At 36.0% G+C, this 63047-nt stretch overlaps 6 protein-coding genes across 7 annotated transcripts; 3 read left to right on the top strand and 3 right to left on the bottom strand.

Moving 5' to 3' along the window:
• The first annotated feature begins 8083 nt into the window (after positions 1-8083).
• nr4a1 (nuclear receptor subfamily 4, group A, member 1) lies at positions 8084-14735 on the top strand. Its single transcript, XM_055046412.1, has 7 exons — positions 8084-8147; positions 9548-10310; positions 10930-11059; positions 11738-11901; positions 11989-12191; positions 12297-12475; positions 13766-14735. Exons 2-7 carry the CDS (start codon positions 9558-9560, stop codon positions 14020-14022), a joined length of 1686 nt encoding a protein of 561 aa, XP_054902387.1. The 5' UTR covers positions 8084-8147; positions 9548-9557; the 3' UTR covers positions 14023-14735.
• A 3758-nt stretch (positions 14736-18493) lies between these two features.
• Positions 18494-22072, bottom strand: zgc:56699 (uncharacterized protein LOC405758 homolog). The gene is made up of 7 exons (XM_055046340.1): positions 21796-22072; positions 21265-21378; positions 21072-21178; positions 20054-20180; positions 19879-19962; positions 18748-18805; positions 18494-18663 (listed from the first exon to the last, which is right to left on the bottom strand). Exons 2-7 carry the CDS (start codon positions 21344-21346, stop codon positions 18582-18584), a joined length of 540 nt encoding a protein of 179 aa, XP_054902315.1. The 5' UTR covers positions 21347-21378; positions 21796-22072; the 3' UTR covers positions 18494-18581.
• Positions 22073-22933: 861 nt separating this feature from the next.
• On the top strand, positions 22934-28381 carry letmd1 (LETM1 domain containing 1). Of its 2 annotated transcripts, none has more exons than XM_055046338.1 (9): positions 22934-23067; positions 23347-23501; positions 24440-24555; positions 24862-24944; positions 25073-25259; positions 25766-25867; positions 25944-26096; positions 26172-26268; positions 27003-28381. In XM_055046338.1, exons 1-9 carry the CDS (start codon positions 22952-22954, stop codon positions 27077-27079), a joined length of 1086 nt encoding a protein of 361 aa, XP_054902313.1. In that variant the 5' UTR covers positions 22934-22951; the 3' UTR covers positions 27080-28381. The 2 variants fall into 2 exon arrangements, with proteins under 2 accessions (XP_054902313.1, XP_054902312.1); XM_055046337.1 differs by having other exon boundaries at positions 22934-23082.
• Positions 28382-28503: 122 nt separating this feature from the next.
• Positions 28504-37463, bottom strand: cd63 (CD63 molecule). The gene is made up of 8 exons (XM_055046339.1): positions 37323-37463; positions 36069-36154; positions 32596-32784; positions 31334-31408; positions 31152-31250; positions 30836-30979; positions 29864-29947; positions 28504-28940 (listed from the first exon to the last, which is right to left on the bottom strand). Exons 2-8 carry the CDS (start codon positions 36132-36134, stop codon positions 28875-28877), a joined length of 723 nt encoding a protein of 240 aa, XP_054902314.1. The 5' UTR covers positions 36135-36154; positions 37323-37463; the 3' UTR covers positions 28504-28874.
• A 5013-nt stretch (positions 37464-42476) lies between these two features.
• nemp1 (nuclear envelope integral membrane protein 1) lies at positions 42477-51424 on the top strand. Its single transcript, XM_055045813.1, has 9 exons — positions 42477-42603; positions 43864-43985; positions 44171-44387; positions 46009-46081; positions 46165-46258; positions 46351-46465; positions 47095-47320; positions 48996-49172; positions 50840-51424. Exons 1-9 carry the CDS (start codon positions 42495-42497, stop codon positions 51003-51005), a joined length of 1299 nt encoding a protein of 432 aa, XP_054901788.1. The 5' UTR covers positions 42477-42494; the 3' UTR covers positions 51006-51424.
• Positions 51425-53534: 2110 nt separating this feature from the next.
• Positions 53535-62319, bottom strand: ormdl2 (ORMDL sphingolipid biosynthesis regulator 2). Its single transcript, XM_055046358.1, has 4 exons — positions 61989-62319; positions 60854-61027; positions 59109-59260; positions 53535-55825 (listed from the first exon to the last, which is right to left on the bottom strand). The coding sequence occupies exons 2-4, from the start codon at positions 61025-61027 to the stop codon at positions 55690-55692; spliced, it is 462 nt and encodes a 153-aa protein (XP_054902333.1). The 5' UTR covers positions 61989-62319; the 3' UTR covers positions 53535-55689.
• Positions 62320-63047: the final 728 nt, after the last annotated feature.

Raw genomic sequence — 63047 nt, 5'->3', positions numbered from 1 at the left:
GCAGCCCATTTACATTAAATCTGTGTCTCCACAATATCAAAAAGTAATTATTTTCTAATCAAATTGGACACTGGACATATGCTGTGTGCTTCTGTTTTCAGTAGGTTAGAGGATTTTGAAGCAATTCTTTTTTTAAATCAACTTTTATCATTTGACAAAAGAAAAACACAAAAAGATTCAGATTTGTGGTGCGTAGAAGCTGAATGCTGCTTTTCTCCATGTTTGGTTCTGACTCAATCTGCTGTGAGCCAGAACCATCGATGTAAAAAAAAAAAAAAAATCCTAAATTCTGCACCATCTTGTATATTTAAATTTGCGGCTCGTTATTTCTAGACCAGACAGACGTGCCTCAGAGATTAGACCCGGTTCTGCTGCTCTGTGGGCAGCTGATGAGGGAGGAATGTGAGAGTGGGAACGTTTAAAGAGGCGGTGGGCATTCCTGTGACCTACAAACGGACAACAGAGTCCAGTTTGTCCCCCTCTGCAGTGACAAAGTCAAGCAGGCAGGAAGACTTCAAAACATTCTCAGACGAAATGACGACACGCTGATGTCTTCATCACTTTCACTTGATGCAATCATCCTGGGAACCTTATTAGAAACAAAGTTCAGATTCACTTTGAATCACTGCAAAGATCCACAGGAAGATTAGACTGATGTGAGTTTCTCAGCTGCACCTTCATACTGGAAAACAGCCCTCAGCTTTCAGATGCATTTATCTGGACGCATGCATGAGGCAGTCATTCTTTGCATAATCCTACCCGTAGAAACAAACAAAAACAAAAACATTTGAATAAAGAGCAGAATCCGTTTATTTTACTCCAGAAGGAAACTTTGCTGAACTTTCTCACCAATGTGTCAGGATATTTCTGAGAAACATTGCCTTTTGTAGAAAGGAAAATCAGAATCAGAATATGCTTGTTTTTGTGATTGAGAAGCTACTCTCACTCAAAGACTTAAAAATCCATATTTATAAATATAAGTGGCATCACATTTATGAGATAAGTGCGAAATTACAAGTAATTCAAATATGATCTAAATATAAAAAAAATTAATGAATGAAATTTTAAAAACTCAAGCACAAGTCTGAAAACATATAAATCTAAATGAATCCAGACCAAACAAAATGTATTTATTATGTCTGTTAAAAATTCACAGTTTAATCTGCATAACAAATGTTATGATGCTGCCCTCTAGTGGTAATTCAGCTGAACTATTGGGGCTTTGCAATACACTGTGTATTGCTCTGTATTTTACTTTTATTTTGAAATATAAATATAATCAATTTCGTTTTTAAAAATAGAAACTTGTTCCCAGTTGACATTCATGGATAAAGACAGCAAGAAAGAAAGAAAGAAATAAAGAAAGACAGAAAGAAAGAAAGAAAGAAAGACACAAACAAAGAGTTAGACTCTAACTCTTTGTTTGTTAGACTCTAACTCTTTGTTTGTGTGTCTTTCTTTGGGAAGGAAAGAAAGATGAGTCTAACTGTTAGACTCGTCTCAAGACCTGATAAGATCTGAAAATAGAAGAATAAAGTCGACATTTTGAGAATACTGTCGACTTTAATAAAGTCAAAAGAGAAAATTCTGTCGTAGTTTTACGAGAATAAGATCAATTACGAGAATAAAAATCATTGTGCGACATTATGAGAATAAAGTCGCACAAGAATAAAGTAAAACAAATTTGAGTAAAGTCAAAATAATACAATAAATATTGCATTAATATGAGGGTAAAGTCAATATTTAAAGAAAAAAAATCACAATATTACAATAATATAGTCATAATATTACCAGAATAATATTATTATTTCAATTTAATTCTCAGAATTTTATTTTACATTATTATTTATGGTCCACACACACTGTGGTATCAGACAGAGAAAATGAACTGACAATGATGTTTTTTTTGTTTGTTTTTTTCAATAACAAACTCACCACTCAACCAGTCAAACTGTTACTCTTTAGGAATTTTTTTTTTTTTTTAGCACAATTTAAATCTGGAAATGAAAACCAGTTTAACCTCCATCATTTTCTGTAGATGTTTTTTTCCTCCTGCTCTGGAAGTGATTTATTAAGCAAGCAGCTGCGATCCCAAGTTCTGCCACCAGATGGCGCCTCAGCAGTATTTTTTTAATGAAAAACTCAGTCTGCTGCAAATGTAAGCAAACTGAAGACACTTAGTTTGACCACAGATGCACCGGGTCTGCTGTTGAACTGACGCATCTTATGATCGATTGTCTTACAGAGTCTAAAAAGATATTGTGACTCAATTATTACGTAACCCTTTATAAAATAAACTCCAGTGCAAACAGAACCGCAACAGAATTAGAAGTGTGGAAAGAAGAAGGTCATAATTCATGAGATGTGTTTGTAAAACCTGATACATGGTTGAGATGTGGAAGTCTGATCGTTTCACATTTGAAACTGGAAAGTGGAACTCGATAAGGACAGTGGTGACTTTAGCCTTAAGGAGGAATGTGGGAGTGATATTTAAAAAAAAACTCACATGTTGGTTGATAAAAAAAAGGGAAGTCACAAAGAGGCCGCGAGTGCTTTCGTCATGGGTTCAGATGGTAGGATCTCCAAATATGTACATGGTGCAAAACAGCATTTCTGCTATTTCACATCATGCTTCTGTACAGCAGATGAAGACTGAGGATGTCCCGAGTTTTATTCTAATTATCTTCTGCTTTTGGTACAACAGCTTCAAAATAGTTCAGTTAACTGGTTTATCATTTTCCTGCTAATGGAAAATCTATTTTGAGAGCGAAATACAAACAAAAAGCCAGAATACGTCATCACACCAAATACACAACACTGTAAAACTTCAGTTCAGTTAAATTAATTTTAATTTATTCACATGCAGACACTGTTAGTAATACTCATTCTTTAAAACACTTTCTGCTTCTTTTTCTTTGTTTGTTTTGTGGTATTTTTTTCATTTTTTGGTGAGGCTTTGGACAGGAAGAATCTCTGATAGCAGTCAGTGTTACAACACATCTGAAGAGGCTTCTGACTGAAGGCTCTTCCTACAGAAACTGATTTTGGTGGATTTTTTTTGCGAACTGGAGGCAAATAACTGCCTGAATTTTCAGATTTTTATTTATTGGTTTACCATGTTCAGCATCAACAAAGCATACTTAAATTTGAGGTTGTTGTGGACACTTGTACAATTTTCCACCTGTTCCTGAATTAGTCTCCTCTGTTTTTGCTTCCGGTGAACCCAGCATGTACTCAGACTGGAAATATGTTAAACATACTTAGAGATTGCCACAATAAAGCCGTGCACATGTTGCAGATCCCGTATAAGAATACACATGACCTCTTGCAAAGGAGAAACCGATGGGAGCAAAGTTACATCTGAACATGATTGGCTCGTCATGACCTTCCACGTTTCCTTCCCACTGGGAGATGTAGATATTTTAAGTCCAGAATGTAAGATGCATCAGATGTAACTTTATCTCCTGATAGAGAGGGCAAGAAAAGAGGCTGCAGTTGCTTGGTTTGTAAGATGGTGGAGTTAATGAGTTAATTACAGGCAGGCCTTATGTTTACATTCGCCAAGGATGTACAAATTTTTTGACACATGGGCCCAAATTGTAGACTCAAAGAAAAAACCCGAACATAAAATCAGGCAAATAAAGAAGCTCAAAGTTTACTGCACGGCTAAAACGTGAAACCGGTTTTTATGAGTATATTATGGCTGTTGTAGGAAAAAAAACAGGTGTAAATTTTTACTGTTCTAGAAAAATTTACAAAAAAATTTGACATTTAAAATTTCTGATATTTATCTGATTGTGTTTTTGTAGAAAATTTCTGATATTATTCTCAAATTTTATACTTTTTTAGTTTTTGTGGCAGAAACTTACCACTTACAACAACTTTAATTGTGCAAGTTTGCTGTGTTAAAGGAAAGACATCTAGATTTTAGTTTCGTTTGGGCTCGATTGGAAACATTTATTTTCAAGAATATACATAGGCAAGTTTAAGAAATAATAAAAGCTGGTTTGGGTGCAGCGAAGTTTGCTTTTCAGTAAAAGTTTCTGGATGAATTTGGTTTAACCTTTTGTTAAAACTTGGTTATAAGAACACAAATACTTTGTGCAATAAATTATATTTTCCTGTGTAAGAAAATTAGGTTGGTAGCAATTTTTACCCTGATTACAAATTAAACATCTCAATTTGCATCTACTGGCCAAATTTGTGTCATTTTTGAACTGCAGTTGGGGGCCGCAAAAAATCCATCCAAGGGCCAGAAGTGGCCCCTGGGCCACACTTTGGACACCAGTTTTCAGCAGGATGATTATCATCGTTTGTGAGGCGGCATGTTTAAAGATGGAGCATGTTGTCATTCAAACTGGACTGAATGAGAGACACAATGAGAGAGACAGTCTTCAGTCAGAAGCTCTCTTCAGATTCAATGCATTACTGACTGCTACTGGAAATCCTTTCTGCCCTCAGCATCACCATTCATTATGTTTGAAGATGATTGGATAATATGAGTTACAACAACATTTCAGATCCAGCTGGCACAAAAAAAGGTATTTTTAACTGAATTAAAAGCCTGTAAATTCAGATTAATCAATGATGCCTTGGAAGAACCACTGCAGGTCTCGCTTTGCTCTGACAAGGTCAAAGGTTATGATTGCGCAATGAGGAGGACAGAAATGGCCTCCATGGGAGAGCTGCAAAACCAAAACAATTGCTGACCAAAAAGTAAAGAAAAGGCTTAAATACCTGAATATTGTACCAGTCAAACATGATGGACAAACATAGTCTGAGTTGCTTTGCCAGAAAATGAAAACATTAACAGAAAATCTTGAGGGAGAATATCAAGTTTGTCACCTTTAGCTTAAAACACAGTTGAGTTGTTTGAAGCTCCTCTGAAAGTGAAATTCATAGCTTGTTCCATAAAACTCTTTTTGACCTCAGATCTTTCTGTTCACCAGTTAGCAACAAAAATCGGTCAAGTTGGTTTAAATAATTGTCTTTCCCTTAATAAATTGTCCATAGCTGACAACTATTTGTTTTTATTAACTTAGGCTATGTTTGTCTGATATTAAAATCTGTTTTATAACTTGAAACATCTAAGAGGGCTGAAAATAAACATCACAAGAAATCTGTCAACATTGTGCTATTCAAGCCTGTGGTGGATTATTAAAGCCTCAGTTCTGCTCTGGAAAAACACGAGTTTGAGTTTTCTAAAAATGACCAAATAAAGGCTACAAATTGAATTAGAATGTTCTCCAGGCATTGGAAACATCTAAACTAATAAATGGTGATCATAAGTAGAAATAGGATGTGGAATTCTGGAAAAAGAAAAACATGCAAAGCACAGCAGATAGCATCTTTTCTGCTTCATTTACATCTGCATGCAAAGTACCAAGGATTTGACTTCAGCTGTTGCTCTATTTTTCATCTAGAGGAGCTTACAAGGTTTGATAAATACTGCTTTTAAAACGATTTTTATCTCATAAACTATACATTACAAAGGAAATCTTCTTGGTGGATCCCCTCACTGCTGTTCTGGAAATATTTTCAATCAAACTCGAAACCTTTAAAGAAGCTTAGTTGAAGTTTTAGAACAGAAAAAGGTGGCGCTGAATTTGTGGCGAAACATAATGAGATTAATGATTGAGCCATTATGTAAGTATAAAGCTTCTCAGAAAAGACTGGCAGAAATTCAAATTACTGGAGTTAATTTGAAAATAATGGTTGAAATTGAAGAAAGGATCAAATAAAATGTCATAAACAACAGAAACAGCCTGATCGGACAGATTACAAGACAAGTAAAATCATTTATTGTGCTCTTAGGAGAATAAAAACAGAAATAAAAACAGATCAACTGTTTGAGGATCAGTTTTCAGTTCAAAGTGGCCAAAAAAGGAAAAAAATCTACATTAAACATTTGTTTTGGAAGTTGATGGTGGATTCATTTTTGGTGAATTTCAAATTAAACTGACAGAAAAATACTTTTATTATCATAATGTTCTTTTTGGAGTCAAATTTTATGAGTTAAATATTTGTGTCCATGTGTTTGCACCATGTTTTGCGTGACTTTTTCAACCATAAACATATCTTATTGGGGTTTTATCTTTATCTAATAATGCAAAGCAGTGCAAAATTGTGGAAAATTGCGCATGGTTTTCAATTTTTTACAAATATTAGAAAATATGTACTTGTATTCAGTTACTGCTTTAACAGAATTAAAATAACATTTAAAGAAAATACTCATCAACATGTTTTTGGAACAATCTATCTATGGTATTTGTTGCAGTTTATTTACAATTATCTGTTAAAATAATGAATAATTTTGTACTTTTTGTACACCTCATCATTTAATCGCCTGTTCAGAATGGATTCAGTTGGAGTTTTTAACTCCAAACTTAATATGAGTTGAACTAATTGTTAACAAATCAAGCAGAAAATGACCACTGTGTGATTTGAAGACCAAACCACATGTCAGAATTAGTTTTATTTAATATATGCGGTAGAATAAAGTGTCATTTGGTGCATTTATTTGAAATGTTACAACCCCAGCTGTTGCCATGCTATGTGGCAACCTGGGCACATGGCATTGTGCCCCTGTCTGAAACTCAAGTCTATTGCCATTTGCAAGGCTAAAAATACACACGTGAGTCATAAATAATAAGATGAATTGCATCTTAAATTACAGAAACAAGCTCAGCACTTTGTGGGACTACCAGATGATTTTATTTTTAAATTCAAACTTTTAAATTTGGTGAATGTTTCAGTGAATGTTATTGAGTTTTGTTTATACTTTTTATTGATTTACACAGACACAATGAACAACATTTCATTAACCTTTAAAAAGTTAAGATGCATGGTAACAGATTATAGTCAATGCACATTTTCACCTGGTTGGTGTAAACAAGCATGACTTAATAGATTATAAATTGGTGAAAGGCCAAATCTCACTAAAAGCAAACAACCCAGACTGCAAATTACCAGACAATTCATAAAACCATTTACTTTTCTTCATCAATGATGAGGACAAATTCTCTTAATTAACAAGTATATTTTTGCCAAAAGTGGAAACATTTCATAACTAGGACCTGGACTGCAGGAACCAAGACATTTCATTCTAGTTTCTAGAGCAAATATCTTGGTACACTGGAATTAAGAGAAAACTAACTTTATTCAGCAAGTTATACTAGCTTGTTTTCAGTCAATAATTCCATGAAATTTATGAAAAGGTACAGCAATCATTTTACTTATAAAACAGGAAAAATGCCTTGTTACAAAGGGAATAATCTGACAGTGGAGATGTCATCAATATTAAAAATTTTTTACTCAAAACAAGCTATTATGTCTTACTGGAAAGATACTCATAAATCAGCATTTTTTTCCTCTTAGAGCAATACATCTTTCCCATGTTAAAAGTGGAATACATTTTCATCAATACTGAGGAATTATTTACTTAAAATAAGATATTGCATTGCTGGAAAGTTACTAAATTAGCTTTGTCTTATTTATAGTGTAACAATATATTTGTACACTATAAATTTCACTTATTTGGTAAAATTTCATTTGGCGAACTACAAAAGAAAAAAAATTGAAAGCAGTGATACATTTCTAACCAGAGAGAAATAGAAAATATTTTGGATTTGAGCACATGCGCATCCTTATTTCAAAGTATTTCTTCCTGAAAACCCTCTAAGAACGGCCTAAAAATACCGAGTACTTCCTGTTTCTGAGTGATGCAATCATTTCTCTCTCTTATGTTTCCCACTCAGGAGCACCATAACATTAAAAAAATGAAAGAAAAAGTAAAGTTTAGCTCGGTGTGCCAGGGTCTACCTGCAGCGGGAAACGCTTTAATTCAGACTTAACGCGCTTTATCTGCGCCTGGAGTACATTGCTGCGGTTCTTCGCTGAATGCGCGTCAACGGAATCCCGTAGTGCGTCATCAGACGGCTGTTCTGTGGAGCGGGCTCTCGTGATTGGCTGCGGGTCGGAAACCTCCCCGCCCACCGCGCACACTCGCGTGGAAACCTCTCATGGCGTCATGGAGACATTGGAGAGAAGTATAAGAGCGCAGCGCCGAGCGGGGCGCAGGGACTCCAGCTGGGACACGCTGGAGATGACACACGGTCTCTTGTAGACGGGCTTGAACCCTCGTTCAGGTAAGAAACGGCTTCAAATTCAGCATCAAAGTAAAACATTCTTACGTATTCATTTCTTTCTCTTTTGTTTCGGCGGGTTCTGTCAACGCAGGACGGGAAGCAGCTTGTTTTAGAGTTTTATTGAGATACACATTGGGTTCATTTGCGATAAATATCCATAGAATAAAGCGAACTTTATGTGTTGCCTGCGTCTTTAAACGCAACATCTCTGCGCTTTGCAGCAGTTTCTAAATTTACTCCGAAGTAATAAAGGATGATGTGAGCAGCTCTAAACTCGGGACAATGTGTTTAGTTTAAATAGGAAGTTTATGGAATGAGTTTAAAGTTATATCTGGCATAAAGTTTCCCTCTGAATAAACTGAGGATATAGGCTATTATTATTTCAGGATTTTTATTTTCTCATGTTGCTGCTTCAAACTTAAGGTTATTTTCTGTTGAGACAATGCATATTTTTAAAGATTAAATAAAATGTGCCTTGTTTTCAAAATGTTTTAGTTAATTGATTATAGTTTCTCATGGTAGCAACTGTTTACTTCTACTAAAGTCAGTTGTTTTATTTCTCTATCAGCTTTAAAGAGTTAGAGACTATAACTGTATTACATTTTTTTTGCAAAAACGCATAACCAAATTGTATGAAGAGCATCTGGAAACATCTGGAATTAATATCTTAGTCGTACCAGAGAGGATTGAATTTCAAATTAACTACTATCTGTCTTTAATTGGAAAAATGATGACAGATTAATTCACTGATAACAGGATATTTTTCTTTTATCAGTAAAAGAATCAGCCAGTGGAACCGGCATTTTATCGTCAATATTAAGAAATTATTTACTTAAAACAAGCTCTTAGATATTTGCATTAGAAACTGGTACAAATATCTTACTTGTACTTAAACACTAAGTAAGATTTTGTGATCTTACATTGTAGCTTATTTAATAGAGTCAACATTCTTAATTTTTTTTTTTGTTTGTTTGCTTTATCAAAAGAAGTTTCTCTTGTAAATGTGATCTTAGATCATTATTACTGATTAGGTCTTTTTGTTTTAAATATCTGAAATGCTGCTGCCAAACCTTAAACTGCTGCTGCGCAAGTTACTCAGCCAGTTGTTGCTAGGTAACCAGTGAGTGAGTGAGTGAGTGAGTGAGTGAGTGTGAGTGAGTGAGTGAGTGAGTGAGTGAGTGAGTTGATGCCACCAACCTAGCTTGTGAGAGGTCTTTCCTCTGCCTACATTCCCCAGAATGCTGTGTGGTTCTGCAATTCAGTGAATATTCAGAGGTCTTATCTAGTGATATTGATCACGTGTCTCTCTGATATATATTGTTATTGATTTATTACCCGGCCCTAAGTTTAAGGGTGTGAATATTTTTAACTTCATTAACAGTTTTTAAAATATTTCACAGTTTTTCAGCCATGACTTGCATACATCCCCAGCACGGATCTCAGCTCTATGAGAACAGCATGAGCAGCTTGGAGTCTCAGGGCGCAGACATCACCTCTTGGCTGGACATGAGCAGCCCGCAGCACCATTCTGCCTCTGCCCTGCCGAGTGCCGCTCAGGTGCTGCGTGCGCCCACTGAGGACTATGAAGCCTACTCCTGCCAGTTCACTACAGCCCCAGCAGTCGCGTCTCCCTCGCACCAGGAGGGACAGTTCAACATGGAAGATCTACAAATCTACGGCTGCTACCCAGGGCCGCTTATGCTGAACTATCCAGGGGAGGCCATGTCTCCCAGTGGATCGGATTATTACGGCAGCCCTGCCGCAGGTTCGTCCCCTTCGACGCCCGGATTTCAGAGCCAGCCGGCGTCCAACTGGGATTCAGTTTTTGGGACATATTCAGCCAGTCCTGACTGTTGGATGGCCAAGGACATCTCAGGACCAAACGCATCCACTTCATTTCCATTCGGCTCCGGGCCCCTGGAGGACATGCCTCATTTTGAGCAGGAACTTTATACTTTGGCTCACCCTCTTCAATCCGGACTGACCTTCCCGACTGCGGTGAGGGAGCCGGGGTTCGGCCTTCATGGCAGCCAACAGCTGGATGCCAGTTTATCGCCCAAACTGAAACGTGGAAACGAGGGCGACTGCGCTGTGTGTGGAGACCATGCTTCCTGTCAGCACTACGGCGTTCGCACCTGTGAGGGATGTAAGGGCTTTTTCAAGGTAAACAGCTGATAAATACATGTAGAAACTGTTCTCATAAAGAAAAAACATTTCTGTGTCGCTGTGAAGTTGGTGAAGTTCACACTAGGGTTATAATAGTTCTGGGTTTTTCATTATAGTTTATTTTGTTGTGACCTTTTATTTGTTTAACTCGGTTTTTGGACTGGCTTTGCAAACTTTATGCTACTTTGAGTTTTTTGAAATTATAGTAGTAGTTCCAGGTTTTTCATACTTTGGTTAATTTTTTGCATCAATTGTGTAATAATTATTCAACAGAAGACACCATTTTCAAACTAAATTTATTCAACTGTTGTTGAACAACCAACAGATTTTTAGCATAAGTTTCTCCCAGTGGATTATGGAGTACTATAATTTGCCAGCAGCTGACTCAAACTGCTTGTGTGGGGAAGAAAAACTATTTCACAACACCTCAAAAATCTAACAACTAAGATTAATAAACACAAAACTGAAGAATATCAAATGTATTCAGTATGTTTTAGTCAGTTTTGTAGTTCATTTAGTTGTAGTTTTCCCTCATTAATTACCATTTTTATTTATGACTGTTCTTGTTATTTGGCTTTAGTTAACTCCAACAATCTTTCTGTGTCTTGTTTTGCAGCGAACAGTGCAGAAAAACTCCAGATACGTTTGCAATGCCAACAAAGACTGTCCTGTGGACAAGAAGAGGCGCAATCGGTGCCAATTCTGCCGCTACCAGAAGTGCCTCGCTGTGGGGATGGTGAAGGAAGGTGAGTCAACCCAGACCTGACTGCAGATAAATTATTTACTTTTTCTCTGAAGAGGAAACTGCTGCCAGATGCTTCAGAGAAAGATTTCCTCTTTGTTTTACTGTGAAAGCGTCTGAGTTCTCCTAACTTGCCATGAGTTCCTTCCTGTTCTTTAAAAACACCGGCGCTCACTCTGGAGGCTCGAGTTAATTATCCTAATAATCACCAAGTTGAACCTGCAACTTCACTGACAAATCTAACTTATAAATACAAATAGTACCTTAATATTGATAAGAAAGTACTAATTCTACTGGTACTTAATTTCTTGTTACAAGTGAAATATTCCTGACTTAAAACAAGCTTTTTTTCTTGCTAAAAACTTGCATGTACTATAACTTTTTATTGTTGTGCTACTGTCATATTTACATTAGCAATTAGACCAAAAGACTTGGTAAGATTTTGTGCTTTTGCAGTGTTAATAGTATTTTACTTACCAATCTGCAGTGGCTCCTTATTATATTCAAATTATAAGGGGAACCCCTGCTGCAGTCTGATTTCATTCTGACTCATTCTCTGTTGAAATAAATCACTCTAATTACAAGTAGTTATCCTAAAGCATAATAAAAACCTCTTTTTGCATGCTGTCAGCTTTGTTACTGTAGAAACAAACTGAACTTGAATGTTTTTTCTTCCTTACAGTTGTGAGAACAGACAGCCTGAAAGGCCGCAGAGGTCGTCTACCTTCAAAGCCTAAAGTGGTTCAGGACACGCCTGCCCCAGTATCCCCAGTAAACATGATTGCTTCCCTAGTTCGAGCCCAAACGGAGTCAAACCCCAGCATCGGCGCTCTAGATTACTCCAAGGTGAATAAATAGTTTTTCCACACTTTTGAGTTGCAGTTTGAATAACGCCTGTGACCTAACATCTGTGTTTTTGTATTTCTCTATTAGTATGTTGAGCAGAAATTTAGCACAGACCAGAAGGAAGACGTCAGTAACGTCAAGCACTTTTACGACCTCCTCACAGCGTCTTTCGAGGCCATCAGAAAATGGGCAAAGGACATCCCTGGTTTCTCCAATTTCTGTCTTGAGGATCAGGAACTTCTGCTGGAATGTGCCTTTATTGAACTCTTCATTCTGCGTCTTGCTTATCGGTAACTACAACTTCCAATCATTTGTGTTTGGAACATTTAGACATCAAATTTACTTTTAAAAGAAAGACTTCAAGCTCACCTTTGGTGTTTTTTATTTATTTGAAGGTCAAACCCTGAAACGGGTGAACTCATCTTCTGCGACGGCACCGTACTTCACAAAACGCAGTGTGTTCGAAGCTTCGGGGAATGGATCAACTCCATCCTGGAGTTTTCTCAAAGTCTTCACTGCATGAAGTTAGATGAAGAGTCCTTCGCCTGCCTCACAGCCTTGGTCATAATCACTGGTAAGATTAACATCCAGATCTCTATTTCAGTTTAAATACCACGGAGCCTTGACAGCCGAGGCAAGAATACACACAGCAAATCTCCTTTAGGTTTTATTGTATTCATGCAACATAAGACTGGACGAACAGGTGTGTAGGGAAGAGTAACACAAGCTCCTTTATGACAAAATGTCATATGTCACAGCGTATCAGAGTGAAGGGTAACATGTAGACCGAATGAGCTGTGCAAAAGTTCACACACTCACTGAACTTTTTGCGCACTTTATCAGGTTGCAGTCAATAATTTTTTTATATTGTTGTGAAGCGTTAGAAACATTATGCAATATTCTACATTTTTACATCCATCAAATCATCATTTACCAATCTCACCTTGTAAATACAGTTTTGGAGTTTGTTGGAGAACATAAAAGGACAAATATTTTTACGTATACAAAGAAACACAGCAGACAAGTCAGGGAGGAAGGTGTGGAGATGTTTAAATTAGTGTTTGATTATAAAACATTATCTCTGAAACACTGTATAGTATGGTACAACTGCAAACCTTCCAGCTCAAAGTTTCTATATTTTGGTAGAAACTGACAGTTTGGTGAAGATCTGCATCAATCAGAGATGCAGCCAACAGGCCGACGGTGGTTTTTGAAAATAAGCCATAGCAAGTCAGAGCGTCACATTAAACATGTGGAAGAAGTTGTTCTGGTCTTATAAGTTAACCGAACATTATGTGGGGTGGAAAATTTACATAGCACTTCATCACGACCATGTCAGTCCAGATACAGCCAGAGCTACAGCGACATTCATCAAAGCTTGATTTGTTTGAGGAATGCACAATCAAACTCCAATGAGGACCAAAAGGTGAATTCTTGTCCACCAACAAACGTAGGTTTTGGTTTGGTTGAAGTGAACGCTGACGAGGTCTGGATGCATATTTGCATGCCGAGCAGGCCGGAAACTGCTCCAAACGCAGGAAACAAACTGTAGGAAACCTTAAACACGAGTCTGATAACTAGTGGCAGAAATGGCTCGAGTTCTTTTTCCAAAGACGAGAAATTCAACAACCACTATGATCTGGTGCTACTCCACTTTTGTTTACATTTTTGTGAAGAAGAAAGTTGTGTTCAGTGTTTCCTTCATTAGTTCTTGGTACCGCGCTACCAAAAGTTAGTGGCTGTAGCATGACAAAATGTGAAAAAGTTCAAGGGTTTTAGATACTCTCAAAAGTCACTAGAAATTGTTGTGTTTGTAAAACTGTGAAAGACAAATCTCAGCGTGTTTATCTGTTTCTAATTGCAGATCGTTATGGTCTGAAGGAGCCCAAACGCGTGGAGGATTTTCAGAACCAGCTCATCAGCTGCCTTAAAAACCACATGTCTGGCTGTGGCTCCGACTCCTGGCCGCCCAATTACTTGTCCCGACTTCTAGGGAAGCTGCCTGACCTCAGGACTTTGAGCACCCAAGGCCGTCAGCGTATATTCTACCTGAAACTGTCAGATCTTGTTCCCCAACCTCCGATTGTGGAAAAGATCTTCATGGACACGCTACTGTTTTAAAATGTTTTTGGGGAAAAAAAGACATTTTCAGCTTGTTCACACTCTCCAGGTGAAACGAAGAGGCGTTACAGTTTGGTGCTACTTCTTAGTGCTTGTAGGATCTGCATCCAGTACAATATGGGTATGATGGTTTTAGAAAGCTGCAGATTGAAGGTGGAATTACAAAGGTCCATTCAGACCAAACGGTGACTGTTTGCATCCATGAATGGAGTCTCTTCTGAATGAGACAACAATGGCAAACGTGCCCAGTCATCTGTAATGTGAGCACAAACATTCTCTATGCAGCAGAAGATCTGAAACTTGGAAATAGTTACTCAACTTCTGTTTAAACATTCATATTATTTTACAAAACCAACTTGTGACCCAGACAGACTTCATAATTCTCAACATTTGAAAAAGAAGTCTGTTAAAGCTCCATTACACTTTATATTTAATGCCACCACAATGTTTTGGTGATATTTTTTGTAGCTGAAGTTTACAGAACTATTCAGTGGTATCATTCATGCATCATGAATCAGCATTGAGCAGCTAATATACTGTGTATTTTTTTAAAAATAGTCTTATACTGCTTTTCTTTGTGTTTTTGGATCTGTATTCAACATGCAGCTGTTTTGACATATAAATAATGTCCCAGTGTACAGAGAGATTTTGTTGTGGGTTTTTTTTTACTTGTAACTGTGAAACTTCATTGCTAAAATTGAAATAAATGCAAAATATCATATATTACATGAAATTGTCATCTTCACTATGTATCATAAAGTTTTTGCATGTGACAAAGCAGATCGTCGAATTGTATTCACAGCTTGTAAACTTGGATCAAGTACAGATTCCGCTTTTAGCTCCCAGAGGACGACCTCAACGCACCCCCACCCAGTTATGTACTGGTCTCCTTTTAGAAAGCAATGGACGGACCTCTATGTCTTGTCTCAAATAACCCAGACTGCTCCATCTTTACGTTGCGCAATTATTTAATAGGAAAACGTGTGACACCACAAAAAGGCACACCTCTCAGTGATTGTAGTGGGAAGGTCCTTGAAGGAAACGATGACTCTTTAAAACAGTGAAACAGGAAGAGTTAGATCATCAGTGATTAGCAGTAATGAGCCAAGCTAGTCAGATTGGAGCAAAGAAGGAAAATAAAACAGAGGACATGGAGTACAGCTTAAAGAGGGGGTGAGGCATTATGCAAAATCAGGTGGTTTTTGTTTAGCTTTTTATAATGTTATTCCATTATTGAAAACATACCTGGGAGTTGTTTTTTTATGCCTAGCTAAGGAATCTTTGAATAGGTATTCACACAAATACCTCACACATTGTTGGTAACGCTATTAGAAGGGATGTTGTTTACCAGAAGTGTTAGTCAGTAAATAATGACACTTTTGATGCAAAGTGGACTTTTAATGAAGACTTTAATGAAACTTTGCTTTAAAAGAGTCATTATTTACCAAATGACTTCAAAAGTCATAAACATTCATGAAGACACAATGTTCACAACAGATGGAATGTTTATGACAGCGTAAAGTGAATCTTATGCACTTCACTTTAAGTAAAGTGCGGGATTGTGTAGTTTGAATAAAATGTTTCCATTATCGTTTTGCGAAATACAAAAATTTTGAAAAACCACTGCATCCTACCCAAAAAAACTAAACATTTCTCTTTTTTTTTTATATCTGGTGTATTTCCATTAAGTTCTACTAGAGAAATTCACTTCAAAGCGAGAAAGCCCTTTAGGCCAGATGTTGGAAACCAGTCCTGGATACCCATTCCAATCTACAGTGAAACAGCCGCATTTCCAATTATCTTAAAATTTTGCAGTTAAATTTGCTTAACTTTGAAAAAGGAAAAATACGTTTTTGCGCTAGTGAGAGGGGGGTTTGCGGCTCTAAATTAGTGTATTTCAATGGAAACACTTTTCACATCACATGAGTGACGTGATAATCAACTGGATGTTACAACTGACAACAGGAAGTGGTAGGTGGATGATCTTTTGAATGATTTATTGCAAGAACAAAATTATTCATGTGACTAACTTTATTTCTTATTGAATGGAAATACAGCAATTGCATTTTTTTATATATTTATTTTTACATTAGTGGAATACCAACAAAGTCTCACACATTTGTAACGGAAACGCAGCAAATGTATCTTAAACCAATGTTCTGTAATGCACTAATCTCAAGGTTTTTCCAGGCTAAAGTCTCCCAAATCCAGATTGGTGCAGTAATGCAATATAAAAAGTGGATGCTTTCATAACCTTGCAACCATGTAGAGCTTATGCAACAAGAGAAACTGGATAGTAAGCATCACCATGATTACACAGCCTCCCTGTGTGATGGTACACTGGTAAAGATAGCGCGGACAGCAGCTCCCTCGTGATCGAGCCAGCAGCACCATGGCTCTGCTGTAACTCTGTAAAGTGAGAGCAACGTGAACGTGCCGCGTTAGGAATGCAGACAATAATAGAAGATCACAAGCTTTGGGCAGACTCATAAGACAAGACATGGCCAAGAACATTTCTGTTCCTCAGATGAAAAGAACTGACCGAGTGTCAATTCACAAAGTGAGGTCGCTGGAGAGATATGCATTTCAAAAACATGCCTGGAAGGCTCCTGTAAAGGCCAAGTGACAGGTTTCACAGCCAAGTCGACCCAGCAGTGTGATTTGAACAGGGTGGACCGATTCATTTCATCCAGAGGTGAGGCCGGTGGCTCAGTCAAATCACTATGTCAAAATGACCCCAATTCTTGAACAGTACAACATGAATGTGTAAGCACAAACTCTGACCTGATTCAAATGTGTGCCAGCATCTGTTGTGCACTGCACAGTGGTGCAGTTAGCAGTGCTTTTGCCTTCCAAAAAAGATTCTGGTTCAGATCTCTCTCTGCATGGAGTTTCCTAATGCATACCTATGTTCTCTCCAGGTCCACAGTCCAAAAACATGACTCAGAGCTAACAATTTTGAGTTATAATGTAAATTTAAAGCAAAAGTTACATTGGGATTTCTTGGTTGAATCTGTCTTTCAGCAGGCTGTTAATCTGAGGCAGGATATAAAAGACTTTTAGATTTCAGATTGTTTGAATAAATAAGGATTTGACTTTAGATTTTCAACCAAAGGGAGATAAATCAATAATGCTTCATTACTCCTCATTGATGTCAGAGAACACTTTGCATCAGGATCGAGACAGGAAATACAGTACAATGAACTCTGAACACTAAAAAAACAAAATGAGTCCTATGAAAGGACAGCTGGTATAAGTGGGCTAGTAGGGATAAGCCCTCTCTGACATTTACAATAAAACAGCTTACAAGTAACTACCTAAAACCAAATACATTTTATATATATCAAACCCTTCAAATATCACCACCAGCCACCACTGGTCCTATGTGTACTGATCTCTTATCTCAACACTTCTGTTTATAAGTACAACTAAAACAGCCATAAAACCTGTAGCTTTACAACTACAGGTTTATTCACTACAGGCGCCATCTAGCGGCCAGGCTCCCAAATTTGGATTTTCTCTAAAGTGAAATATTTTGTTAATCCTGCAATATTTTTAAATTCTGTAGATCAGCTTTCATTTTCCTGTTTTACCCATTTATTTTTATCATTCAAATCAATTGTTTTTGTGAACACCATACAGCAGTTCAGTTTGTGTCAAACATTTTTTTAACCAATTTAAAGCAGCATTTTTCCTCATGAAAAGCTACACAATGTACACAATAAAAACATGACCTTTCCCAATATATAAACTTTCTTAAATTTAATTTTTCCCCTTGAGGTTACAACAGTACAATCCTTCCAACACTACGCTGAAACAAGGCTAGAATTTATATTAAACAAAAATGAAAAGTGACTGGTTTCTGCCTATAGTTACCTTCATTTTTAGTTTAAGCAACGGAAGCAGACTAAAGTGTCAAATCATGCTTACTCATTAACATGCAAAACTACTTAACGACAAGAAAGTGATGAACTTTTAAATACATGACATATATGTTTCCGTCAATAAAGACACTTCAGCACCAACTTCAAATGCTCAGAAATTTATTCAATTATCAGTGGGAAAGGAAAAAAAAGTCTTGATTGCTGAGCCTATACTGCAATCCTAAAATAAACCTGAGTCTAAAATCTCAAACTAGTCCCATCTTAACCCATGATGGGGGGTAAACTGCTGCTTAAATTACCATCTTCAAACAATCATGAACTACTTTGTTCCAGACAAGATTATGGGAACTTCTACAAAAAGAGTTTACATGCAGTGTGACCTTCTTTAGCACTTACAAAAAAAGAGATAGCATATTTAAAGATAACTAAACTACACAATTCTTCAACAAAGGAAACTTTTACTCCAAAAATCTAACACAGCAATGTCACAACATTAAAAACAGTAAGAACTGCTCAACTACAGGTTATATTTGTTGTAAAACATCCTCTGCACTTAGTGACTAAATGAGAACCATGCAACTGCAAGCCATGAGAGGTTTCAGATACTTTATCCACATTCAAACTGATCAAAACAAGCAAAGAACACTCCATGTATAGAAATAGCTTTGGAAGAGCTTACAGCTCGTAATTGGGCCACGGCAGCGTACTGGGAGCTCTGAAGTTTGGACCAAGGTTGTTACTGGGTCTGGCAGCCAGTCTGCAAAAAGAATAAAAAAAAAAATAAAAGTCAATATGAAGGAATATATGCACAGAAAATGCTGAGGTCAAGACCACCACTTACATTTGGTTCAACTTGGAGCTTACTCCCCACACAAATGGAGTTTGAACATTATCTGCCTCTGCAACACAAGACAATTTGCTACCATTATATACGAGTGTAAAAATGTATCCAGAGGATTATAAAATGCATAACATGGGAGAAGCTTCATCTAAACAACCCTTTCCCAAACTGTGGTCTCCAGACCACAGACGCCCCCTAGTGGTATGCAAAGTACTTTGAGCTCAAAATGTGTTGCATACAATTAGCTTCCCAAAGTTTTGCATTAAAAAAATAAATATAAAAATTTACTTAAGAAAAAATCTGAAGATGCCAGTGGAAAGAAAATTGCAGGATTCCTCAAATGATCAGTGGAAGCCAAGTTATAACTGCTGAGTGTCTTGATATCATCTATGAGCGATTAGATTAGAAGGGGATTTCTGTTTTTGCCAGAGCAACTCAAATTTATCCTGCTTCTAAGTTACAAATGACCTTAAAATTTTACTAATGCACAATACTTACAATATGTAAACAACTTTTTTGATTTCTAAGTGTTTGACATCATTGGAAATCCACCGAATCCACCGTCTCAGAATCTGTAAGTAACTCAAAATAGCCTGAGCAATATGTTCATGGTTTTGTTGTGGACAGTCACATTTAAAGCAGCACCCATCCATCCATTATAATGCACACTTAACCATAAGTGGGGTCATGAGAGGTACTGGTGCCCATCTCCAGCGGTCAACAGGCGAGCTACACCATGACCAGGCTGTCAGTTCATTGCAGGGTAACAGAGACAAACAATCATGCACACCCACACCTAAGGAGGATTTAGAGAAATAAATTAACCCAACAATCACATTTTTGGACTGTGGGAAGAGTACCCGGAGAAAACCCACACATGTACAGGGAGAACATGCAAACTCCTTGCAGAAAGACGGTCTTGCTTCAAGGCAACATTGTTACCAACTGCACTACTGGTCAGCCCCAAAATATCACCACCTTTCACATCAAGTCAGATAAAAGTAATATTTTAATTCTAGGTTTTATATTAAGATGTTATTTCAAGTTAGGTGGTTTGTGAATGGGGTAAACAGTCATATATTTCCTCCACATTTAGTGTGATCTCTTCTAAACCTTTATATTTTAACCTACCCTTGTCCCAGTCCTCAGTCATGTTTGGGTTGACCCAAGTGTTGACTGGAACATCCCAGCCAACATGTCCATTTCTGCTTCCAACTGTTAAACAAAAGACATGTACATTACACCATTTAAAAGAAAACAAACCGTAACTGCTCTGTTAGGTGGATAGAAAATAAAATCATCTCACCATCTTCAGTGTCCACAGATATTCTGTCCTCACAAGTCTCTGTGTGGTGAGCAAGCTCATGCTTGGGAACCAAGTGGCGAGCATTAAACGGGCAGGTTTTCAATTCACTGGCCAGTTTTGGGTGATTCTGTGTCGAGAGATTTCTTAATTTACCAATCAATTGAAGCAGGACAGTCATTTAACTTACCCACTTCTATAATCCAAGAAGGAATTTTCTTAAGATACCAGAAGTGGGGAGGATTTTTGAGTTTGCTGAATTAGTAATACAAGCAGGTGATCACATGTTCACTGCAAGTAACCTTTACAATCATTCACCTTTTATCAGTACTACAACCCACAGGAAAATCACCAGTACTTCCATTATTAACATTACGCCTTAAAAACATTACTTCAAGTGTGGATTTAAGCCAGCTGCTAGCAGTATTTTAAACAATTGCAGTTATATTCTGCTGCAGGCTAACCCGTTCATGCTCAACTCCATCATTGACTGGTCTGGGTGTGAATCTATGGGAAACAGTTGCAAGTTAAGTTTCTAAGCAAATTCAAAAATACTTTATTGATCCCAAAAGGGGAAGTTAAAGTATTGACACCATATAATCCCAACACTGTGATATTTGTATGTATATACCTAGATGCTAGGAAGGGATTACAGAAGAAAGTCAGCTCCGAAACTACTAAAAGCAATGTTTTGCACTTTTCCTGCAACTGTATTCACAGAGTGCCCAATAATACAGTCTACGACATGACAAACTAATCAAATAAAAAAAAAAATTTTTAAGGTCAGAAATGGTATGAAGGAACAACTTTTATGAAATAATCCTCAATGGTGCCAATATACCAATGAGGAACAAATGTAATTTGGTATAGTAAATTCACTGAATTCAACTCAAATTCATTCATCTGGCAAATCTAAAATATACTACTATTTTATCTCTGGTAGAAAACAATTTTAAACCCATCAAACACTACTAAGGCGTTTCTATGAGTGCGGATTTTTCCCAGTCCTTTACCAACTCACCTTTCTGCACTTAATCAGGTGATAAGGAAAGCGGCAGGAGCGGATTTGGTGGTTTTTGTCAAAAGGACACTGTAGAAGTTTGTCTGGATCACAGTTTCCCCTGCTATCTAAAGTGGAGTGAATGGAAAATGGAGTCAGATGGAAAACTGGCAGATTTGGCAGATTACAAGTAATTACAAAACTCAAGCTTTACCATAATCTTCAACCTCTGTTACCCTCTCTTCAGAGGCCACCTTGCATGGACTGGTACTGGTTCCGAACTTTATGGAGGCCATATGGAAAACTAATTTACTTTGGTCAGACCAACCTGGGAGGAAATAAAATACTATTAGCATAAAATGTAAAGCGCCAACGTAGATTTCAACTAAAAACAGACGCAATTTCCCCAAATATTCTGTTTTACTCGGCCAACTGCAATGCAAGATTCGCCGAGATACAAAAGGCGACGTATACCCAAAGTTTCATTTAATTTCTATCCCTCAAGCTCAACAAATCACAAATTAATTTCTAATACGTACAAATTCAACAACACTCAGGACGAAAAAAAAAAAGAAAAAGTTGGCTCGTGGCCAAATTTGCTAACATTAAGCTAGCTAGCTTCGACTGTAACAGCCCTAGCTTATTCTTTATTATTTAGCAAATAAACGAAGTTAAATCAAATTTATCTCGTTTATATCAAACTATATTAAGCTAAATAAGTTTTTAAAAAAAGTTGTAACTTAACCACACAAACGGAACCCTTCAGACCGCTGAAGAAGATAGTCTTCGCCTTTCTCTCAAACGAAGACTAACTGACAGCGCGTGACCTCCTCTGGCTTTATAGGGTCTGTTACTCACGTGACTACCGGCCTGGCGCGAGCAACAAGCGAGTGAATTTAAGCTAAAATTCACTCACTAAATCCAATTTTTAAAATTTCTGAAATATATACAAAGGCCGGTACAACTTTAAACAAACAATTATGTTTAAAGACCGGTTCGTTTGCAATATTTCAAAAAATGCCGCGTTCCATTCAGCTCGGAAATCGGAACTTTAGACCGTTTAAATGTCAACAGCGTCTAAAGAACGTTAAAACGGGCTTAACATTTGGGAAATTTAAATGCTGTAATTTGCATTTAAATCGTCTAGTCTTCAAAAATCGTTGTAGATGGAGATGCTGTGGGCAGAAAGAATCTTGGTAGCAGTTAATCTTCCAACGAATCTGGGAGTCCTCTGACTGAAGACTGTTGCTGCTGTGTGACAATATGAAGACTATCATGACATAACAGCTCATTTTCTATAGAGCATCGGACGATATTCAACAAAAACATGTCATGGATGTTAGTTACACAACTAATTATCTCATTTGCTATTGCCACACCTCTTTATCTCTGTCTGGCCATAAAGTTTAGAAAGCCAGGGACAGAAACAATAACGAATGGGACCAATTAAATTGTTTAACTTTTATATTTTTATTTCAACAATGAGTTAAAAATTAAGGTATTGTAGCTTCAGTCATATATAAATAGGATTCCAGTTTTCATCTGCTAAATAAGGAGTCTGAAAAGTGAAGCTGCAAGTGGCTGTCTGGCTCACGTCATATAATAAACGATGAAATATCACCATGTATTTCTGATTAATTTTTTAGTTCTCCGCCACACCATTCAGCCGCCACTGTCCCAGTGAAAATTCTAAGAAAATAATTTATCATTTTTATTTTAAGCAGTCATACATATGATCTAACAACTAAACATACAGGGTTAATAAAGCTCAAAAATCCACCTCACATTCAGCGAAAACGTAAAATAATCTGCGTTTCGTTTTCTGTGTATTACGGTAAAAGATCAACTCTCAGCTTTCCTGTATATTAGCGTCGTCACGGTAACTGCTCTGCCTGTCGAACATGGCGCTTTCCTGCTCGAGTCTGTGCAGCCGGTTGTCTTTGACCCGACTAAGTGGTCTGAGCACAAACAGGATAACACATTGTTTTTATCTTCGAGACGTATCCTGCCAGTCCAGGTCCGTCTTTCCAGGGTGAATCTTTGCCTGTTTTCACCTTGTTTTATCATGGTTTGCTAAGCTAGCTACACACCTGCTAAATAACCAGACGTTATGTACATTTAAATTTCAGTGCAGACAGTTGATATCCTGCTGATTATCTAAATCTGCTGCCTTTTATCGGAGATGTTGTACATGTTCCTTGTCATTATGTTGTGCTCTTGTACGTCTAGCTCATTTTGATAGGACTTTAATGTATTTTTAATGCATGTGATGTAACGTTATGCTTTTTTACGCCAGGTTACCTTTGTGCAGGCATTTTACTTCTTCTAAAGTCAGACGAGGCATTGGACGATTTGTTTCCTCCAAATTCCAGTGGGCAAATGCCAAATATGAAGGCTTTCTCAAAAGACGATTTCCTCGATTCTTCCTGCTTTATCACACCTTTAAGGAAGGTAAGAGCAAAATTTACTCACCTGCAGCATTTTTGCTGTTTACTCTCAGTGTTTAGAGCTCTACATCTTGTTCTGAAAGTTATAATCGTTTTAGTAAACGATTATGCCAGTATCTAGTTTTCTGAACAAATATAGGTAGAATAAACTGTAGCCCCTAAATAAAATCCAGTGCAACCAATTCCCTTTATAAAGGTTTGTTCATTAATAACCAAATGGCATCACAAAAGCTACTAACACACCAGACAGATCAGTGATAAAGGTATGTAAAAGCAGGGTTATATTATAAAACATCTGACACAGCACTGACAATTACAAACCTACAAATGTATGGTTGTCCACCTAAACCAGGGGTGCCCAAAGTCAGCCCTCGAGGGCCGACATCCTGCATGTTTTAGTTCTGTCCCTGGTTTAACGCACCTGGATCAAATGGTGGCTCGTTAGAAGGCCGAAGAAGAACACTGACAAAGTTGTTACTACCACCAGGGAGAGAACTAAAAATTGCAGGATGCTGGCCCTCCAGGACTGACTTTGGGCACCCCTGACCTAAACTGAAGACAGGAGAGCAACGTTTCAATATGAGAGCAACGTTTCAATATGTCCTGAATACTGAAAAGTATTACAGCTACTAGCTGATGCCCTCCAGCACCCTGAACAAGACTGAGATGGATTCGTTCCTCACCGCAGCTGTCTATCCTGACTCTGCTTTTAAAAGAAATGGTGATCTAGAAATAGTGTTTGGCTATTTGTGTTATCTAGTTACACTGGAAGTCTGACACCTAAACAAGAGTAAAGCCAAAATCTGTGCGTATAATGAAAGAAAACCGGCTTATAGACCAACTACAGTGTGTAACATTATAAATAACACACGAGTGACGTTTTCCTTTTGCTCTCCTTGAATTCCTCTGTCTTTATAAACGTTTCTTTGAATCTTGTTCAAGGATTCAGGATGCTGTTCCAGGATGCCAGAGAGGTGAAGAGGATTAAAAAGAAAATGCTGGTAAAAGGAGTAAAATTACAGGATTTACCGTACAGAGAGATGGAAAAACTCAGACAGGTCAGTGTCTTGAAGAAGCGCTATTCATGTGACAATGTCTCCCCCTGGTGACAGCAGCCTTTCATTGTCTATGGTGCACTGAGAAAATGCCTTGGATCAATACTTTTTGACATTTTTACTTTTCCATAAAGTAAAAAGTTGAAAAGTTACTTGCAAGTTTGTTTTGTCTTACTCCAAGTGTGCTAATAGAAAGTTGCAATAGAAACTAGACCAGAACTACTTGTGATTTTGCTGAGCTTGAGTTTTTCTCATTTTATTGATTTCTCTGTGATCTTGTTGCATTGTAATGTGATCTATGCTTCTCAGTTTCGCAGAGACCTAATAAAGGTCATCCCACTTGTGATTATCACCATTCCTCCTTTTGCAAACTACCTGATTATCTTCCTAATGTGAGTTTCATGTTTGCATGTTTGTTTATTTTTTAATTTTATATTCAGCACAACATTTTAAAGATTAGTATTTGTGCCTTATTATGCCACTGTAGTCGCTAACACCAATGTCTCCGTGTGGCTTTCAGGTACTTTTTCCCTCGTCAGCTGCTGATCCCTCACTTCTGGACTTCCCGGCAGCAGCTGGAGTTTCGGAAAGTGTATCATTCCCACAGGACTCAGCACCACCAACCGGTTCTCAAAGAGCTGGAGGATGTGAGCCATCAGGTCAAAAACGGTCACCTGCAAGGTCTTCTGAAGAACCTCTGCACTAAGGCAAGGACATGCATCAGAAATTAGGGCTGCAGATAATGATTATTTTAGTTACTGATTATGGTGACGATTAATCAAATTTTAATAAATTGGTACTTTCTGCTGGTTTTTATGTGATGGAAATGAATTAAAACAAACTACTCAGTTCCTTTTTAAATAAGAAAATAAAAATTTTATTGTCAAAAATACAATAATTTAATTCCTTTAGTAGATGCTTGATCATTTCTAGTAAAGGATGCATCTGCAACTAAAATAATATTTTAAACATCAACATGTGAAAACCTCAGGCCTTTCTGCTAGACTTAACATCAGGAAACCTTAGGGTTATTATTATTATTCACCAATCAATAACAATAACAAAAGATGCTTAATAGGAAATTTAATGTTTTGGGGGGGTTTTAAGCCCATCTTTCTTAAAAACTAGATCAAACTTGTTAAAGTGTCCAGAGATTTCTGGCAGAGGTTGCATCTGTTCAGCTTTAACAAGATTACTTTCTGTTTGCATCCAGGTGCAACGCGGCGGAAACCCGAATGTCTCTGAAATCCTGGCCGTCAGGAGTCTGTTCTCCAAAGCTCCTCTGGCCATGAACACAATGCGCAACAGTCAGATGGTGAGTGAAACCTTCTTCTCTTTCACCCCCTCTCTGCTGCATCTGTTTGAGCTCATCTGTGTTCATGGCTGATCAGAGACACATCAGCCCCCTCCTCTTCCTGACGACCCGTCTCCCGGGCTTCCTGATTGGTCGACGGCTGAACAGCCACGCCGTGGAGCTGTTCCAGCTGGACCGAGCCCTGAGCCGAATGGGCCCTCACCAGCTCAGCGAGTGGGAACTCAAACAGGTTTGTCACTATGTGGGTTTTATTTCCCCAAGCTGAAGCGGTTTCTCAGGCTGATGTAAGACTTTCCTGTTGCAGGCTTGTTATGTGAGAGGGATGAACGCTGACAGTCTCGATACCAGTCAGTCTCGTGAGTGGCTGTCCCAGTGGCTTCAGGTGTCCACTGCTTTAAAAGGTACTTGGATTTAAGAAGCTTTGTTTTGTACTTCACTGAATATACAAGTCTGGAAAAAACATTTAAAACAATTTAAATGATCATTTACTCAGATTTTTACTCTTTATAGGTATAGGTTTGAGTAAAATGAACATTGGTATTTTATTCTATGAATTACTGACAACAGGTTTCTGAAATTCCAAGCAAAAATGTAGTATTTATTTGCAGAAAATGAGAAATGATCAAAATAACCAAAGAAATGCAGGGCTTTCAAACCTCAAATAACTCCAAGAAAACAAGTTCATATTCGTTTAGAAACAACAATGCTAATGTTTTAACTCAGGAAGAGTTCAGAAATCAATATTTGGTGTAAAAACAAAAAAGTGCTTTCAGCTAAGTAAGGTTCAAATTTTTTTATTGAATGATACATTTGTAGATTATTGTAAACAAGATCATGTTAAGTAGATGATATCTGATTAAATGGGTTGACCAATGTAAAATAATGTGTACTTTTACTTTTAGCCACATAAATTTTATATCTTCTTCAGTCAGTAGAGGTAGACACCATCATTGTGATGCTCCTTTAACAGAAACTCAATAAAAACACAAGTCCAAAATTAATTTTCTGTTACTGATAGACTACTACTTCACAGCTTTTTTATTTTTTTTAATATTTCCAAATTTTAAATTTAAAGGAATGTGTCTTTACCCTAAAGTTATACATTTCTATCTTTGTCTTTTTTTTTAATTTGCAGAGTCAGAGCTGTCACTTCTGTTGCACTGTATGGTGCTCATGTCTGCAAACTACCCCAGCGCTGTGAGCCGTCACTGACAGGAAGCCTGCTTCTATGACTATAGTCACTTTTGTGTTGCAATGCATAAAAGAGTGTCAACATCTTCTTACTGCAAAGGAAAAAAAAAAAATAGAACATTTCCTGGCGAGATTAGGTTCAAAAGAAAAACCAGCGCCAGACACTGATGCTAATTTGCTTGATGACAATTTTATATAGAAACATGAAGTCAAAGTGTCTTTATCAGAGACAACAGGTGTTTCTGTTTGCAATTCTGATCCTTGGTGGGGAAGTTTAATTTCCCGTGGAGCGCTTTTCTGCTGTGCCATGCAAAAGTATTCACACTCTTTAATTTTTCTGTGTTTCTTCACTTTAAAGCCACAATTTCATGTAATAGACCAACACAAAATGGGACAGACAGTCTTTCTTTCTTAAAAAAAAATCTTTCAAGATCAAACGACATTGGGACTTTAACTAGGTCATGTTGTTGGGTCATTATCTGACTGGTCAAAACGATCCCCACAGCATGTCGCTGCCATCATGTTTCATCCTATTCTTGGTGTGTTCATAATATTTTGCATGTCATGGTTAGGGCTCTTGCTTGAACTGGACTTTATTTAGGGGAATTAGAGTGAAAAGGCTAAAAACATGTATGCCAGATTATTAAAAGGACATTATCATTTTACTCCCTCTTCATAATTCTGCACGGCTTTGTGCTGGTATATCATTCAGTGCAAAAAGGTTCAAGGGGAGTGAATACTTTTTCAAATGCTTGTACAAAAACTTGAGGTAAAATGTTTATTGTTCCTGTTTTTCGGGTCATTACTGCTTTAACACATGCTTTGCTTCTGCTTTTGTCTGAATTTGTACTTAAAGTCGGACAAAATGCAATGTGGGGAAACAAAGATAATTCTACTTGACAAAAAAAATAATTAAATGAAAAATTCAGATTTAACTCGGTAGTAATATAAGTGTAAGGAGAACTTTACTCAGAATTCATGGATGTGTTATCAAACATGCTGTATTACCTCATTTTATGCTTTATTTTTTATTTTCCAACTTTTTGGTTCCGACAAAGTTGCTCAAAAGATTGAAATTAGCTTTTATTTTTAGATAAAAGACAGAAATTGGGGGATGAAGCCCAGGTGTCGACTGTCAAGTTGTGATTGCACTTTACTGTTTACTTTTTGTACCCATCATTTTGTTCATGTAGAGATTTAAATTCATGTGTTTTAGCACAAAGTTTCATGCAATCTTTTCAAATACACAGAACTGAAAGTAAAAATATAGTACAACATAACTGGAGTTGTAAAGTTCATCATTATACTTTAAGTTTTGGCACTCAGCATCTGGAACATTAATCTTTTTGTAATATATACTCTTTACTCAAGTGTTGAATGAGGTGTTTTTGTGCCAATATTACATTATGCTCTTTTTTTTTTTGCAATAAATATCTTGATGCTGATTTAATTTCTTAATTGTCTTTATTGAAAACTCATGCAATTTCAGGAGACTTTATTACAAATGAAACCATTCCATAAAAACTTAACTTAAAAATACTCCAAAGAATCAACCATATGCTTTAAAAACCTCAGACTTTCTCTTAACCCCAAGACAATCATCAACTTTCCTCTGAATGTTTATTATTCTCTATGTATTTACAGTATAAAAGCAGAAATAATGACCCAACATGAAACTAAAAACCCCAATTTTGCTATAAAGGAGAAACTTAAAATCCTGTAAATAAAATGGTAACTTTAACATGAATATTAACTGTTTTGAAATGAAGCTCCTAATAAGTAGGGCATGACCACCCAGCATTTATTTGTATGCCAATCACATGACTTCATAGCCGCCGCGGATGCCTCTCATCAACAAGCAAGCAAACACGATGCCCAGAAGCTGAAAGAAATAAATGTATAAATTAATATGAACATAAAAACCCACATGATGCTACATTTAAAATATAACATTTCAGACATACATATGTCTGGGAGTAAGAGGGTAAAATAAAAAGCATGCTTACAACTAAAAACACAAGAATGCTGATTAGACTAAATTAGCCCTTTTGTTTTCTTAAGAGATGTAGAATAAGTATAAAACCTGATTGGCAGGTCACACACATCTTTTTTCCCCTTCAAATGATCAAACTCATCAAAACTAAGAACTAGGGATGCAAGATATTAGATTTTTGGTCAATATCCAATATGCCAATATATTAAAACTCATTTGGCCGATAACTGATACCAATACCAATATTGGTATCTTTGTCAATTTAGCCAAATGCAAAAAGGAGGCTGGAAATGATGCAACACTTTCAACTTGTCATGAATAAATCTGACATTAAACATGAATAAATCTGACATTAAACATATTACATCTGGTCTCTCAGACAATGACGAAGCTGCAGCAGAGCAAACTTTAAGTGCTCTGCTGCAGGCATCAGTGCCACCGGTTTGTCTTATGAAGCATCCTATGAGTTATTTTGACAGAATGGCCGATATGAAATCTTAAAGCTAACATCGGCTGATACCAAAATTATGCAGATAATATCATGCACCCTAAGAAGAACTCCCATCCTCTTTGATGTATGAGGACACAAACTATACGTTTGTTTCCCCTCTATGATTTGCCTTTAATAAAATTTAGATACAAATTTGGGATGTATATTATCATAGTCTTGTAATTTCTTCCTTTTTCTTTTTATTTCTTAATTACTGCCTCAATAGGAGCATGTTTCTCTCTTTTACATAATCTTAAGAATAAAAAATATTGGTCAAAGAAACGTTGACAGGTGAATCGTCTGATGATGTGCTTTGATTTACCTGGAGGACAGCGACAATGATAGCTGCAACTATCACCCACTGAGCGTCTCTCTTTAGGAACGTCACCATGACGTCACGGCAACCCTAAAATACAAAACAAAAAGTGAGCAGACATTAACTTGCTGGCATGTGATCTGTGAGAGGGAATTAAATATTTGGCTCCTGATCAAATTGCAAAAATTCCTAACATAGTTTATCCATGATGGGCTGCTTCCTAACTTAGTTGTATTGTGGCTTACGAATGTTGATTGTGTCGTGTTTGCACTAAAGAGGAAAAGAATATAAAACACAATAAAAAAAACTGTGCATAGTTTCCTTTACACTTTATAATTACTTGCTAGTTTGTATTGGTCTGTCACATTGACAATATATAGTTCTCAAAAGTCTGAGCCGGAACTGATCCTCGCCACTGAACCGCCATTTTGGTAGGCAAGCGCAGCACAAAGCATAGATGAACCATGGCTGCAAGATCAACGAAAAGACTATATGGAAAAAATTTACTGATATTGTTTATAAGTTGGATAGGAACAAAGCAAGAAAACGTTCTAAGTCTGTTTATTGTTGTTAAGCACCTCCACAGCAACTGTAATGACAGTTTGGATACCTACCAAGATGGCGAAGTTCCCAGAAATGTGATGTCACACGAGAACAATATACATAAGAGTTGGTTGTTTTCATAAACTGTAAAGGCACAGCTAACCATCAGGTCTCGCATACGCCTCTCTAAATCCATGCATCATGACTAAGTCTTTAGTCTACGTTTATTTGTCTCACAGAAACAATTTTATCTAAGTGGCATTATGCCTCTTCCTAATATTTACATTCCATTTTTATGGAATGTAGTCTGTGGTTAGTTTCATTTAACTTAATATCTGGAGCTATAGGACCTTATCTGGTCATGATGGCTGGTGACATCCTGTTAGCTACTATTCCTGAAACTCCAGCAGCTAAAACACAATAGATTTATTTCACCTTCTGGTGCACTTTGGTGCTATTTGTCATGGTTCCGTTTCCACAGTCTGGTTTGACCACTATGCAGCATGAGTCAGGCACCGTTTGTCCATCGCTGCCAAAATACTTCCAGTCGCTGGAGTTCTGCGCGCCACAGCACTTCCACTGCAAATGAGCCAACACAAAACCTTGATAACAGAGGAGCCAGCTGTGACTAACAGACGGCGCAAAGAGTACTAATGTTACACACTGAAGGAGAAACAGGATGCAGAACTGTTATGCAAAGGTGTTGCTGAGCAAAGTAAACAGTGACGAGGACAGTCGATGCTGAACTTACATTCTCCTGGAAATTATCCAAAGTTTCTTTGAGTTCTTTTGAGCCCACCTTGTATTGCGTGACCATATCAGAGAGATTGTTCTCTATTATGTTTTTGACCTGCACGGAAGATGCAAAAGAAAATTAAAACACCCCTCTTGTAGGGAGTTGAAAACATAACAAAGAGTGAAGTGTACACATACCTTGTCTCTGTATATGTATGCAACAACTACTGCAGCAATCTCAGCAATGACGACCAACGAAAGAAAGAAGGAATACTGCAGAACAATTGAGAAAGTGAGGGAGGTAAATATTTACTACATAGTCAAAATATTGGTTCTCCTATCCATATGATTGAGTTTAGATGTTCCAATCACATCTATTAAAAGCAAACACCCGGTTATGCAGGCTGCCTCAACAAACACAGTGAACTCAGTGAATTCTAGTATAATAGGGTCCAGTCATGAAAAGTCCTCACAACTAAATATTCCACAGGGAACTGGTAGTGTCACTGTGACAAAGTGGAAGTGATTGAAAATGTCAGCAACGCAGCTACAAAGTGATGGGCTTAGCAAATACTGAGGCACATAGTTCACAGACTTTCTGAGTCTGCCAGTGATGTCACAAGTGTTCTGCCCTCTGATTGGATGACAGTCAAAGTGAATTTATCACCCTAAAGTTTTGCTGGCAAAGCATTAATATGTATTAATTTATTTTTATTTTACACATCAATGGCTGATGGAGAAGAAGAAATTGATTTTGGCCTAAGGAATAATTAAACATCCATTTTCAATAAGGACTTTTCTGGGATTTGCAAAGAATACAACAAAGAACAGGCCATAAGGAAGGACTTTTTGATTAAAGTGGGACAAAGTTCAGCTCTATCGCAATTATTGAAGTTTTGCTGTGTAAAGCAAGGATAATGAATGTTATCTATGAAGGACTCATCAACTGAATGAGAATTATGTGCTTTATTTACATATGTAACACATATATAACTAAAGCACCAAATCTCTACACTCTCTACAGTAGAAATTTGGAGATTTTCTTAATAAGAAAATAACAATAATAATCAATCTCAAAACCCTATGAATCTATGGAACATATTTGTGATGGCAGACATTTTGAACCATAATGTACATTAGATACCAGTGAAAGATGCATTGCAAACAGTATTCCTGGTTATTACAGGATTAAACCAATGGGAAGTTGTACTTTAAAAGCACTGATAGATCAACAAGAACAAAAATTAAACTAAAAAAATAAATAATTGTGAAAAATAATTATAAGACAGTTTTAAAGAAATAAAAAACAAATTGGGATAAATAGACAAAGCCAATATATTAGTTGTTGATGCCGTTTGTGTCATTATTATACCCATATTTTATTGATTTTAAATAAATTTGCATATACTCTGTTACAGCTTTACTTATAAGTGTAAAGGATGCTGTGGTCAGTGGATTACCGTTGCGACCATGCAGTGGTTCTCTTTCCAGGCTCCACAGCAGCCGAAGAATGCAACGAAGAAAGTCAAAAGACCCACGACGATGAGGATAATGGGGCCTGCAGAGGCGCTGAAGTCCATGATACGAAAGGTTTTGTGAATAGAAACCTGCACAACGACTCCCACGATAATCAGTGCAAGTCCACATAACTGTAAGAGGAACAGATTGGTTTAGTTTTCATGTCAGCTGTATTTTGTTGAAAATTAAACTTTCTGCTTATTGTTTAAATATACACGACAAAATAAAGTGATTAATGACTTTTTAACTGTGATAAAACTCAGGTCTAATCTTTAATGTACCCATCTAGAAATATTTTGATTGTAGCTCTAAAAAGAAGTAAAGTTATTCTTCATTCTAAAGAGATTAGGTGAGATTTGATTACCTTGCACATCTGTTTCACACAGTTATTTTGGACAAACCCATTTTCATTTTATACCTACTAAGAAGTAAATTTATAAGTTATAGAAGGAATCTCAAATTTATATACAAATTCAGAAAAAAACTTTTGTGCATCAGCAAGTGGAGTCAAACTGTGAAACTTAGACAATGTCCAAACAGAAAACCCTTCAAATTATCAAAAAAACAACAAGTAATTATTGTTGGATACAATGTATAATATTATAGTCAACTATTGTTTAGCTGTCTGTTCTTTCACTATGTCAACTAATTTTAATAATTTAGGTTTTACAGTGTGTTAGTGTTTCCTAAATATCCCACCTCAGGGATTAGAAATTGAATTTTATCATCTAAAGCTTTTACACTGCTACTAATTGTGTTCTTGGTTTTCATTCTGGCCGTTCAACTCCTATGAAATACGACAGATTCTCACTCCTGATGACACCAAAAAGTTTAAGAAAATTGTGACAAAATAATCTTGAGTTATGTGTTTTCAAAGCAGATATGAACCAACCCGGGATCAGAAGAAGTGGATTCTTTTAGAACTCCAAATAATTGTGTACAAAAATTCCAAAACCACAGAAGTAAAACCTGCTAAATGTGAACAAAGAAAAAACTGAATTTTCTCAATCTCGATGACTTAACGTTAGGCCAAAACAAGTAAGCTGATGGGAAGTTGCAACATGCTTCAGTTCCTGAATGTGGAAAATGATCAGATGAGACTTTGTCAATCTTCTGGGTGGGGTGATGGTAGCAGTCCGGACCTTTTACAAACAATGTGTGTGTGTGTGCGCACGTCTGCGTGCGTGTGTGTGTAATCTATTTGGCGATGATCAGGTCACACCACACAGCTCTTCAGCAAACAACAGGGAGGTACACTCAGTGAACTGTGAATGTGCTTATCAGAGAAGCATGGTTTAAAAAAAGAATAGGCTTTTCTGGAAATAGAGACTTGGCAAGGTTCTGTTATCTCAGTTGAATTAAAAATAATTTGCTTTTGCAAACTGATACATGGCTGTGATGACATCAAAACAGAAAAACAGCCCAGAAAACAGCAAAGCTGCTTTAATTCTGTTAGAATATTTTATTAAAATGTCAGGAAAACCAACTTTAACTAATTCAAAAATATTTAACCGTATTACTAGTTTTCTACTTTTCTACATCACTGTAAATATTTCTAATACATTTTCCAGAAAACCGATGCCAATTTTAAAATTGACTCACTTGTCATAGAACATCAGTGAGAATAATTGGATTGATAGTTTGAGGACAGGATGAAGAAAACTTGCAGGATGAAGCAAGGGGAATATGTAAACAAGATATTTCTAATTATTCTACATATAATAATATAATCTAATCAGTATTCTTGCATTTGTATTTCTAAGTATTTACTTTTTATTTTACCTTCTTACTCCCAGACATAACTATCACTGTACTGTTTACAACTTTACTGAAGTTTAACAGCAATAATAACCCGCTGATAAACACACTAACAGCAGACTACTACTTGAATGTAGCCAACAACAATAAAAAATATGCCAAACTATCAATGGTAACTAATTTTCATCTTTGACTTTTATGGTTAAAGTCATGATGTATAGCAAGGTTACAAACTTTTTGTGTTTCTATTGTTTTTCTGTCTGTGGAAAGGGAATAATGTCAAAATTATCATCAACTAATAACTTCTGGTTTACATTTTTACTTCTGCAATTGTATAATTTTAACATTTAGACCCTGTTCAAATGTTGGGATTTTGAATATCATATATTTGTTAATAATGCCATTTGTGACTATTACTGTTGTCTGCTCATTAAACAAGTCTCCAGCAATTTCTCACCTTGATATGTATAAAGCAGTAAGTAAAAATATTTTTTTTCACAATCATAGAAAATTGTTGTTTTACAAACTCCTTTTCTCACAAACAGACCACTTTTAATCACTGCACCAATAGTTTCATGCTTACAACATTGAGTCTTGCATAAACTCTTTAGCATGTGAACATCTCCAATCAATGCACATCATCCATTGGTTTCCCTCTAACCCGTGCTAAGAACTGGCTTTAAATGAAAACCTTTTCTAGTTGACAACAGCAATGTAAATATTTGAGCCCGGGTCAATTGGGTGCCTAATAGCCGACACTGGGGAACAAAAAAGGAGTGAAGACAGCAGGTGAATTGGGCCAATAATGTCGAACAAATTCTGGAACATATGTAATAAAAAACAGAGCTTAGGCCATAATAATTCAACTATATTTGCCATTTTCTGAGTGGCTAAAACCTTAATATATAAATCTGTTATACATGACACAAAGTAGTGAAATAAAAGCACTGATCCTGAAGAAGAATGGTTAGTCAAACCTAAATTTTATGCTCACTGCACAAAAACTAACAGAAACAAAATACATTAGTTACTGAGTAACAACCAGGAAATTTTCTATGACATGGTAGGTTGAAAAATCAGGCATAACTAGAGGGTTTATTTACACACTCTTACACCTGCATGAATTTTCTAATTCTTAAAGTGGAGAGGAAAGCTAAAGTTCAAACCATAACCACATTGCTTAGTCATTTTGGCTTCCTCATCCGCAAGTTGAAATTGCTGTGAAGTTGCAACCCCAAATAAGGTTTGCACAGTACATCACTAAGTATAGAACAGGGTCCACAAATAAATTAAAACTGAATACATACTGATTTGAAAGACTCATGTGACTCATAAAACTCCCAGACTGCAAACAGGCGATAAGCCGGAAAAGTTTAATCTCATGCAAGATGGCAAAAGTAAACAAGTCCTGTATATGGATGCTGGAAGAACAGAGGTTTGGTTCAATTTTAAGCCTGTTCAAGAAGAGACAAAAAACTGTTTGTCCTGTTTAACTTCCGGCTCCACAGGTAAAGATTTTAAGTTTAAATCTTTGATAACATGAAATTGTGGTATTTTCATGCTGTGAAGCCTGTTAGTGAAGTTTTTAGTCTATTTTCACAGCTAGTCTGCTAACTTTTTAAAGTATCAGGAGAAGGGGAATTTGGTTGTGACTTACCAACGAAATGAAGTTGAAGAAGAAAAGTACATATTTGACAAATTTCATTCCACCTTCCACAGCCATGGCAGATGATGAGCAGGATCCTTTAACAGAAAGGAATCAAATCAAATCAAATTTTATTTGTATAGCACATTTCAGCAGCAAGGCATTTCAGAGTGCTTTACATCATAACAAACACAAAAACACAAAGTCATTCAATATAGAATCAACAATCAAAACATGACATTAAGCCAAGTTCCATCCTTAAATTTGTAATTGATTACGTTTCAAATACAACTCTAAACAGGTGGGTTTTTAGTCGAGATTTAAAGGAAGTCAGTGTTTCAGCTGTTTTACAGTTTTCTGGAAGTTTGTTCCAAATTTGTGTTGCATAGAGGCTGAATGCTGCTTCTCCTCGTTTGGTTCTGGTTCTGGGGATGCAGACCAGAACCAGAAGACCTGAGGGGTCTGCAAGGTTGATGCAACAACAGCAGATCTTTAATGTATTGTGGTGCGAAACCGTTCAGTGATTTATAAACTAACAACAGTATTTTAAAGTCTATTCTTTGAGCTACAGGGAGCCAGTGGACGGACTTTAAGACTGGTGTTATAAGCCAAATTAGAGATAAAATAAGGGATATAAGAAGGATTATGTAAGATGTAATTAAGAAAGTGGAAGACCTGACTCATTTTTAAGAGGAAGCGTTAGAGTACCGACAAGTAAAAAAGCCCCTTGGTTGAGCTACTGACACATCACGACGTCTAAAAAAAGCAAAGAAAAGTTTCCAAAAAGTTCATCTGACTTATTTAAACTTTTCTTTTTATATTGGGTATCCCAGAAAGGACAGAGCAGCCGTAAAAGTCGTGAAAAGAAAAGTGTGCAATGTAAAGAAAACACGACAAACACGCAAAACAAAGTGACACATTTTAGTTTGCTAAACTAAAATGCTTCAAAGTTTGCCCTTTAAAGTCGCTTGTAACCGTGTAGCTTCGTCACGACCCGTTAATTTACTGCCGACAGCAAGTCCAGCTTTGTCATCATCTGACCAAATTACAGCAAATAAACATCCATTAAATCACTCGGGGATAGTGTGAATTAATTAAACAGACATAAACACGCGCAGTTACCCCTTTTACTTTAGTTTTAATCAAAACCAGTTCATCACTACACACTTTGAAACCGTTAAACGGTCCAAAACGAGCGGAAACACCCGAAAGGAAGATGGCGAGGCAAAGGTATAATTTAATATTTCGGGATGTGTTTTTACTTACCGTTGGGAGAAAATTAATTTGAGTCCTTTTAGGGTGGAAAAGCGGGGGTGTGTCGAAGCTTTGGACCAAGTTTGTGAGCTCGCACTGCTGCTCCGTCCCCTGCTTTCTATTCACAGCAACCTCCCCTCCTTATGCTGCCTTCAGGGACCCTCTGTTAATTACATCACTCTACCTTTGAACCTGGGTTTGTGGGTGGAGAAAGAAATTTAGTTAAGTTATAGTTTGTTTTGAGAAAAAAAATACAATACATTTTTAATAATTGGAAGTATAAGTTAGATGTATTTTTAGAGGGTGGGGTTTATGTGTTATGGTATATCATATGGAAAAGTTAACATTTATGAAGTATCTTCGTATTTCATTATTTCTACATAGTTATGTAAATATTAACAGTTTGCCTTATTACTGATTAATCTAATTTACAATAATAAAATAGTATAATTATGTCTCATAATTGTTTTGTTTGTTTATCTCATACAAGTTAGTAACATACAAATTTGACTTTGCTATTTTATTGTGATGATATATTTAAGAGTTTAATGCTACTTTTCTTGTGTTTAAACTGAGGTCTGCTATTACTCATTCTGATAATGACTGAGTTGGTTCGCATTCACTGTTACGTTTTGCAATAGATGTGAAACAGCTATTGCAAAATGTAAAGTGTTTAAGCATATCCAGACAATTACCTTCTTTAATAAAAGTAATGCTTCTTAAAAATATGTGTTGAAATTGTTTAAATGGATATTTTCTTCATTTTCTGCAGTGCCTCTAATTACAATAAAAATATAGTCTAAAAGACATTATGTTTTCCAATGGGTTTCCTGTGATAAAATTATTCTTACAGATAGTAGAGCAATCCTTTTTTAGCTTTAGTTATCAGACGTTTTTATGTAAATAATAAAAATGTGTATGCAGTTTAAATGTTTAATCATTTCTTTCAGTGTTGCTTTGAATTTAGTTTAATCAAAATTAAAAAAAGAATAGAAGTAGTATTCTACTATATGGTAGATACTCAGGTAACTCCTCTTCAAAAATCCCTGCCTTTAAGTCACTTTATATACATTACAGAAATTGTTAATTGCAATAAAAGTCTGTTAATAGCATCTAAGCACAGTAGTTAACTGAAATCCATCTTATGTAATATGCTGCTAGTGTCCCATGTCCCATGAGTGCTGCTGGACTGTTGAATATTGTAAATGTTTTAAATTTAAACATACTTAAAATTATATTTAATACACATTCCTCTATGTTCTAAGAATCCTCTGGTCATATTGCATACTATGTGCAACAATAGCAAAATCGTAAAACTCTTTAAACATTTCCTCTTTGACCTACTGAGCACAGATAAGTCAGTTGAATCACTCACCTCCTTGTGAAATAAACCCCATGAATTGAAATTAGCATGACCACCCAGTCTTGCTTCAGTCAGTAAGCTGCAACTTGAAGATTCATCTAAGACTTTGCGAAATACATTTGATAAAAGTCAAATTTTAAAATGAATGTCAGAAAATTATTTTGAGGGTGAACACTTTTTTATAAATGTTTACTTTCTTTAAAATAACTCTGGAAACCTGTTTGCTGTCTGAATTACAACGATTTATCTGTCATGGGAGCTTATCACCAGCTGTCACCAAATACACGTTTACTTTGCAATAAAGTATTTAAAAAAACAAACAGTTGAGTCATGTGTGAGCAGCTCATGGTGGATTGTGAACAAAAGTTTTAGGGCCTACAATGAAAAACGTAGATATTTTAATTTATGATCATAAACTGTTTGCAGTAGATAAAGGGTTCCTAGGGTTGATGTACTTAAATGATGATAATTTTCACTTTTACTCAGAAGTATCTGTCTTTTACTGTGCAGTAAACAGTAAAAACCTGCAATGAACAAAGAGTTATGTGAGAGTCGACTCTGTTTGCAGTCTCTGGAGCTCAGATGTTGGGTGGAGTTCAACACTCCAGCAAACAATCATTCAAGCAATATTATTGGTGGGTGTTGATCCTGACATCGTCTCTAAAGCGCACAGAGAAGATTCAGATGCAGCTGCCGAGTTTTTCTGGGCTTGTCTGTGTATGTGGAAAGACGGTTCAGTTAATAATTCATGCACGATTAGCTGAAGCTAAAACAGCTTCAGAACTGTTGCACCACTAGAGCAATGACACCACAACTTAACTGCAGAATCATGTGGTTCCTCTACTATCTTAGCAAATCGCTAGTTTAATCAAGATGCTCTAAAATTACCATACTGCTTTCAAAGTTTCTATCTTAATTTGTTGTTGTTAAATGTTTTAATGTAAAAACATCATCAGGCATACACTGATGCAGGATTTGCTCATTTCTGACTGAAACATTTGTTGTTGTTTACTCGGATGCAGGCAATGCAGGCAGATTGGGTATTCTGTGTATGCACAGTGACTCAGCAGGTTAAAACTCAGTGCATATTTTAAAACACGGAGAAAAATGCTAAATGTTGCCTAATGGAGTTGCTGTAAAAATTGATATTGCAGAAAAAATGACTCAAAAAGCCAAAAAGAAAACTGTATTACTAAAAATAAGAAGTTTTTAGATTATTTCATCAGGTTTTGTGTTGCCTAGTGAACCGTCACTGTTGTTTCTCCATCTGTCCACCAGAGGAAGCTAAGTGTTAGACAGACAGACAGACAGACAGACAGACAGACAGATAGATTGATAGATAATTGAAAAAGGCCAAATTATTGGTAATATTTTCCTTCAATATTTTTCTAAAACTGTAAATAAACTCAACATGTTTGTTTTGTTAAATGTCATGAGGTAATTTCTATTGTGGATTATGGGTTACATAAATAACTTGAATTGTAAACTAGTTTAACAGATTAAAAAGGTTCTTAATTATCAAGAGAACCAAACTATTTTTAACATTTACGTCTTTAAAAAACAAACTTTTTCTAGTGAGAACGGAGACTTTTGGCATAGGATAAATAAACATGTTACAAAGTTAATAAAGCCTGTATAATGTAGCTCCGGAGACTTTTTCCTGGATATTGGGATGTAATGTGACTTTTCACACAGTAGGAGTTTAACTGCAGATTATGGATTCCTGCAGGACAATCTGTTTACCTTACAAAAGTGAACTGAAGCAATAAATCTTGGGATAATAATGTAAAGTTTGGGGCTTTGGTTTGGTGTATTTTAAATTGTTAGTGGATTTATGTTCTGTGTTTGATATTATCTTTGACTTTAATAAAAAATAACACTCCTATTCTTTGTATTTTATCTCAGTTATCGGTACAAGCCAGGCTTCTGACATATCTCCTTTATAATTGCATTGCTTAAAAAAATGCAAGAAGAGAAATTAAAAAAAACTCAAACGTGTACAGAGTAATGATATTTAGCAACTGCTGTGACTCAGACGCAAAGTATAATGTTTTGGAAACTCCTCATTTAGCTTAATCATCAGTTTGAAAACCCAAATTGACATATTTGCAGCCTGTCTTTGCAGTTTTTTGTGAATGTGGGTTGTTTTGACATCTTCTCCTCATCTTTAACAGAACCAGCTAATTTCAAAAAGAAATGGGGGTTCATCACCCAGTGTCCAATTTTACTAATTTATTCCAATAACAAGTCATGGATTATGCTTAACTTATTCATAGTTAAGCATACCTAATGTAACAAATTTACATTAGGTCATGACACCTCTGTCACAACTTAAACATGCCTAATATGTTTAAAGTGATATATTTTTTTACATATCAATCAATCAGTCATTTGTAACATTTCTCGTACTTTGTGAACACTGAATCAATTATAATATTGAGATTTTGGACCTGCTCTAAAGGTTTAGTTGCCAGTCTTTGATGTTTGTTTGCCAGTTTCCAAATATTTTTTCTGAATTCTGAATCTATTTCAGTAATTTGATTAAAATGGAAAAAATATTTTCACATAGATTTATTACACAATAGATTTCATACATTTATTCTCTTAATTGTAATGATCTTGGCGTCTTGTTACTGAAAACCCAAAATTCAGCTTCATAGAAAATCTTTAAAAATGTTCAGTATTTGGTCTTTTGCATGGTTTGCTGGAGGAGATCAGCCTGTGGCACCGAGAAAAAAAGAGGAAGATTACTTTGAAAGTGGCCTTCAGCTCTTCTGCATTGGTGGCTTTGCTTGTGCAACTTTTTCTACCACATAAACAGTCAACTTCTTAAGCAATGTCATATTCCTTCTTTGGGTGTGTCTGTGACTCTTTTTTTTTTACTTAGAAATTACATTTTAGGTTTGATTTGGTGTACATAATCTTCGAAATTAAGTGAAACAAACATATATATGACTATAAATAATATGCATTTGTCTTTGTCTGTTCAATTAATGAAAAAAAGAAGCTTTTCTTATTTATTTTGCATCATTATACAAAATTGGTCACGTCAGATAAAAATGGGCAAAAAATAATTCTGTATTGTGTAAAACCTGCAACATACTGAATTATTAATCTCAGCTGCTTCAGTATTTATATCAACTGTTACTGTATCTGTGACAGCTCTTACGTTCACAGCAAGTAATTACTTCCAGGTAATATTCAACAGACATTCAAAAACCTTTTTCCCTTTTGGAAACAGGAGGCCTTGAAGTAAATTCAAACTGGAAGGCTCTCTCGATTCACCTGCATCATCCAATAGGTGCGACCCATTCATCGCCGTTGACCTATCAACGCCAGACCAAGTTACGTCACGGCCAATCACCGACCAAGCTCCCGCTAAAAAGGATTTCCATACATGGCATCTTCCGCTTTCCAGCTGCGCTGAACCCACCTCCATAGTTCTGGCTTCTTATGAATTATGAATTAACAAGGTATTTTCATTAAACAAACAAACAAATAAAAACTACGTTTGTCATTCAAAGACAGAAAAAAACTTTTGACTCATTCACCTTAATTTGATGTTGTTTACAACGGAATTTTAGGCATTTCTACAGTTTAAACTTGACTATAAATGTTTATATATCTGTTTCAGTAGTACATATTCTCCTAATAATCTCGCAAAGAAAGGAAAACATCCGAAACAGAAACATCAACCCCTGATGATGACGTCATCCTGTCTTGTTTTCTGATTGGCTGTCCCGCCCGTAGCTCATCGAACGGTTGCTAGGCGGAGGAGGCAGGAAGAGACGTTGGAGGAGGCGGGAGTTAGCAAAATCATCATGGCGGGATGCATGAAAATTATTAATGGCTACATCTCAGCAAGTTCGAAGTTAATGTTTTTCACAGTGCTTTTTATGTGTCTACCTCAAACGTCACACCAAAATACAGGTAAGAAGCTGTGCTATAAAGCAGGTAGAATGACCATTGGTGTTTAACATCTATTTTACAAGCTGCGGCTAGTAAACATTAGCTACTGTTGGACTCCATTTACATTTGGAACGAGTCAGTGTAACATTTATGGGTTTTTGAAAGACCAGAAATTATTTTAACGATTGTTTAGCTTCATCAGACAGCAATATAAGTTAATACAATTATTAATTTCCTTCCTGGGAGCTTGTGACTACCATCCATTGTTCTGTTTGGAAATTTGCATTCTGTCATTTTGTAGGCGTTAGCTTGACGCCTGGGTTGATAGGTCATAATATATTGCCTCATAGATAGATAGATAGATGGATAGATAGATAGCATTTATTGTCATTGAACAGGATTCAACGAAATTTCTATTGCAATTGCAACTCCCATGCAAAAAGTCAAATATATACAATAAATAAAATAAACAAACACACAATAAGAATAAGAATATACACAATAATAATAATAACAATATATACAACTAAAATTAACTAAAGGCACTCAACCACACCAAGGAAGAAGCAGTAGGTCCAATTATGGCAAAGTGCAGGTGATGACAGTGCAAAGTGCAGAGCAATATGGCTGTGTTTAATGATACTGACTATGGTTCATAGTCAGTATTTGTACTGAGAAAAGCTGAGAAATTGTTTTACAAAGTTAGCTGAAAACACATTTTTAGTCATTTGTATATTTGTGGCAACTTTTTAGAGGTTTGAAGCAACTGAATGCTAGTTTGCATTTTCATTTGAGTTCTTATTGCAAGATAAGTTAGTATTTTTATTTATACATATGTATATCAGAATGTAAACATTAAAATAAACAAAGACATAAGGCTGCACAGTGTATAGTGAATATGTCATCATCATGTTAGCAAAGTGTTAACTTGCATTATTCTTGATAATGTAATGTTTAGCCAGTTGGACAGTCTCATGGCCGCACATGTTCATACTGGAGAAAAATGCATTTCCCAAACCTGATAAAGGTCACAAAGTGGTGAAAACGGATGAAAAAGAGAGAAAAGACAAAAATAGTCATATATCACAACAGATGTCAATACAATATTTACCAATATTATTGCCATCACAAAACTTTCTACACAGACAGAATACAGGAAAACATAAAAGTCGAAAAGTCTTATTTTCTCCTTTTATACTTCTTTGACTTTCAAGTTTTTTTTTTTTTAGGTTTTTTTAGTTTTGTGATACAGTCTCATATATATCTGTTTGTTTAATCTAGGTGACATCCGTCCGATCGTTGATCTTCACGATGGCGAGCAGTACCTTATGTTTGGGCCCAACCGGTTCTGCTACAAAAACACAGTTGCTCCAACCTGGAGGCAAACGTGGACAAGAATTCATGCAAGTTCCAGAAATTACACTGACTTAAGTTTAAAACCTATTGTTCTATAAAAGGTTTTAAAAATCCAAAATTTTACATCCTGAAACTTGGAAGTTGCTCTGTAAGCTTAAAAATCGATTGTAGGAAAATGCTCTGTGCATTATTGTGATTGTTAAACTGTGCATTAAATGCCTTTTCCTCACAGGTGAAAGTGTGGAGTTCAAAGGTCTTTAAGGTGGAAACTGTGGAAGGTGAAGAAGAGCTGCAGGAGCTGGAGCGCTTCAGTGTCTGGAGCTGGTTTCGATTTTTTCTACGTGAACAGCAAAATGAAACTGTCATTAACATCAACTTGTTCTGCAAAGAGACATGCTTCAAGGTGGATCCTACAGCAGGAGCTCAGTACACCGTCAAACCAATCCGCAGTAAGTAGGAAACCAGTGTAGATCACGTTCTGACTGGTTAGTCACAGATGTAGCACCTTCACAGTAAGTGGTAGAGTTAAAAAGAGCAGCACATTCCAAAATTACTATTATTAACTTGAAAATCAAACAATTTCTGACATTTCTTAGAGGAAGAAATGTCAATTTTAATTTACTGCTCAGACATTTATCTTCTCCTTTAGAAAATAAACTTAGTTATACAAAAGGAACACTAAGCAAAGGAAATAATTGTGAACAGCTCACTGATTCAGGGTATAAAAACTACAGATTGGAAGAGGATCTAGTTAGTGTAATGGTGAACTTTTGACTCTCATTTTGAACTAATTTGATGGAAATAAAATAAGAGAAAGATGGCGCAAGCTTCAAATCTAATAAAGATGGACACAAATGATCTTTACCTGGAGTTGAGTAGGTTTTGGTTGTATTCCCCCAAAGTTCCCTCAGCATTCTTAAATAAAAAATACATTGTGTTCCAAATTGTTATGCAAGTGATATTTTCTCAGATTTTCTTAAATGGTCAATGCAAATAATGGTCAGTATAATTTTCAAGTCATAAACTATTACAGTATAAATCAAATGTTACTGAACAAAGCTCCCCATGAGAACAGTATTTTGTTCAAAAATGAAAAACTCAAAATGCACTGTTCCAAATCATTATGCACTGCAGATTTTCTAAACATTTTATGGATTATAAAGAACTGCAAACTGTCATTCTTTGATTGTGCAGCATTGAATCAGCCACAAATCTCTTCACAGTATGATAACGCTTCAGTTTTTGTTAAATATCTAATGTTTTCATACCTTATAATACGGCACTACACTATCTGGTGATTTTCGTCAGTAGAGAGATTCTTTCTCTTTCCTGTATTGCTTGAAACTTGTGGCCTGCTTAATGATGTGGAACATCCTTCTTAAATAGATTTCCTTTAATTGAGCTCACTAGACAAATTAATCAACCAGCTCTCTGAAATTGATTATAGTGATTCAAAGAGCCCTGACACACAATACCATCTATAAATTTAATAGCACAACAAAAAAATTAATCTTTATAACGTTTAAATCCAATTTGCATAATAATTTGGAACACAGTGTAATGGAGTTTGACTCAAAAATAAGCAAAAAGAGTGCAATGATAAGCAGTTGTGATCAGCTAAAAATGTATGGTTGGTAAGCCTGCTTGTTCAAAAACTTGCTTGTTTTTCTTTATTTGTCTTTGGTAAAGATTAAAAAAAAAACTTATATGGAGAACTCATCAGGCAGGATTGATCCATTCAGAGCTCTTCCTTTGTAATCTTTTAAAATAAAACAAATTTTTTCACATGTAAATGTCAACATGTTACAGATTTAACTCAAGAATAAAGGAAGTTTCATATTAAAACCTTGGTAACTATGAGCAAGCTTTTGTAACTACGTAAAACAAAGAACTTACCAGTAAAATGTCAGTAGTATGAGAAACAGACTGAAGTAGGAATTTACAGAAACAATAAATGTTATTTTAACGGCACAAAAGAGTAAAGTCTTTTTGGAAAAGAAAAGTCAAAGTCTAAGCAGGATTGCTTCAAGCCTCACAGATAATTACCAGCTAACTTTCCTTTCCTTTCAGAGTTTGACATCTATCTGTTTTTGGTCTTCCTCTCCGGGGCGCTGCTGTTTGTTTTTGCAGAATCTCTGAGCAGGTATTTATCTGTCCGAAAACCACCATTTTAAGTTTTAACAGGATTTATAACAGTTTTCCTTGTGTTTTGACTCTTTCCTGAAGGAGTCAAATCTTCTTCTACTCTGCTGGAATGAGCACAGGCATGATCGCCTCTCTGATCATCCTCTTTTTCATTCTGTCACGCTTTTTGCCAAAGGTAAGACATTTAATTGTCTTTGAATGTTTTTTTTTTCATAATTAAAGTCCTGCTGATCCACTGGTTGATTGTACCCCTGCTGTTTTCCACAGAAAAGCCCCTTTTACATGCTTATTGTGGGCGGGTGGTCTTTCTCTCTGTATGCCATCCAGCTGGTCTGCAGAAACCTCGGGGTAATTCTGCGAGAGCACTGGCATGCTGCATTAGGTACACACTCGCCAACAACACAGACTACCAGCAGAAAATAAGAGAGGGAAAGAGTTACAGTGCTTTGGAAAAATGTTCATTAGTCCTTGAACTTTTTCACTTTTTATGTTACATAAAAACATAAAAGCTGTGTGTTGGATCAACCAACACACAGCAGAGCAGAATTGTGAAACGGAAGGAAAATGTTCCATCATTCTCTGTAAAATTAAAGTAAAGATCAGAAAAGAGTGACAATATCATAGTTAGTCTGAAAGTTTTAACCCTTCCTGGTGGAACGTGTCAGCGACGACATAGCCAAATTTGCTGTATTGTAATTCCGCCATACTTTGTGCTTTCTGAAAAATTCCAGTGGTTTTTGAAAGGGGAGACATTGTGCTATAAACCCAGTATTGAGTTATTACGGTAACTTAACACCCATCACAGCAGGAAGTGAAATTAATCAGAGGGTCAGTCTTTCAAAAGGATGGCAAAATTTTCATTTTTCAAAACATTTGAATGATAATTTTCATCCATGTCATGATAATAACAATGCTGTGTGTTTGTCACATCAAGCGCTTCAAGTTGAAAACAGAAAAGTCATATTTTAGGTTGCAAAAACACTGCATAAATCCTTGTTTTTTTTCTGCCAGGTTACGTGACGGTGGTGGGATTCATCAGTTTTGCTGTGTGCTACCGCTACGGCCCTCTGGTGGATGAGAAGAGCATCAACATCCTTTCATGGACGCTGCAACTGTTTGGACTGCTTCTAATTTATCTGGGAATTCAGATCCAGCAAGTTGCCTTTGCTATCATCCTGGCGTCTTTGCTCTCCAAAAATCTGGAGTACCCAGTCATTCTGGCATTGACGGTGTGGAGGTATGCAATACTCAAATGCTGACAGAAGAGGGCGCAAGAGTACAGCAAGAGCTGAGAATCTACTGTAGTAACGTAATGTAGAAAAACTTAATCAAAATTGTATTTAAATAAAAAATAATAGTTGCCCAGCTTAGACAGAAAAAAGAGGCAGAGCAGACTAACTACATCATACTGGGTGTTAAATGTTTGCAGCGTTTCCCAAAATGGCAACTTTTCAGCAATATTTAAGGAAGCATCTCTTTAATGATTGTTGCCCAAATGGAAATTAGATTATCATCATTTTCATTCAATTAATTGATTTATTGCTTATTGGGACAGGTTTAGTTTTGAGTCAAAAAAAGATTTTTTCAGCAAAACTTTCGTCCCTTTAAAAAAAATTAACCCCATGGCATGATACTGCCACCTCCTCCTTTTAGAATCATAGTTTAAAGTTTTTGCTTGGTTTCATCAGACCTTAACTTGTTTTTTTAGTAAGGTCACAGTTTCCATATTTTATTTACATAAGCCTGACTTTCTTTTTCTGCCACTGACTCATAAGTTTGTGCTATAAGATTATAAGTTTGATTGTTTGTAACCTTTCTGCTTCAGCTGTTGGATGCAAATGAGTAAATGTTAGAAAAACCCTCACTGGTCATCTGAATTTCATCTGCAGAGTATTTATTAGTTTTCTTTGTTCAGCATTGAAATGTTTGAAAATGTGTAATTTTTCCAAGGCTGGATATGTATGGAAAGATGTTCTGGACTTCATCTTATTTCATTATTTGAAAGATAAAAATATGATTTTTTTTGTTTTGTTTTGTTTTTGATTACCTGTATTTTTAATTTGTCAGATTATAACTTTAGTTTTTCTCCACCTATTTGTGTTCTTCTACTTATTATAGTAAAAACATTCATATAAAAATAAAATGTTTTTCACAGTTTTGTCTAAAAACAAAGTTCCAGATTTTATCTTTATTTTCATGCAAAATCCCTTTATTCTTATGTAAAATTAAGCAATTGCTTATTACAAATTATTATTCAAAGGCTCAATACCTAAACTTGGATGATTTGATCAAAGATTAAACATTTTAACTATCTATGTTCTTTGAGATGCCAAAAAATAAGGGAAATGATTATTTACTTAATAACTAAGTTAGAAAATAGATTTAGTGATTTTTCTCATGACTTATGAAAAAGGCAAATAATAATAATTTAAATTCAAATATTACTTAAAATATTACATTTTATTGCATAAATATTAATGTAATATCTTCACATTATATAAAATAATATGAAGATATTATTTTTCATAATATGAAGATATTATTTTATGTAAAATATTTTACTACATGAAATATTTTGTAATAATAAATGGAAATATGAGAATATTGTATTTTCATTTATGAAGATGAAATATGATTTTTTTTGGTAATATAAAATATATTTTATATGATGTATTATTTTACAAAATATTTAGATTTACAAATACCATAAAAAGTATAGAAGTTTAAGAAGGTATCAGTTTTAGGGTGTACAAGCGATTGTATTTTGCTTTTCCCTCACTAATATGTTGGTTTTTCAGTTAACTGTGAACAAACGTTAGAAATTATTTCTGAGGATCTCTATGTTGCATTTCAACCCAGTGATGCGGATGTGTTTTTATGTTTTATTTCCATCACATCATTTTGGTTTGCAGGAAAGTCAGAGGTTACATTTACTGGAAGCCCCAGCCGCGGCGCCTGCTTACCGAGGAGGAGTATCAGAAAGAAGCAGAAGAAGAAACCCGCCGTGCGCTGGAGGAGCTGCGTAAATACTGCAACAGCCCAGAGTTCAGTCCCTGGAAGGCCGTGTCCAGGCTTCAGTCCCCAAAAAGGTGCCCGTTTGGATTTTTAGACTTATCTGTGCAAAATGTTGTTGAAGAAAGATTTTACTTCAGAATAAAAATGGTGAGAGGCCAGCAATGGTTAAAAATATTAGAACAGAAAAAAAAACCCAGATGAAAATATGAGTCTGCTGCTTTGTTTTTCACTGACTCACAGGTCGGACATTTTGGGTATATTACAAGTTGAACGATGAGCTAATCCCTTTAATTTCCTGAGCTTACACAGAGTTTATTTATTTACCTAATGAGGTCACTGTTCAGATTAAAGATGATTCAGTGTATTTTTACAGATTTATTCATCACCTAAAGTCAAAATAGGAACAACGACCATTAGATAACTCAGGTCGGTCGGTCCCGGATTACGTCGCAGCTCCATTTCTGATTAAGTTTGTTCATTCCTGGCTTCTGCATATTTTCCTCTTTAAATTTTTCCATTCTATTTTATAATAGACTTTTCTTTTCCTCCTGCTCCACAAATCATAAAATATCCCAATGCTGAAGTTGGGTTCTGACTGAAACAGGGCTGTTTGATATTATCTCTGATTTGCAGGAGGCTGCTTGTGTAAATATTAAAACAGTAGAAAATCATGTCCTACATGTTGCACTTTTTCTTTTAAAAAATTCTTAGTTTGTAAATAGTTTTCTTGTAAATTTGTGATGCATTTAATTCAACTTATTTATAAGGAACAAATAAATGTCACCTCAAAACACAGTAGAGAAAAATAGAGCTCTGGAAAAACGAATACACCATTGCACCGAACCCCATTGAAAACCTTCTGGTTTTATCACCAACTATTGATCTCTGAACTCTTCCTGTCTGAGTTAAAACATTAGTATTGTTGTTTATAAATGAGTATGAACTTGTTTCCTTTGTATAATTTGAGGTCTGAAAGCACTGAATCTTTTTGTCATTTTGACCATTTCTCATTTCCTGCAAATAAATAAAAACATTTGCTTGGAATGTCAAGGTTTCCCAGAGGAAACCTTCTAAGCCTGGTGGTTGGAGCGCACAAGCTGTCATTCTTCCAGTGGCCCGTGGTGTTTTTGAGTTAAAAAATGTTTAAAATTGACAAGGAATTTGAAAATATCACTTATTTATGTGCCATAGTCTTTAAAAAACTGCAAATATTTTTTAAAACCTTAAATAAGCAATGCTTAGCCTGGTACAAGTAAAGCCTGGTGGCCCGCCAGGCTAATAACACATCAGGGGGAAATCCTGCATGTTGTCAGTAGTTCATAGAATAAAAGAGTAATGTTTGTTTAGTTAAATGTTTACCTAAAATCAGAGAAACTGATCATTTTAAGTGGTCTCTTAATTTTTTCCAGAGCTGTATAATCAAACCAGTCCAAAATGATCTATTCATATGGAAATTCTAATTTTATCCTCGTTATAAGTCAAATTCAGGTAAAAATTGCCACCTGGGGATCATTTAGTGAGCAGTAACTCGTCATTCTGAGCAAGCATGTGGTGAGAGTGGAGAGGAACGACTCTCTTTGAACAGGAAGAAACCTCGAGTAGAACCAGCATCAGTGTGAGCGGCCATCATCTAGGAGAGAAATAGGGAAGCAGTGAGTCAGCTCTATCTAACGGGATGGACAACAGGGTTACACAGACTTGGTTTCAGCCGTTAAATTAACTTCATATCCATAATCAACAGGTTTGCCGATTTTATCGAAGGATCCCCACACTTGATGTCAAACGAGGTGTCCGTCCACGCGCAGGAATACGGTTTTGGAGGAAGCTTTTTTGAGGACGAGTTCTTCGACACAGACGATGAGGAGGACATTGAAGAAGACCTGAAGCCTATGATGAAGCCTGAGTGAGAGAGCAGAAGAAGAAGAATCAAACTGCACCCTCTGATGGGCAGGTTGAAGAACGCCTCGCTGGGGTTGTCCAGATTTTCATGCTCGATGGGGGAAATCTCTGGACTGGGCTCCAGACGGAAAAGAAAAGCTGAACACTTCAGGTGTGTGAATGCATCCCTCAGATGTTAAATGGGTAAATTTACATTGAGAGTTTTTGAGTGAGTTGCATCAGGTTTTACTTTGACTAGGCATGCGTTTCCAACCATTAGGCTGTGAATGGGGAGAATCTTCTTCACGTTTTCTCCACACTGAGACTCTTACTTTTGTAACTATTATATCAGAAGAAAGACTGGTCATGTGTTTTCTTCATGTTAATTTTAATGGAAATATCTGTGGAACTGTACTAAAATATTTTGAATAAAAAATTTTTATATTTGTGTTTGGCCACCTAGTGATGCTTTTGAAACTTGAATATATAGTTTTTATGATTTATCCTGTCCTAAAATATGACTAGTATATTAATGTCCTTTTTAATTATGTTCCAGATACTGTGGCCAAGACATGGTTTATTTATTAAATGTGTTTTTCTAGATCAGTCTGAATTCACACATCTGTTCCCCAACACAATCTTCCACAATCCAGTAATTATTACTATTGAATGAATTATTTACTGTAAAAGCTTAAATTCAAAAATACTTTCCTGACTACAAAAGGAAAATAAATGTTGCTGTAATTCATATTAATTCAAGATTCTTCAAAAAGGTTATTGCACTTGGTGATGACTGTTGGCAAGAAAAATCTCCTGCAGCAGTCTGTATCACAACGAATTTGAAGAAGCTTCTAACTGAAGATGTTTTTTCAAATGAAATCTTTTATGTTTTTTTTTTTGTTGCAGCTTGTTCCATGCTATATTAATCTCTTTCTTCAAAATTCTCCACACAAATACTGCATTAGGGTTATGTGCACATTTATTAAAAATAATAAGCAAAAAAAATCACATTTACATTATTATTAATGTGATGCTACAGTGAGGCATGGTAGTGGTGGTATCATGCTGTGGGGATATTTGCAGCAGCAGGAACTGGCAGATTAGTCAGGATGGAGGGAAAGATGACAGTGGTGATGTACAGAGATCAAACCCGGCTGCAAACCCAAACATCTAATCATTATTAATCAATTATTGAAATAATCTCATGTTAGTAATTGACAGAGAGTATTTTAAATGTGCAGCATATTTATGACTTTCAAGGATATTTGACAATTTTTCAACAGTGAAGGTTTTCTAAAACCTTCCTGTTACCCTTCATTCCAAAACTAGTTTTTATGTGTATTTGGGATCATTGTCCTGTTCACATTATGAATTTTGTCCAAGCTTCAACTGAAATTATTCTGGAAAGATTTATTGGATAGACCAGGTAAAGTTTGCTCTGTTAGGTCACAATTAAGTCAAAAAATAAAAATAAAAGTCAGAGTTTCTGTCCAGCCTTTAAAAGTCTTAAATTCATTTCTAAAACTAATGCCTTAAGATGTATTAAATCCATTAAAGACGATGTAAGTTGGTCTTAAATATGCTTAAATCTTTGTTGTGGCAGGACGATTTAAATGCCACATTTTCTATGTTCTTTTTCCTCTGACTTTTCCATCAAGCAGATGTTTGCCAGACCTCTTCATGCAACGCGTTCTGTGACTCCAGGCGGCTAAAGCTATCCACAACAAGCTGCTGATGTTAGCTAGCTAGAGAGACATAAGCCGTGTGAAAAACACAAAGCTGCTGCCAAAGAACAACAAAAACAACTTAGAAATGGACAGTTTTGGTCCCATGTGTTTCTTTTGTACATCTCCAGTGATTTTAGGTCTTAAATTTGAACATAAACCCTGAAAATGTTTAATCACAGGAGAATCAAATGATGTCGCTCATATTATGCAAGGTACTTCACAGATACTTATGGATGACTTATTGCAGTTGCCCATCATTTTCTTAGCAGGAAGGTGGTGGGTGCATCATGCTGAGGGTCTGTGTCATGAATCTGCTCTTTAGTCAGAAACTATCTGAAAGTTCAACATTTGTGGCACAGGAAGCGCCCAGTTATTCATCTTCACCTCACTTCAGGCTACTTGACCTATAAAACCAAACTTATTTTTAGAAAAGGTGTTTTGCTATGGAGAAAGAAGCATATTATTCAACTTAAAGTCCAAAATTTAATGTTAGACTCTCCTTTAAAACCAAGGAAATTATCCCATTCAAATCAACTGTCAAGATTTGTCAGATATCTGGTGCAGCTTTATGTCTGCATGTTTTTATTTTAATTAGAAAAGAAATCCACAAATTTAATCTTTAGCATCCAAGTCCCGATTTTATTCTCATTGATCCACAAATATGTGGTGCATAGTTATTACAGCCTGAATGAAAAATATTTTCAAAATGCATCAAAGCCCCAAATAAATTAAATGTGTGTAAACGTCGGACTGTAAACGTATCTAATTGTTTCAGTTATTGATGCCTGGGTTAGGTGGAGTGTTAATTTCTAAGAATAACAGGAAAACTCATGTTTTTACCACATTTAAAAAAAAAACATAGTGCTTGGTAATCTGCAAAACAAGATCAAAGATAATTCAGGAGAAATTTCTGACCTTTTTCATATCTGTTCATTACTGAAAACATATTTGTCTTTCCACGTCAACTCAAAACTTTAAACAAACAACTCGCTGTGCACTGAAACTTTTTAAATCTGTTGCTCACAAACCCTGTGTCAGTATGACTGATGTTAAATTCAAAGCAGAAGCTGAGCCAGAAATACATTTAAAAAAGAAAAACAGCTTTTCAGAGCAGATGTTATCTTTCATCAAAGCACAATCTACATTTGAAAAAGAACACTACTTTCTCTCTTACTCTCCCACTCTAGTTTCAGTGTCATCTTGGGGACACGGTGACATTTAAAGGCAGCATCAGCGAGAATCCCACCGCAGGTTTCTTTACGATCTGCGTGTCCACGCAGCGATCAACACCGTTGGAAATGCTTGGTAACAATTACTCAACAGGTTTAAAACGGCTGATACATTGAGCAATATTTGCATGTATTTCCCAGGCTCAGCTCAACCTAGGCAACATTCACACGTCGCTGTGTTTCCTTTGAACTACTTCCCCGAAACATGCATTACAAACAGGGAAACCCTCGCTCCAATGCAAACAGGACTCTATTGAATGCGGAAGGGGGGGAACCCCTTGAATATACGAGTATATGGAGAAAACTGTGACAGCCCCCTCATGTAAAGTGTCTGGACTTCCCCACAGCTTGAAAACTGGCCTACATCGGGCCAGTGGGATCCTTAAAGGTCTTACATTAACACGCCTAAAATTAAGGCCTTAAAATGTCTTATATTTATTAACAAACAAGTTAGCTTTAAAAACGTTAATCACAGGTCTTAAATTTTGTTGTGGCAGGACTAATTAATGTTATATATTCTATGTTTTTTCTTACGGGACTGTTGCACAGACATCTTCACTTACTGTGTTCTATAACTCAAAGCTAACAAGATGCTAATGCTAGCTAGCAAGAGAGCCATATGCCATGTGAAAAGCACACTGTAACTGCCAAGTCCCACAAAATAACCCCAGAAATGTTAGTTTTAGTCCCCTTCATTTGTTTGGTCAATCTCTTGTGATAAAGGTCTCAAATTTTATTCACATGGTCATAAAAAGTCTTAAATTTGAGTAGGTGAGACTTGCATAAACACCGAAAATAATATATTTATCCCAAAGGAAGATTAAATGACTTAATGTCATCTAACAGCATGAAAAGGATTTTCTTAAATTTATTAATATAAAGTAAAGGCCTTAAAACATCTTAAATTGATTGAAAAACAATAAGTTGGCCTTAAATATGTTAACTGCAGGTCTTAAATTTTTTATGGCGTTACTATTTAATCTCATTCTATTTAGTTTTCCTTTTTCTTGCAGGATATTACTGCTACACAAACTGAGATGTGCACAGACATTTCACTGCATTATGATGATCAAAAGCGATTGCTAAAAAGTAGCAACCATAAGTAGCTAATAGCTAGTTGCTAATAAGCTAACTAGCTTTTTAGCAGCCCATTGGAAATTAATTTATTGGCAGTTTCGCCATTGGCTCACTTCTTTTGCCAACTGGTACAATTTATTGATTTGCAGTTATCTTTTGTACATTTCTGCTGTGCTGCAGGTCTTAAATTTCATTCATAATAGTCTTAAAAAGTCTGAGTTTGTGAAACCCTGGACCAAGTGGATTCTACAAAATCCTGTCCTACTTTTAGAGCTAGCAGGTTTCTGAAATGATACCCACTTTACTTTTTTCTGTATATCACGGTAAAATATTTATTGTAGGCATGTAAATGCATGCTGGATTGAGTAGAAAAAAATGATTGGTTTATAATTACGGCAAATAAACTCGGCTTTAAAGAGTTGCAGCCAGTGCAAAAAAAAGAAAAAAAAAAGGTGAACAAACATCACAAAATTAAACCAGTGCATTTTTAACCTTCAAAAACACAACCGATATTGTTTTAGTATGAGAAACACTTTGATGAAACAGTGCATTCAGTTTCTCCAGCGTACTCCTCAGTTTTTATCTCCGTCTCCTCAAACTGTTACTCATAAAACAGTTCAGCAGGAGCAGAACAACTATAAGTCCAGTTTTTGTGGATAAAGCCCCAGTTTTAGGGTGCGTCAGTACTTGTTGATGCCAAATATCCGTACTCCGTGAAGCTGCGGCAGCTTTGGGATTAGGACGGTCATCAGGGAGCATGTGTTGATTAAAAAATGCGTTGCATCGTATTTTGTGTAGAAGCTGGCAAGAATGTGCCTGCAAAGAGAAACAGATCAGAATTAACTCGAATGCAACAGCTTACAAAAATATTCGTAGCCCTTGAACTGTTCCACGTTTTATCAATGTACTCCCACTGGCTTCAGTGCATTTCAGTGAGTTTTTGTGTCATATAATCTATGATTATGATCTATGGCACATAGATCAGTGTAGAGCATTGCTGTGAATTAAAAGGAAAATTATAGATCAAAAGTGAATAAGTAGGTAAAATGTATTTATACAACACCTATGACAGACATTAAAATGACAAAATGCTTCAAAAAGGCACAAACAGCAATGTCCTTCTTCATAAAACAATGTGTTCGTAAAGGATGAAGTTTGTGGTTTTAACCTACAGGAAACACAGAGAGGTCATCTGCATGTCATGAAGCTTGGATTAGAAAGAATCAGTTCAAAAATAAAATTCCCGATTCCTGATTTCAAACCAGCAGCTTAATTTAATTTCCAAACAGAAGTCCAGTGATTCTGTCATGATGATAAATGTTGCTGGACGATAAATTGTCCCACTTATGATAAACGGTGATATTGTTGTTTTGAGACCATTTTGCAGGAAGACATTCTCAAAGATCAAGAGGCTTTTCATTTGTAACAAATATTCAGAAGACATTTTAAATATCCAAAATAAACAAAACAACTGAAACAACAAATAAAATAAATGATGAAGTCTGTAAACACAATTGACCTTAAAAAAAGGGGATAGTTGAGACCAAAGCACCAGACTTGAGGTTTTTGGTAGAAATAGAGAAAAGAAAAAAGCAATAAATCATCCAAATAAAAATGTTTGAATTGGTTTTAATGAATTTTTTCACATTGATGTATTGCGACTGACCTCTGGATCATCATTGGTTTAAGAAATAAAATCGTAATTTTCTCAGAGACCTAAACAGTTTTAAATGCACGCTTTGATAAACTTTCTGAATGTCCTGCTGGTGCTAAAGCGACAGTCAAAAGTTTTGCTGACATCCTGTTTGCGCCCAGCGGCTTTCTGTCGTAGTCGGCTGATTTGCATTGAGCAGGTAACTCAACACACGTGTGGGGGAGGATCTGAAACCCAGGTGTGAACACAAACCGACAGCTGCCCACGTGTGATGGCTGACCCAAAGTGGGAACATTACACCAACACCTGATACATTACAAAGCCACTGGACAAGGTGCATTCCCTTTGTGTCTGGTGGCGTCATGAATCCACTTTAAATTATACTTTTTTTCTTGTACATTTGATGCAACCGAAAGTGTATTTGATCTGTCATCTCCTGCCATTTCCTCACAAAATGCACAGAATTTAATGTTAAAAATGGCAGGTTGTTGTATTAGAAAATATAAAAGAGGAGGATATACAAATGAACCATTAAAAGGAAAAGGAAGCACATTTTTATATTTTTGTCACGGACTATGGAAGCATTTCACTGCCAGAGATTTGACATAAATTCAGGAGCCGTTTCTCGTCCAAATGAGAAAATTTTCTCAATTAAACAAGAAAATTTAATCACATAATAAATTAAAATAAGCTCTATAATATCCATTTTAATTATTCATATTTTTACCGATCCATCATAATCTATTTCATTTGTATTTTTTTAGTCCCATTTGTTTTTGGTTGTGTTTTATTTTGAAGATTTCCAGTTTAATGGTCTTTGAGAGCTTGCATTATTATGCCATTATAAATATATTACTTGAAAATTGTCTCAAAACAACATTATTGTTAATTGCAATAATTTCTGGGACAATATATCGCGCAGTAAAATTTGTTCCTGAGGCCTAGAAGAAACCAGATGAGTATTTCCTCTACAGAAGCTGAGGAATTGGTTGTGAATTGTTTAAGTTGTGCTTTCTTTTTATTAGCTCTCCTTGTTTCGTTATGTAGTTGGATCTGTAAATGGAAGCATCCATTGTTTACTTCCGTAAACAGTGCGCTGCTGTGTGACGTTTACAACCTAAAGTGACCCACTTTAGGTTGTAAACCGTTCGCACAGACGTCTGACTGCGGTCCAGTTTAATTACTATATTTCAGCGAAAAAATTGGAAATGAGCATCAAGACCTGCTGTGTGAATGTAACTGAAAACATGCAGCATGTTGGCTGTTGAACTAGACCTGCTCATCCCGGTTACATTACATATACATGATAATTATCAGCCTATATCGATTATTGTAATGGCCGTCAACTAATTTATTAATCGATTAATCATTAACCCGTCACAGACTCAAAAAAGGTAATTTGCTGAAACAACAAACTCCGAGCAAATATTAATCAAAAACTGTAAAAATAAAAATCTATTAAGCACATTTTGCTGTCTAATTATTAAATTAATGAATCCAAAAACACAGATCAGGCCTGCATTATATTGATAAGTTAAGCTTTTCACATGGTGTTGTTAGAATTACTGTGGATTAATGAAACGATTAATCAGATTAATCGTGATTAATGAATTATTGTAATAATCGTCAACTAATTTAGTAATCAATTAAGCATTAATTAGAGTATTTGCTGAAAAAACTATATACTTAAAAGAGTAAAGAAGGCAAAAGTTTCTAGAAATACAAACATTTCGCATTAAAGACTTGAAAAAATGTGTAAATATGTTTTACCCAGAACTGGAAGAGTTTTAGGTTCACTTGGTTACAAAAAACTATTTATTCAAAAATTAATAAACAAATTAGCACTTCACTGTATTAAGGTAACAAGTTGATGTTTGAAGAATTTTTTTAGCTGTTGCTACAAATGTTCAAATATTCTGTTATTGCATTTTAGCCAATAAAATTATTTTCCCTTTTAAATAATTTGTTTATTTGCCGAAACATAAACAATATGTACATATATTAAAATGCGTATTATAATATAGTAAAAAAAACTGTTAAGTAGTTAAATGAAAACTGCCAAATGTGCCAATTTTTATCTGATTAACCATCAGAATAATCGATTACTAAAAGAATTGTTAGCTGCAGCCCTAATTTTAATGTTGGTAAAATTCTCTCTCTTCTGGTTTTTTTTCTGTTACTCATCTACTATCCAAGGTTCTTTAGGTCCCTACTTTCCCCTCCTGGTTTTCCCCGAAATTGTTCCCAGAATTTCCGAATTTTCCCAAGTTTAATTTAATCTCAACATCCCCATCAGTTCGCACACTGGCAGCCCTTTGTTGGGATACATCCATTCAAGGAAACAATTAATAAAATAACCGACGAATCTGATTGGGTCGTCAAAACGAAAGTGAAATTGTGTCTGGCACAACACATTTTTGCATTTTACCGGTAAGAGATACTCACAGAACAATTGGTGAGATGGTGAGGAACTTGCGTGAAGAAGTGAACTGGACGCCGTAGTCCATCTGTTCCCAGTGCGTGAGCAGACGAGCTTTGCCCTGGTCTGGAGTTTCGAAGGGAGTGCCCTTCACTGTGTGCAGGAACAGGTACATCGCCTGGAGAAAGGAGCACAGGAGCCGTCTATCACCCATCACAAACAGTTTCATGTTAAAACTGAAGCTCAGTTTGACTCCCGAGGGGGAAAAAAACTGCATTCGTTTAATTAAACATTGAAAAACGAAGGAATTTTAATGTCATTATCCTGAGTTTCTGTACATTAGGAGAGCCTAACTCAGTCAGGAGCCAAAACTTTAAACATGCTGCAAATGCAATCGACTGTCCACCATCTTCACATGTAAATAACTCAATGCAATCTGCTGTTTCCTTTGATAAAAAAACTTTATCTACATCGTATTTAAAGGGGTTTGCATAAGACTGACATGACACAACAAGAGTCAGGAACATGAAGGAGTCTTTATGAATGTTTATAACTGTTGTCATGAAGAGTCACTCAGTAAATAATGACACTATTAATGCAAAGTTAGATTAAAATTAGCATTAAAAGTGTCATTATTTACCGACTGACACGTCATGACAAGTCACCAAAACTTTTTAATTCATTTGAATAATAAACTCAATTTGACTACATTGTTTGGTAACTAGCATCAAACTTAAATATATGTTACTGACTTGAAATTATAATAATAATAATGGAAAGTTAATGCAAGTACACTCGTAAAGCACTTACTGAGCATAAACCAACATACTTTAATATCCATTAAATGTGCATAAACTGTCCTTGAGTATTAACAAGCAAATTTAAAAGCCAGAAAATTTGCAGAAAGTGACAACTTTCTTTGCAAAACACTCAAATAAAATATTTCTCGTGTTAATTCTTCCATTTAAATGTAAAATTATTACCGGAAAGTTGCTCCGTAGATCATTCTGGGGGGGAAACACAACAAAACATCCCGGGCCAAATTCCAATAAAACTTATCAGCAGTTATAGTTCAAGTCATGTCACAATATTTATGCTTATTTGTGTTTGTAGCAGCGAGGGGTTGCTGGTTCACCGCCACGCGCTGCCATTTTGTCTGAATGTGTGTAAAATAACAGAAGTGACAGGGAAACACCTGAAACAAAAGCTGGCCGAGAAAATATAAACATAAACAAATCCGTCACGATTTATGGTAAATATAAGCTGCACCTAGAAAAATTATTCGGTTTCATGCACCAACCCAGAAGCTAACTGGAAGGAAACTAATGCATAAATATCAACATATGGACAAATAAAAAATAGAAAAACAAACAAACTAGTAATTAAAGTTCACTGGTATTTATTTAATGCTACTGTTCTGTGAAAGGTTGAATGGCAGAAAACATTGCGCTTCACCTTAAAACTTGCAGGTAAAACTGCAAAATTAGTTGATTCTTCAAAGTATTGACAGATACGAACTAAAAACAAATGCTCACCACACTTTTCAGATTTTATTTGTAAAGAATTTTGAAAACCCAGAAGTTTTCTTCTACAAAATCCCCAAAAAAACAAATTAAAGTTTGAGGTTGGAACATGACAAAATGTAAAAAGTCCAGCATAGCGATAGCAGCTGAAGTAAGGAAGGGAACGATGATTTTCACACAATAATCTATGAACAGATCAAAGCATTTCTATTCTGTGAAATAGAAATGTCAGTCGGTTTCAGACTGACCAGATTGTGGATGACGTTGGTGAGGGTCCAGACCAGCGGCACCGAGAAGAAAGGAATGCTGAGCAGAACAATGTGCAGAACCACGGTCAGTAAAAGATAGGTGAGCCATATTCCCCTGCTGTTCATCACCCGTGTGTTGGGGTTCACCTCACTGTGAGCTACGCCAACATTCATCTATAATGAAAACAAAATAAAGTTTAAAAAGCATCTCATGGTGCTTTAGATTTGAGGAACAGTTAGACTTTATGCTTTTTGTCTCTGCAGTCAGACGAAGTGGAATTGGCCATTGGAAATGTTTTTATAGCTTTTTAAAAATTATTTCAGGTATCAAGCTTCATAACTGCGATGCACAACAATTGAATTAACTGCTAGGAAAAGAAATCTCTCAATTACATAACATTAATTTTGTAATAAACTACTAGGATTGTGCAACAGCCTAGCGGATATGCACAAAAATTGTGCGATTCAGTTTAAATTTAGTTATTTTTATTTATATTGATTTTATTTTTTACAAAAGCCATATCTGCACGTTGCAAATAAAACGTCCAATTTATATTCAGACCGATGCAACCCAAATCCGTCAATTCATGGTCTTCCCCTTATTATAATAGGCCTGAATCGACTAAATGTGATTAATCGATTATTTAAATATGTATGTGTAATAGAACACAAAAGCCAATAAATGTATGTAAAGTATTAGCTTTAGGGGGTGTTTTTTGTTTGTTTTAAAGCGGGTACGACCCCGCCCGGTTAAATTGTTCTCGGTACTGAAAACACGCGCCTCCAAAAAAAAACCCCCAAAGCTAACAAACTTAGCCGCAGTTTTCGTCCGCTAACCGCAAACCGGGCAGGAACAAACCACTGTAAATTAACCCGTACGTTCAAGTATTATAGTCTCCTAACTATTCGCACCGCAGCTGCCACTTGTTGAACTTTGAACAGTTATGACATAAACGGAGACAACGTTCGTCAGAAACAGCTCCAGGTTTTTCCAGCTGTTTCGTCAAACTAGCGCTCAGCGGAACCAGCTGCGGCCGACTTCACTCCGACTGAGGTTCCGCTGCGAGTTATCCCGATGATCCGGGCTGCATTTGGAGGGTTAAAACGGTAAACTTTCAACCGAAGCTAACTTTACCTTCCTGTGTTGTCGTAGGTCACCAGGAAACTTCTGTTTTTCCCCTTCTTCTTCACTAACCCCGCCCTCGTCTGGTGGGGACGGGATCCTCTGGCTGCAGCGGTGAGGAGTGTCGAGCCTCCACGGTTCCTGAAAGTTAGCAGCAAGAGAAACAAACTAGAAATGCATCCTTACAACTGATATAAATAATCCAGTGGGAAAAGCTTTAACTTTATCTTAAGTTCCCAAAGAGACACAAGAGGTTTGTGCCTGATGCTGCGTTCAGGGTCCTCAAAATCTTCACACGTTTTGTGTTTATATTCCATCTGGACATACATAACATACATTATGCATAGTAATTGTATACATAAAGTAATTTATTTAGGTTTTCCATTGCATTTTACAGTAAAACACACTTCTTCTGCAGCCCTTTGAGAAAAATGCAACAGCACAGTGTCACAAATAACCTTGTGAAACTTATATCCTTAAGATATTTGTCACATTCAAATTATATATAGATTGGATCTTATTTGGATTTAATGTTAGAAAAAAGAAATAGAAATGTATTTTATTGTCCCTCAGCAGGAAAATTCAGATGACAACCAAGCCGAAGCATTTGCACAAAAATAACTCAGAATGAATTAAAACAAGCTTGATCATTTCAACTTGCATGATTGTTTGGTTTTTTGTTTCTCTCTCTACCAAAGACAAAATGGAAACTACCCTCTTTTTAAATTGCAGTTGTATTTACAGAGACTTTAGTATCCATTTTATTTGTAGTTTTGGTTGTTCTGTTTATGTATTTTGGGATATTTAAAATGTTTTCCACTTCCAGTGTTAAATGTTCATGAGAAATTAAAGTTTATAGATCTTTCAGACGGTGTACTTGCATTATTATTGTTTATTCCAATAACTTCTGGGACAAAATTTGTTGTCAGGCCTAAATGGAAGTAATAATATCTTACTGCACAGTAATTTCAGGAAAAAAGTGTGTAGTTATTACAAATAACCCACTATAATTCAAATGAATGTACAACTATGATCATTTAAAATGATGTATGTATATTTGTGCATAAAAAA

Source organism: Poeciliopsis prolifica, unplaced genomic scaffold (assembly GCF_027474105.1).
Source record: "Poeciliopsis prolifica strain line A6 unplaced genomic scaffold, Auburn_PproV2 SCAFFOLD023, whole genome shotgun sequence".
NCBI classification, from domain to species: domain Eukaryota; kingdom Metazoa; phylum Chordata; class Actinopteri; order Cyprinodontiformes; family Poeciliidae; genus Poeciliopsis; species Poeciliopsis prolifica.
The sequence above is the reverse complement of the archived record's forward strand: the minus strand, read 5'-3'. Positions and strand labels throughout refer to the sequence as shown.

What these genes read in the sequence shown, in the direction of transcription:
- nr4a1 (XM_055046412.1), top strand. Translation starts at nt 9,558, where the DNA reads ATGACTTGCATACATCCCCAGCACGGATCTCAGCTCTATGAGAACAGC. An exon ending in TGTGGGGATGGTGAAGGAAG is followed by an intron (nt 11,060 to 11,737) that starts GTGAGTCAACCC and finishes TCTTCCTTACAG; the next exon opens with TTGTGAGAACAGACAGCCTG. An exon ending in AGCCTTGGTCATAATCACTG is followed by an intron (nt 12,476 to 13,765) that starts GTAAGATTAACA and finishes TTCTAATTGCAG; the next exon opens with ATCGTTATGGTCTGAAGGAG.
- zgc:56699 (XM_055046340.1), bottom strand. Translation starts at nt 21,346, where the DNA reads ATGGCCTCCATAAAGTTCGGAACCAGTACCAGTCCATGCAAGGTGGCC. An exon ending in ACCTGATTAAGTGCAGAAAG is followed by an intron (nt 20,181 to 21,071) that starts GTGAGTTGGTAA and finishes CTCTCGACACAG; the next exon opens with AATCACCCAAAACTGGCCAG. An exon ending in AGCTCCAAGTTGAACCAAAT is followed by an intron (nt 18,664 to 18,747) that starts GTAAGTGGTGGT and finishes TTCTTTTTGCAG; the next exon opens with ACTGGCTGCCAGACCCAGTA.
- letmd1 (XM_055046337.1), top strand. Translation starts at nt 22,952, where the DNA reads ATGGCGCTTTCCTGCTCGAGTCTGTGCAGCCGGTTGTCTTTGACCCGA. An exon ending in TCCAGGTCCGTCTTTCCAGG is followed by an intron (nt 23,083 to 23,346) that starts GTGAATCTTTGC and finishes TTTTTACGCCAG; the next exon opens with GTTACCTTTGTGCAGGCATT. An exon ending in CAATGCGCAACAGTCAGATG is followed by an intron (nt 25,868 to 25,943) that starts GTGAGTGAAACC and finishes ATGGCTGATCAG; the next exon opens with AGACACATCAGCCCCCTCCT.
- cd63 (XM_055046339.1), bottom strand. Translation starts at nt 36,134, where the DNA reads ATGGCTGTGGAAGGTGGAATGAAATTTGTCAAATATGTACTTTTCTTC. An exon ending in TGGATAATTTCCAGGAGAAT is followed by an intron (nt 30,980 to 31,151) that starts GTAAGTTCAGCA and finishes GCTCATTTGCAG; the next exon opens with TGGAAGTGCTGTGGCGCGCA. An exon ending in GCACCAAAGTGCACCAGAAG is followed by an intron (nt 29,948 to 30,835) that starts GTGAAATAAATC and finishes TTTGTATTTTAG; the next exon opens with GGTTGCCGTGACGTCATGGT.
- nemp1 (XM_055045813.1), top strand. Translation starts at nt 42,495, where the DNA reads ATGGCGGGATGCATGAAAATTATTAATGGCTACATCTCAGCAAGTTCG. An exon ending in CACCGTCAAACCAATCCGCA is followed by an intron (nt 44,388 to 46,008) that starts GTAAGTAGGAAA and finishes CTTTCCTTTCAG; the next exon opens with AGTTTGACATCTATCTGTTT. An exon ending in TGTCACGCTTTTTGCCAAAG is followed by an intron (nt 46,259 to 46,350) that starts GTAAGACATTTA and finishes TGTTTTCCACAG; the next exon opens with AAAAGCCCCTTTTACATGCT.
- ormdl2 (XM_055046358.1), bottom strand. Translation starts at nt 61,027, where the DNA reads ATGAATGTTGGCGTAGCTCACAGTGAGGTGAACCCCAACACACGGGTG. An exon ending in CCAACGTCATCCACAATCTG is followed by an intron (nt 59,261 to 60,853) that starts GTCAGTCTGAAA and finishes TCCTTTCTCCAG; the next exon opens with GCGATGTACCTGTTCCTGCA. An exon ending in ACCATCTCACCAATTGTTCT is followed by an intron (nt 55,826 to 59,108) that starts GTGAGTATCTCT and finishes TTCTCTTTGCAG; the next exon opens with GCACATTCTTGCCAGCTTCT.